The following is a 71,915-nucleotide window of genomic DNA, read 5'->3' on the forward strand; positions in this document are numbered from 1 at the left end:
TATACACTTGTCCCTCTCTCCTGATCTGTTGCTCTTGACTCTCCATGTTTTTTTTCTTGGCCACGACCTTTTCTCATTTTTCCCCTGAATGGGCTCCTTCAGCCAGGCTTTGACATTCCTGACATTATCTAAACTCTCAACTCTTCATTTCTCAGAATTACCCCGAATCAATTAACTTACTTTTTTAGCATTAACATATCGTAAATTGTCTTTTTTTTAATACTTTTTGGAAAGTGTGTCCGTCACAAAATACCGTATCCGTGCTCTGGGGTTCCTCAGGGTTCATCTCTGGGTACCCTAAGCATTTGCTGTCATTTGGCATTCTCGCTGTCTTTTGGCGGTCAGTGTGCTAAATCTATCATCCCCTTAAACTTCACTGCCTCATCATTACAAAGGCTCTATTTTAAACTGTAGTCCAGGTCAGCAGGTGTTCAAACGTCATGCTGGATTACAGGGAAATGTCAAATTACATGCAACATTTTTACAATTCAACAATTGTGCGTTTATACTAATCACAACATCTGATTTGATTATTTAAATCAAAATAATATTGCTTCACAGATTCATCTGCCAGATCTTTTTTTTCAGTCAGTCAATTATATTATCATTTATTTGAAAAATATTTATGTAGATAGAAGTTTTATGACATTTTCCCAGAGCCAACAATAACTTAGTTAAATTGCTTGTTTTGTCTGACCAACTGTCCAAAACACAAATATATTAAATGTACAATTGTAGTTCAAACCAGAGAATAATTGGTTGATTGGCCATTTGTTTTAGTTCTACTTTAGAACAAGCAGATAAAGAACAAATGTGCGATGTAAAAAGAAAAAACTTTAGCTTTATCTAACTTCAAATTAAATATTTTTAGTTTGGCCAAGCAGAGTTCATCCTGCCACTCAGAGACTGGGATGCTTGACAAATACGGGTCCTATATGATCACAGCACTAGATCTCTCTCCACTAACCCCCGAGGCCTGAGGGCAGAACGTGTGGGAAAGCAGGGTTGACAGGAAGTTGTTGTGTAAAGGCAGAGGTGTGTGTGTGTGTGTTTGTATGAATGTGTGTAGTTTATTGCGTGCATATATGCATATGTGTGTGTTTGCCCAGCGGGCAGAACACAGGGCCAGGGCAGGAAACGAAGTGGTTGTGCCACCGGTTAGAGGAAACAGAACGACAGATAAATTACACAGAGTCAGGCTGGCAGGACTTCTGAGGGCAAAAGCTGAGTGGACATTTAGGGAGGACAGAGTGTTGACATGGAGGATGGAGTGCCGAACCCCAACAGGAAGATAAAAAAAAATGCATCAAATTTGTTTTTAATTTAGCCAGTATTTTAAACTCAAAGTGTATTTGTTACTCTGATTCTGGAGGAGGTTAGAGTAAATGCATGCGCTTAGAGAAGAAGAACAGGATCTGCACATTAGGTACCATTTGTATAGGTAAAGTATGTAGGCTATGTGGGAATGGATTAAAGTAAACAATAAAAACACGACTTTGGTGTTGGACCACCACGAGCCACCGGAACAGCTTCAAATGCTTCCTTTGCATTAATCCTACATGTCTCTGTAACTCTACTTGATGGATAAAACACCATTATTATCAAAGATATTTCCTCATTTGGCATTTGATGATGGTGGTGGTGAGTCTGTCTAATGTGTCCGTCTTAAATATCTCATAGGAGTTCAATTAGGTTGAGATCTGGTGAATGTGAAGGACCCATTCACATCATTTATTCATACTCAAATCATTTAATTTCATGTAGCTTATTCAGCTTTTTCCAACAATTTGTCACCCACCTGTGATTGTTGAAGGGAGCCCGCTATCTCAGATTTTCAGTTTCAACACGCTGATATTGTCGAGCATATGACTATAAATACAGATAAGCAATCCAATTTTGGCAAAGGCTGCCATCTAGTGGTCATATACCACCTGTTCAGTCTTAAAGCGTCCCATTTTATTTTGTGTTAGACGGACATTTATGATATAAGATATGAAGCTTAATAGCTGCTTAATTTGGATGTGTTTCAATTGGATGACTTTGTGTCAGAAGCTTGGAAAAGAAGGCAGTGTGCGTTGTTTGAAAATGTATCCAAAAGTATCTGTCCCCTTCCTGATTTCTTCTATTTTTGCATATGTGTCGCACTGAACTGTTTCAGATTTTTCCACAGAATTGATTATCATACAAAGACAACCTGAGTCAACACAAAACACAGTTTCTAAATGATGATTTCATTTATCGAAGGAAAAAAGTAATCCAACACCTCCTGTAAGAAAGTAATTGTCCTCTTAGTTACTCATTTACCAATGGATTAAATTAAATTGAAAACACGCTTAGTTGCTGCCGACCTTGTTGAATCTAAACATCACTTATATAGAACCTATCCAGCAGTGGGAAGCTAGCTAAAAGATCTAAGCGTGCAGCACACTCTGACACGATCAAAAGAAATATATCGGTCTGGAAAGGGTTACAAAGCAATTTCCAAGGCTGTGGGACCACAATGAGAGTCATTATCTAGAAATGGAGAACAATTAGAACAGTGGTGAATCTTCCCAGGAGTGGCCGGCCCACAAAAAAACATTCTCTAGGAGTACATTGACAACAGGAAGTCACAAAAGAACCCAGGCAATTTAGGAACTGCAGGCCTTGCGCTGGCGTGGGGATGCTTCGCTGCTTCAGGACCTGGTCAAGCTGCCATAATTGACGGAAACACAAGCGCAAGTCCACCTCTGCATGGCTCAAAAGAAACAAAGTGAAGGTTGGAGTGGCCTTATCAAAACTTGAAACCAGCTGAGATGCTGTGGCAGGACCTTAAACGGGCGCTTCATGCATGAAAACCCTCTAATGGGGCTGAATTAAAGCAATTCTGCAAAGAAAAGTTTGCCAAAATTCCTCCACAGCCATGTGAAAGACGGGTCTCTGGTTAATGGCAGAGTTTGGTTGCAGTTGTTGCTGCTTAAAGGTGGTACAACCAGTTATTAAGTTTAGGGGGCAATTACTTTTTCACATGGGTGAGATAGGCGTTGGATTACTTTTTTTCCTTCAATTGAAATAATCATTTAAAAACAATGTTTTGTGTTTATTCAGGTTGTTTTTGTCTTATATTCAATGTTTGAAGATCTAAAACTGTTTATGCAAAGAGAAGGAATCGGGAAGGGGTGAGTGTGGCAATCTGTGGCGGCTTGTTAACGCATGTGTGCTGGACGGACTGCAGTTGTATGCATGACAATGACAGAAAGTTTTCATTTCAACCAGGGTTTGATAAAATGCTATAAATGTTTTAAATTATGTAGTTGGCTGCCTTAAAAATGTGTTATTTTTCACATGTCTTGATATATAAGAGATGGGAAAGAAAACAGACACACACTGGTACAGGTTCTTGAAAATGTGTTAATGTGGGCAACAAAGCAGTTGGCAAACAAGTAATTTTTTCATGTCAGTTCAAAAACAACCAACAAAAGAGTTTTTCTTTTCCCTTTCTTGTTACAAAACATTCCAGTCAAGGCCTAGAGAGAATGAGTTACGTTGTTTATGATATTAATTCTACAACCTATGAAATGAAGCAAAGTTCCTGAGTGAGAAACGAGGCTGGGAGTTTCAGCCAGTCATACACAAAAGAATTTAATCGGACTAAAGTTTACCAGCGTTAGTGTTGGGTGTGTTCTCAATAGTCTTAAACACTGTTGAGAAGAAGGATGATATCTAAGTGCGTATGGCTCCAAGTACAGTACTAAGGCAAAAGGAGTGTGATGTGAAAACGGTTCAGAAGCCCCTAGAAGACACGTTCAATGAAATGCATTTGAAATGTATTCTGTACAGTGTAAATCCGTACCTACAAAGAAACACTGAAAGAGAAGAGATGGGAGTCTCACAAATAGAAAGACGGAAAACATTCCTGGTAAATGTTAATAAATTAATAAGGAAGCCTGGTGAAATTGGCATCTATCACAATTGAGAATTACTGATATTTAAGGTAATTGTCAGTTGAATTTACTGCAGAGCCAGAAAAATACTGTCTGATTCCAGGCACTCAACCATTTGCTTTCAGCCAACATATTTTGCATGCTTTTCAAGTAACGAATTGCTGAACAAAAAAGGCCAACGTGTAAGATTAGACAAGAGAGGAACTCTCCCTTTCAGTCAAAAAGACAATAATATTTTGCCCCCACTGTTGGGCATTTGTTACAACTGAAATGTTTTCCGATTACAGTTGGCAATCATGTTCAACCCTTATATGTAAAATATGAATAAAAACAGGAAAATAGACTAATTCAGGTGTCACTAGACAAACAAAGGCCATCAAAAATACAGCTATCAAACCTCCTCAAAGTACAGTATTTTAGAAAACATGGCATGTAATACAATTCAGTAAGGTACATTTTTATAAATGTTGTGCTAATACGAAAATAGCAATACAAACGGTATCATGCTTTTTCTTCATCGAAGTGCGGCCAGAAATAACATTTGTGTGTTTTTTGCGCTGGCGTATGAGCAAGGTCACATGCATTAAGAGGGCACAAATAATTTACACTGTATCAGGAAACTGTTGACAACCATGAAACCTTTAGACAACAAGTAAAATAATACTAACACTGTTGTATCATAAAACGGATACTACCAACAGCATGCCAAGGGAGTCTTTTATTCCTCTAAGCGCACATTGTAACAAAAACAAACCACATGAAACGTACTGCTTTCAGTGGACTGATTAGTACGCACATACACGGTACGTGTACGTTTATGTCAGAGTACACATGTGTTTGCATTATCGCGCTTATCCAACTGCATGTGACTTAAGGTTACTGCACATGGACAGTGTAGTGTTAACATGCACATACAGAGATTAAACGTTTGGCTGGAACCACTTGGTTCTCTCATTCATTTGAATGGTCAATTGGCTGATGTAGAGTATCTTGAAGCTGGGTTTCCCAGAAACATTTTCCATTGTAAGATTGATGAAATTAGTCGGTCAAAATGATATTTCCAAAGGCAATGAACATGGTTGTAAACCTGTTCCCCAGTAAGAAATACTCAAGGTTTATCCAGAGGCACCATGTGTTGGCCTGGCTTGCAATCAGCACAAGCAACGCGTGCATTCGGACGGGAGGACATGTGGTGATGGTAGCAGTTCACTTCACTTTCGTCCACAACGTGCTTTCGGGAAACCAGGCCCAGCGTGTCTTAGCAGGCCTCCTTGGCTTGGCTTGGCATCTTGCACATCATCAGGATCTGCTTCAAGGCTTTCTGGACATCCTCGTCCATCTGACCCTGAAAGCACGCAGCACCGGTTCAGTTAACTAACTAATAAATACACCATAAGTAAAACTCAAATTACTAAGGGATTCAAAGGGCTCCCAAATACAAACGTATTTCTCACAGCCCACACTGATGACGTGTTGCGTATGAGTTTGTAGAAAGGTGAACCATTCCTTTCAAATTTGAGTTGAAAGCTTAAAAAGTAATGGATGGATATACCTGGACAGCGTAGAGGAGATGCATCCTGTAGACTGACACTATATCATTGTGCTGCTTCTTTGACTCCTACAAAGAAAAACATCAGGTAAATACACTTTTTTTTGTCACCTGTACATTTAAGAATTCAAACTTACAGTGCGCTCTTTCCAAATGGTAATTATTATTCTATCTAATCTATATGTTGACCGAATCTTACAGCTAGCTGGTACTGTAGTTGTTTGATCTGTTGCTGCATCGTCTCCAGCTGCTGGCTTAGCTGCTGGTTTTGCTGCTGTCTCTTGGAGGGAGAACCAGCGCTGTAGGAGAGCTGCGATAGGCTGTTTAAGGCGTCCTTCAGCTTCCCCACCTCCCGTGACAAGTCATCTATCTGATAGGGAAAAACATAAAACATGTGGTTCATGAAACAATGAACTTTGTAGAATGTTTGTGGTCACGGGAAAACAACAAGGTCCTGAGAAGACTGTCCCAAGTTTAGGTTGACATGTTTCTAAAGTACAGTGCTGGACAGACACTACTGAACTGTCAAGTGGTGCAATAGTGATGGTACCTCTGCAGCAGCACCTACCCTCTTGTTTTTCTCTCTCTCTGAGGCGACGTGGTTCTCCACCAGCTGTTTGAGCTGACACACGGCATCCTGGGACTCAGCCAGCCTGGTGGTCAGCGTCTGGTTCTCCTTCTCCCTCGACATCACCAGCTCCTGCAGAGCCTCCCACTCTGCACGATTATCCCGTGACTGATGGATACGAGTGCGGATAGGTATGTTTTAATAAGACATACATGGTATAGAAAGATAATAATCCATCCATGTTTTTGTTTTTTTGTTTCTTCTCACCTTCTGCCATGCATCAGCAGCATCCAGAGCCATCTCGTCCTGCTTTCTGAGGGCCCCCTGGAGGAGCTGCGTCAGGTGGTTCACCTTGCCCTCCAGCTGCTCTTGAGTATTCTTGTGCTCAGCGTGGGAGACAGAATCATCGGGGGTAACATCTTTCTCCGCTGTCAGCCTTTTGTGAAAGAGACACAAGTAAGTCATGGTGACCCTGAGTGCTAAAGTAAATGTACTTAGTTACATCCCTCCACTTCTTTTTTTGATTGCTCTTATACCATTTCATAAGCCCCACCTCCACTTCAAGCTGTAGTCTCAAGTAGAAGCGGAAAAAGATCCATCAACCACACGTGACGTAAGTTTTCTTCCTCACCTGTTCTGAAGAGCCTCCACCTGCAGGATTTTCTGGTGTAGCTGCTCTTTCAGTGTCTCCGATTGGCTTTCCAACTCTTTGATGGCATTTCCCAGAGATGACATCACCTGCGTGTGGTCAGCGAGGTCCACGGAGCTCTGTGCCTGAGCTTCTGCTTCCTGCTTCAGCAGTGAAATCTCCTCCTGAGCGGCCGAGTGCTTCTTCTCCGTCTCAGCGAGCAACGTGTGCAGCTCCTCCACCTTGCCGTTCAGCACCTGGACCTGCTGCTGTTGTTCCGAGGAGGGCGAGGAGGCTGCGCTGCGCTCGGCCAGCTGTTTCTGTGCAGCACTCAGCTGACTTTTGGTTTCACTGAAGGAGTGCGAGAGTTCCAGCAAGCGGCGCTGCAGCCCAGCGCTGACCTCGTTTAGCTGAGCCTTCATTTCTTCAAAGTCTTTGGCTGCTGCTTCAACTGGCACCGTGCCCCTCAGAGCCTCCTAAACAACCAGACGGGACCAATTAAAGAGGAAAAATGTTATTGATTTTAAAAAGTAAGTGATGTAAGGCAAGTAGAATACAATACATAATTGAAAGATAATGAATAGAGATAAATCAATGTTTAAGCAATATCATCTGGGCTTTTCTATTCATTCAAAGAGTACTCCACCAATTTAGTGTTGCACTCACAATGGACAGTATGGAGAAAAAGAGGCCCATATTCACCTGGAGCATCCTAATCTCCTCTTGTGCCTCATTGTACAGCTCCTCAATCTGAGCAGTCCTCTGTTCTTTCTCCTTTACACTCCATCTTTCCTCCTCCACCCTCCCCAAGGCCTCCTCCAGCTGTCGGATGCGTTGAGCTGCGTTCTCCTGCTCAGATCCCGCATGGACGAGCAGGGCCCTCAGCTGTTTTACTTCATGTTCAAGTGTGGATGATCTACGTCTCTGGACCTCCTCTCTCTCCACTGGCTCACCTCCTCCCCTTCCCATCTGCACCCTCAAATCCTCCACCTCCTCCACAGCTTGGTGGTATCTCTCTTGGGTGTCAGTCAGCTTCGCCTGAAGCTCCGCGAGACTCTCCATCAACCCTTCCTCTCTTCCTTTCTCCGTCATGCTTTCATCCTCTTCTCTTTCTCTGCCTCGCTCAGGTTTCAGCTGGGCATGAAGCGAGCGGTTCTCCTTCCTGGTTTCTAGTAGTTTCACTTGAATGCTCTCTAGCGCCAGTCTCAAGAGTCTGATCTCCTCTTTGCTCCCGCCTCGCCCTCCTTCACTCTCTTCTTCCTCTCGTCTGACAGAAACAGCGCCTGAACCGTCTTCCCGTTCCACGTGTGGCAGTGGATCAAACTCATCCTGGGTGGAGTGGAAGGAGGAGTTGGAAGCCATGCTGTTTGGACGACTGTCGTCCTTCAGGTCTTCGCTTACTTGGAAGGATGGGTGTTTCTGTGAGGTGAGGGATTGAAAACATTTAAATCTCACAAAAAAAGCACAGTATGAGTTACAGTTGTGTGCCTGTCATTACATGGAGGGGAACCAAGACCAAGAAAAGCAGCAAATGCTCACATTCAGTTTGGCATTTCGGCTGAAATGAATGATTTGAATCATTAATCGATAATCAAACTAGGACTATTAAAAAGTAATTTCCTGTATTTATATGAGAAAAAGATATGATATTAAATAGAATATGTTGAATAAAACAAGCAATCTGAATAGATCCCTTTGAGTTGTGGGAAAGATTTAACTTTTTCCACTATTCTCTTACATTTTATAGGTGATTAATGAAGAAAATAAAGAGTACGTTTTGTACCCCATCAATTTTGCTAACTCAGACAACTGAAGCCTCATTAACTTTAGTGTATATTTTAAACTTTAATTATATTTTTCTCCTGGGAGGACTGTTGATTTTTTCCCGTCATCACTTACATTGGAATAGCATTAGAAGAAGATCTCTTCAAAGCCAGTGTGGACATGAGGGATGACCAATAAGTCTGTAAATGTACATATGAACATGCGAGTATTGTAGTGTACCTAATTTGTTTTGCTTGTATTTTTTTTTTTATATCCAGATAAAAACAGAACTTTTTGTATTGTAGAAAGTATTGTGTGAAGGGTTTGCTATAGTTTAGGTTGTTATATACAGCGTACTGCCCTTACCTCGAGTATGTTCATTCATTGGTTTATGGTCAAGTCATGAGCGTGACTGAATAAGTTACATACCTTAAATTTGCCTGCAAGTTGCTGATTCTCCACAGTTAGAGCACTAATCTTGGCTTGCAGAGCACAAACCAGAGCTGCAGATGCTGTAAAACCGCGCTCGACCTGTCAACACGTACACACATACATTCAACATGCAGAGGCACACAGAGACAGAAAAGCAACGTTAAGGACCACTAGCTACCTACTGAAAAACAAAAACAAGTTTTGACACGTCTAAAGCTTAGGTTAGACCTCCTTCAAGAATGCCCAAGGTGAAAAGGTTCAGCAGTACACAGCTGTCTGTTGTCAAGAGTATAGTATTACACTCACAAAAGCAATGTTGATTCAAGGTTTAACTACCAGAAAGACTTTTAGTGGAAAAAAAAGCTAAGAATGTATCAAAATAGCCACCAAGAAAAATATCTATATCTAGCCTAAAAGTTTCTTCAATTCTCTTAATCAAAATAAAAACACATTTTAGTCGGTTCGGGTAGAAGATTCATCTACAAAATGTTTATTCACCAACAAATATATTCAATGCATGTTCTCTACCTTTCAAACTAGAAGTCTGACATCATTTACTTGTAGACTGTTCAAGTCACAACATCCGTTTTTTTAAATCTGCTCATCTGTAATGTAAATATAGTCACCTTTGTTTCCAGTACGGGACCCGTCAGCGTCTGCTCCACGGACTGCTTCAGGTCTTCGATTGTCTCCAGCAACATGTTTCTCTCCTCATGGAGCTTTTCGACCTCCTCTCTCAGTGTCGTTCCTTTAACCTCATCGTCCTTTTGAAATGAGGAAAAAGGAGGAGTGGCGGGAAAGAGGAGTGGGAGGAGACAAAAGGGGAAAAGATGGTCAAGGAAAGAGAGTAAAAGGTGAGAGAAGGAGGTAACAGGGTATGAAGGTTGAAGGCAAGTATTTAGCTAATTGGCACATGAGCTTCAACTGTAATATAAAATCACAAGATAATCATCAACAAAATGTCTCCATCTGGAGTTGATATTTAAGAATGTTGCACATTTGTCATCTTTGCATGTTTTCAATCGACATTTACACCTGAGGACTTATTGCACAAACCTATTTTTATTTACCTAAAATGTATATAATTTTATATAAATGTTAATAAATAAATTATATTTTAGGGTTAACCTATTAATTTGTCAGATTCTCTTGTCTAACTATATTGAGATTCAACCAACTTACAAATGTATCATACCTTATCTTGTATTCAAGCCTTTTTAATATATAAATATATATATATATATATGTTTCTTTTCATATAGATTTAAGTCACTAGATAATATGCTGTGTTTTTTCTATGGATCCTGTGAGTCTCCTTATTCCTACTATATTACTACTGATACAGGGTCAATGGCATTTGCTGCAAGTTTGGGGCTTATAGAATATTTTAATATTTATATAAAATAATTATATAACATTTTAATTTCTATTTAATTAAATAAGACTCTTACGCTAAATAAACCATGTTGTTGATGAAACATCTTATGGAGTAAAGTCTGCCATGCTTCTTATCGAGGTTATTATATTAGTCATGTACTTTGTTTTACCTTGTAGCTGAATCTTTTTGGAGTGTCACTTTTGTTGGATCCAGGGGTCCCAGCGGAGGTAAGGACTGAAGGAGAAGAAGGCCCAGAGCTCTGAAGATGAGTGAAGTCGATTAGTTTTTGGAAAGTTTTGTTATGTTTTGGTTTGATTCAAAAGTCAAGATTTGTTCTTGAGCAGCTTGAAAAACAAACAAGTGCAATATGTTTGTAATCTGTTAGTCCAGAAACCCAAGGAATACGATTCAAATGTTAGTGTCCCATTAAAACAATTAGCTGCCCTCGATGTTTGTATGAACAGTTTTAAATCCTAAACTTTCAAAAACAAAAGGCAGATTAGTACATAAATTAAATGAACATCATACATAATTTGGCAAACCATAAACTAGTGAGAGACTGACTGACAGAGAAAACAGATAATATGATAGACGAGTAGGCCTGTCACTATAACTTTTCTTGGATATATTGTCCCAGAAATAATTGCAGTAAAATATATTTTTGTAATTTTAAGATAATTGTATGATACTAATAATAATAATTATATAATAGCATAATAACGCAAGTACACATTTAAAAAAATCCTAAATAAATAAAACCACACCATAAATAATTTTGACTCTCGGGCTCTGTTCACAAAAAATGTGCAATATCGGGGACATTCTTTTGTAAACCAAAAAAAAAACATTCATGCAAAAACAACCTGCAATATCACCAGTGAACTAATAATTGTGACAGGTCTACAGACTACACACATACAGGGCTGACTACTCATTCTGTGAATATACTGCAGACATGCATTAATATAAAGAGTGGCATACTGATACAAGCAGACGGATACAAAGAGAGACATGCTTTTACCTGCAGTGGGCTATTAGGAGGTGGAGGTGCTTTTCGTTTTTTGGGAGTTGTGATCCGTTCATCACTTAGTTTAGCTACTAGATCATGCTGAGGAGCCAGCAAAGAGAAAAGAGAAGAGAGGCAAAGGAAAGAGAAACAGGAGGGATTCAGTGCTGGTTAGTAAGAGGAGGGTCAATCGACGAGAGCTACAGTAAAACTTCAGTTTTGTTTTCCCAAAATAGCAAGTAAGAGATTTTCTACAAGCTGAGAAATGTAATATTGACACATAAGAAAAGCTGATACTAAACTACAATCTATGAGTTGTAGCTACACAACAGAAATTAGAAAACATTTGGCTTTTCATTATGAATCACATAATAGTACTAAAACCTAATTTAGACTATTGCTAGTTTATGGATGTTTTAAATTCAGAGGTTTTAGTAACTGCGATTGCCTGTTTGTGAGAAGCTTTAAAGAAAAGTATTTTTTTAAATTGTGCGTTACCTGAGGACTTCTAGGAGACTTTGTATCTGTAAAAAAAAAAATGACAAGAAGAACATTAAAAAATAGCAAAATAAAATAAAAGTGATAAATAAAATTTTTCTTTAGATACTTTACATTTACTACTACATGTGACATTGCTTTCATAGAGAGAAGCTTACACCAAACATATACAAAAGAAAAGAGAAAATCATTACTGAGAGATCTCCTCCAGATGGCAGTGTTGACTTTGAAACCAGAGCAGCACAAATCTCTAACCACCCAGACCGGATACATTTTTGCGCCTGTGTGTGTGTATTGGGGGCGAACAGCTGCTCCTCACAAGATCAACCATTAAATGTCTACCTGATAAGAGAAGTCCCTCCCTGATTTCAACAGACAACTTCATTTAGTGTTTCATAACCACATGTTAAGGCTGGTACCTGGTGTTCTTTTCCTCAACCGGAATACAATAACTCAAAAAGTGTGTATGTACTGTATAAGGCAAACTAATGTCACAATAATGTAAAATACACATCAATATTTGCTTCTGCTGCCTCAACGCTCTTACCAGAGGCCGGTTGTCTGTTTACGGCAGCATCGAGGGCGGTTTTGACCTCAGAGTTGCCCAGCAGCTTGGTGTAGTGTTCGACATCGTGGCCTTGTGAATCTACAGCCGACAGATCTGCTCCTCGCTGAACCAAGACTTCAACAACAGAAACGGCGTTTGACTCGCTAGCCAGCATCAAGGCTGTCCTGCAACACAGAACACAACGCATATTGATTACCAATGCAACATCTATACCCATCATCCAAAACGTGTCTTTAAAGGGCTAAATTCAAAATTCAGAGCATATATTACGATGGAGGGATGGCTTCCACGCGGCTCTCAATTTTAAGCTGAGCCAGCGGCTAGCAGCCAACGGTGCGAACAGCACGGACAGTGCAAACAAAGAAAACAGTGCTGACAGAGTAAACCAGAGACAGAGCCCAAGGGTGGGTGATATGCTTCTGGGACAATGACGTGGGTCGCGGTTATCAGCCACAAACACGAAGAGTTACTTAATTCTCTGATTAGGTAGACATTACTCCACCTTATCTTTACATTGCCAGTAGCTATTTGCTGCTATATTAATGCTCTGAATGTCAAATTTAGCAACTTTAATTAGTCATCACTATACTGTCACACATCATTTCTGAATTTTCCCGTGTGTCTTGACTTTGTACCTGCCACTGTTGTCAGAAGTGTTGATTTCAGCACCGCAGTCCAGCAAAGCGCTGCACACCTCAGCATGAGCGTGTTTGGCTGACAACAGCAAAGGGGTGAGCCCGTCCTTTGGAACAAACAGACAGTATACACATTAGATAAGACTGAAATCATCCTATGGAGGGACCACAAACCACCATAACACAACACATATAACACATGTCTTGTGACATCAGGTCGTGGGCCTGGACATGAAGTATGGCAAGTGTTTGTGGGGTGAGATAAATCTCAGATCCATGTGAAAAAGGAGTAGATGTCTCCTAAATGAATTTCCCAGCAGATAAACCAAAAGCCAAATTTGTTACACTTTCTGGAGAGGCGTAGATTTCTGGGAAAATCCCGAAGATTATATATTTACAGTTCTAACTGAAGGGGCTGACTCAGTAGAGTTTATTACCTTGTGTTGGGAAACTGAGGCAGTATTTTATGCAACGTAGTCCCATATTTGTCACCAGGATTGACAGATCCTAACCCCAAGCATGACCTTTAACCTAACCTTAACCGTCTATGACCTAAATCTAACCGAAACACTTGATTGGCTGGGCTTGTGGAGGGCAGAGTACAGCCTGGAAGGAGCTGCTGCCACATCACCTTCACTAAAATGACATTAGAACTCAATGTTTAACTGTATAAATAGAAATTCCAACTGGAAACAAGTAGAAGACTGTGAAGAAACGGTAAAGTGTGTCAGCCTAGCTTTGTGTTTTATATTACAAGGCTGCTGCTTCGACACACCACAGAGAACAAAACTATGTTGTGGGTTCCTCTGAGCTCTGCTAAAGACTTTAACAGCCCTGTGTCTGCTCTGCTCAGTCTGTGTTTCTACTGAACGGTTTCTTTTTTTTGGAATCTAAAACACAGAAATATGTTTTTTCACCGCAGGCCAATAGATTCAGGGTCTGTGTGGATGAATGTGAGAACACAGGTGTAGAAATGTTTGTCTACACTTGAGTTATGTCGACAACTTGTTGCCATCTTGTCAGTTTAAAGCCAGGATACCAAATATGGGCAACAAGGTAAAGACTTGGTGGAGCTGACGTAGAGCTGCAACCGTGGCTAAGTGTGATAATTTGAGAGGCCTGTCAATCAAAGAAAAGGCACACAGACATGCCCCTGTTTAAAGCTGAATACACGCCTTCATAATAAACACAAATCTCTGCGGTGAATGACACTTGATGTGGACACAGATACTGCACATACACTAGCACACGTCTGTGTTTTTAACAGCCTTGTGAATTAATATGTCAGAAGTGCAACATGTGACAGACTACTTTAGAAAGGGCATTTTTTTCATGCCACCTCTGACTCATAAAAAAGGACATAAGAGTGGAAATGAAAGTGGTCGTTGTGCTAGTCCTGTCACTTTATGTGCTGCCGAATGAGGAGTAGGCTGAGGGATACTATGAACCCAAACCTTTTTAGCATGCAACCCTGTAAATAGAAGCAATGTCTATTTGTGAGCCCTCCTCATGTTGCTCATGTCTGTGAGCTGTGAACTGTTGAAACAAAAAGTGATCAGATTCATTTCAATAGTTACAGAGGCCTGAAGCGATAATACTATCCATAAAAAACAAAAGATTGGGGGTAAAAAACATCTGAAATATTTATAATTTTGCGTTTAATTTCCTATCCTGTCTCACAGCGCTGTATAAGCTCCTCACTCTAGGTTGGGAATCATTGCTAAAAGTGCCATCTGAATAAACTCTGAATCACTCACCAAACTACTTCCTGGTATGTGGATGTCCACATACAACCTGGAATATACAAGAAAACTGTCATTTTGTCTTGTAGAAGTCTTAAGTCTATGATTCACAATCTGACTACAGAACACTGCAAACCGTTATTAACATAAACAACAACTCCCACTGAGCTTTACTTTTATTACGATGTTCTCTCTGAGCAACATGACATGAAGTGCTGAGCTAACATAATCGCTAACATTTTGATTAGTGCTTTCACTGTAAAATGTGATATGGTATATATATATATCATGTGAATTCATAGATGGTTTCATATTCAGACGTCTTCAATTCGGTCATATCTATTCAACACTCTTTAGTAGAGCTACACGGATATTGTCCAGGCCAATAAATCGGCCAATATTAGCTTATTGCAGATATGAACATGCTTATGTTGTGTTTATACATTCAACAGAAATGACTATTGGTAGACATATCTTTATGGGATTTTGTAAACTCCCAAATATCGATATCAGTATGAGCCTCAAACATCAAGTATTGTGATGACTATACTCTGCTGTAGCGAACAAATGTCCCCTTGCTGAATTAATAAAGTAACTATCTATCCATCCATCCATCTCTGTATATCATCGGCTACATAACTAATGTTCCTTTTGAAGTCTTCCGAGATTCTTTGACCCACTCAAACCAAACGCATCGATGCCAAACAATTACCAGGCCACGTCTGTGAATTGCGTCAAGGCCGACTTTCTTTAAAAGTAACGAGAGAAATAAATTTATTTCCAACTGAAAACATAAGGAAGCATTTACACCACATAGCACCACTGTCTCAGAATAGAATTTAAGTTTACATTTACTTGACTTTCTGTAAACATTCTATGTCCGACATATGCGAGACCTGGCAGACGTTCCTCCGTTTCTTTCTATATCTTGCTTGTTTATTTAAATCAAATATAGATCAGGTAAAGGCGTTTGTTACAGCCAATGACGTACGCCTGAAGCTAGCTGGCATGTTCTGCTCAGAACAGAAACAGCAATATGTTCCAGACGACTCTGCGGTTCTCAGTCTTTATGTCCTCCAACAGCAAACAGAGCCGCTCACATCTCACACACATATTGTGCAGATGTTTATGGCTGGAGAAGTAAACGATGGCATTTTGTCTTCCTGTCATCGGAAAACCGCACTAAAGCGCCGTCTTACAAAACACGGTTCGTCGCCTGCGTAAGAACACATGAATATACGCTCTGATGACACATTTTAAGTGAAATGCGTCATTTGAACATGCAGGTTAGGGATTCCTAATGGTACACTCAATGCAGCTTTTTGCAATAACAAGTAATATTTAAAGTGCTCTAATTGTAACAGGATTTCATAAACACTACACTTTAAAACCGTTACAGCCAGGGGTACAAAGTGGGAGCATGAACAACGTTTAAAAGTCACAACATACAACTTGAGGAAATACATGGGGGTCTTAATGAGGAATAAACATAACGTGTTTTAGTCGGCTAAGAGACCACTCTGTGCTTGTTTATCTCCAACAGGCCAGCTGTGGCATGATAATAAAAAAGGGAAATAAATGGGCAACACATTCTGTTCTCTATTTCTTTTCTCTCTTTTTCTATTACACACACACACACACACACAAAATATCACACAACAGTTGGGTAAAAACCACAGGCATGGAGCGTCACTGCAATGGAGACCACATGTCTGCGGATTGAGAGCAGAGTTCCCACAGTACACTGACCCCCTACCTCACACACATCCATACATGCACACACAACGTACATTAATCAATCATTAAACGGAGGAGGACAAACATGAGGAAATGTCAGTTAATGCGGATCCTTCATATTGTAGATGTACAGCTGTGAGAGACAGCTGAAGCCAATTCAAAACCATATTGTTTTACCTCTGCTCTCTTAACACACATTAATAAGCACATAAAGGAACGTAGACCAAACTACAAATGGGGAGATAAAACGTTGGACAGAAAATAAAAAGCATCCCATTGCAAACACAGGACCAATAGACAGGTAAATATTTACGAAGATCCAAACAGTGATCAACCTTCCGAGAGCAAATTCCTCTCTGGAAATTACACAGTAGAAAATGATATGAATGAGACTGAATGGAGCATTTATGTGGCCCCTTACTACCCTGCCAGGAAAATAAATTCTGAGAGAGAAAGTGTTAGTTATAATAATAATAAAGTACATACGGCATCTTTCAGGTTGATGGGACTTTTGAGTTCACACAGCAGTTGGACAGTCTGGATGTTCCCACTGGCAGCTGAAGATTAAATAAAAAAAGTCAGTCATGAAGAAGCACTTTCTGTTAAATGTACATTCAAGACAAGAGGGATGAGTATATAGTTTGTGTTAATTACTGTTTGTATGTGCAGGAATCCTTGTCTGTGGTCCCTCGTGTGCAACAATTTTAATGTGACAAATTAAATAAAAAAGTTGATCAAAAAAAAAGGACAAAGGTGTTCAGAGATAGCAGTGTGGTCTAGATTACTTAGGTCTAGGATTTAGTTTAGGGAGAAATGTATCTCATCTGCTCCCCTCTCTAATGTCCAACAGAACAAACATGATTTGGCTTCTGGTAGTTGTACTGTTGCAACACATGACACTCGTAAGCCATTGCCTCTACTTTGAAAGTGCAACAATCCAATTATTTATTTTAACAGTTGTCAACAATCTGTAAACTGAAAAGAAGCTCAAAAGAGATCTGTCATACTCAGCAAACATTTGTTTTTAGAGACAGAAAGTGGCTTCATGAAAAAATGATGAGGTATGTGGGAATTTTCCCATCACTAACAGTGTTTGGTTTGAATAAAATCCTGCAAGAGTATTATGGGAAATTTTGATTGAAACTAACAGGGCTGGAATCATATTTAATCACCTAATTCCAAATATGGTAGCAAATTTCATCCGAATAAAATCAGAGCTTTAACTTAATCTCACAAGACATTTTCCCACGTCCTTGTCTAAGCAGACTAATCTTCAATAAAAGCACTTCGGTTTGATTAATCCTTGGGGCACTGAGACAATTACCAGCGTGATGCAGAGCAGCCTTTCCTGAACTGTCTACAGCGTCGATAGGACTTTTACTCTGGAGGGGAAACAGAAAGACATTATTAGACGGGTAAATGCACATGACGTATGAATGACTGTGAAAGAAAAGTTTGATAATTAAATGCTTACAGTTTCCCTGAATGACTTTCTAAAACATGAAATCTGTCCAAGTAATTCCCAACACTCAAAATATCACGTGGCTGCATTTCATACTGTATTTACATGTTTTTGTTCTTCTTTCTCCATTGTTGACCTGCTACAGGTTTTAGGAAAATTAGCATTATTTATTGGAAGTGGTAAATATATTAAATTTAAAAAAACACGTAGTATCTTATCACTGTGGAACCACGTGACATGCGTGTAAAATAGCATGGCTTGATAGATGGCAGCAAATTGTTGCATTACTTTCAGGGCACTCATTATGACAATTTTAAGCCTCTTAATCCTCTTACCTGAATGAGCTTTTTGCAGCACTCGGTGTGATTGTTTTTGGCAGCCAGGTGTAACGGATTGAAACCTGACCAGAAATCAAGAAAGACCAGAGTTAAGACCTTCATTAGGCCACAGACTTTTGTGACAAATTGGATCAAATTAAAAAGAAGACAACCTCAAGAAACAATCTTAGAAGTGGCGCTAAAAAGTATGTGGACGCTACTTTTCTATTTACAGGATTTATTGAAAAAAAAATGATTGCGTTTGTGCAGAAATCCAGATTCTAATCAATCCCCCATATGTTCTATCAATACTGAATAAAACTACAGTACATACCTGCAGCATCAGTGATTGACAGGTCAGCTCCATGGGCCAGGATGACAGTTAAGCAGTCTGTCTGTCCTCGCGCAGATGCCACATGAAGACTGGAGACAAACCCCCCCAAGCAGAGAACAACTTGGAATCGCAGTAACTACCAGTCATAACATTTACAACAGCAGAGATTTTTTTTATACGACAGCTATTTTACATATTTGCAAGCTTCAGGGTAACATTAAATATCTCATGACGTGGGAACTTCGACTTGAAAACTGCTCCCTTGCAAAAAGGTGGCATCTGCATGCTCATACAGCAGACTGTAAAACCACAACTCTTAATTTTTACACCTTATTGTCCGTTTGTGCTTTTGTCTGCAGTAGGCAATCAATACAAGCCCTTTCCAGCTCAGCTAGCAGAATGAAAAAAAAACACTACACATGCCCAGCTTTCCTTTTGGCGTTTGCGTGTGCGCTTGATACACACTCACACACCCTTACACTCTCACACAACTACACCAACATGTCTTTCTATCAGGTTTTATCACTATAGAGATACTGCAGAGTCCTCCTTTGTGCGTGCTGAAAAGATTGGAGCGTTGAGATCCTAAACTAGCGCATTCATCGTGATTTGCAAAGGCTGTGAGGATGCATCTGCATGTGTGTTTCTGCGTTCTAGTCACACACACATAAACAGAGAAAAGGTCAAGGATGTGAACTACTGATGGGGCAAAAAATGACCTGTGTGTTTCAGCATGTAAGAATCTGCACATTCGTTTCTCCTCGCATTTGTTCTTGTGTTTCGGTGTTCCTGGCTCCGCATGAGTAACTCAACACATTGAGGTCAGCGGGTGTTGTGTTTCAGAAAAAGAAAGGAGGTCAAATATTAACACTGAGCAACTGTGTTATCAACAATCTCGACCGGTGAGGCAACGAGCTTCACGGCCACGGCAGAAATGAACTGGCTCGCAAAGCACCGAGCGTCAGGGAGGCCGAATTAATGTCTGAAAATGTCAACCTTTCAGGAACTAAGAAAAAACGCTGTATTTTTAGATTGGCCATTCATTTTTAATATAGTGCTGTGAAACGGAAAAGTAGTTACATAAGCCCGAGACTTGAGATTTCCAGCATTGGCTGGAGCCATATGCAATCCTAAAACTTAAAAAGGAAAACACAGAAATCACCAAGACTGGTAGTGTTTGCCTAAAATGTAACACGCCCATTTTTATTTGACCACAATCACACCATTTCTTATCACACATTTGTTATTAAAGCGTGAGCTAAGTCCCAGATTGCACCTGAAAACCTGCACTTATATTTACTTGTCAGATATTACTAAACCAGCTGCTTTCCCCATGCTCATACAGTCCGCGTCCTACAAAAGCCACAGCAGAGTATTGTCTCCGTGCTAACAAAGTTCATTTCCTTGATTGCTACATCTGCACCACATTTTCCTTTGTTCTTTTGTAGATAATAGTAAGAATGCTTACGCTGATTTGCCCTCGCCGTCCAGCTTCACGGCGCTGGCACCTTTCTTGGCAAGAAGTGATGCCACCTTCTCCACCTCGCCATGCTCCACCGCAGCAAGCAGGCGCTCGTCGTTTTTGTTCCACTCATTGACCTAAAAGGGACGATTTGTAAAAAAAGGGAGAGAAAGACAAAAAGAAAACATCATTATCATCAAGACATTGTTGTTATGTATGTATCCATGGTTTTAATTCTAAGAAAGAATGTAATATCAGTCATTTATTTAATAACTAATAATAATGTATACCTTCCCAAGAATGATCACCGCCAGACATTAAACAGATACATGAACACATTTTACTCTGCAGCCAAAATGCCCGAGATGACCTTAATGTGAGTAATGATTCTCAGAGGGAGAGAATGTTTTTTTGGCTCTGCTATAGCCCACACAAAAGAAAACATTTGTCTCCATATGTGAGAACACACACACACACTCTCATTCACTCACACACACACACACACACACACACACACACACACACACACACACACACACACACACACACACACACACACACACACACACACACACACACACACACGACACAAACCAAATGGCCCCACATTTGTATCACTGACAGGCTCTTCAGAGAGAGAGATATCAGCTATTGGAAAGCTTCAATCATGATCCTCATACACAGAGAGATTCCACAAAACACAACAGTAAGCGGTGAGAGCTGTCCACAACAGCATTTACCTCTGAGAAAGAAAAATACATTTTTAAAAACACATTTACAATAACCATGTAAAAAAGGACGACGGACGCAAATTATATTAAACCACAATCAGGAATATCAAATTAGGAAAGAAGTAGCTACTCATTTGAAGGAAAATGTGTTTAAAGAAATGGTTAAAAGAGCATGTTGTAAATTCATTTCCTTAACTTGATAATGGAGTAATGGGGCAGAACAAAACCTGCGCACCCCCAAACATTTTGGCAGCACAAGTTCATCAGTCAGCTCTCCCTGCAACCATCTGTGCATATTAGGATGCGGCACAGTATTAGATTTGACCCGATAGCCTACTGACCTACGCGTGATAAGAGCGGCGAACTCTCTGACTCCAGAAAGACTGTACTCTATTTTCAGAGAGAGCAATACGCCGACCTAGCAATACATGGTGTAAATAGCCTCTGTGGCAAACACCCAAATGCAATCACTGCAATACATTTTGCACAGCTGGTGCAACATTGCTGGGCTATAAAAATCCCTTCTGTCATTGAAACAGCTAGGATGACCACTGAGCTCTGCAGCCTTAGCCACAGATGCCTTACTGAGGACCAGTGAGTGAATTACAAATACTAGATTGTTGGTGTTTTTTAAACTAACAATTAAATAAAAAATGTTGAGAAATATTCTTGCTTTTTTGGCAAGGAACTCTGGAAAATATGTTGTAAACCTACACACACACTCTTTGTGATCCAACGCTTCAAAGCACTAAAGCAGGAGGTGATACTATTTAGGAGGTGGTGTAAGACGAGAAAGTTCTCCGACAGACTGGAAATAACAGATTGGATATAAAAAACACCCAGAGCACTGACACAGACATGTGAAAAAAGATATACGAATGTGCCAGGTGCTTCGCCGTGTCTGTGATGAGCATACTTCACCAAGTATTTCCAAAAATATCCAACACCAGTTTAGAGTTACTACAAAATAAACACAAGATCAGGGAAAACGTTGCTGTAGAACACATGCACAGTGGTAAGAACGTCAGCAACACACTGGGAGATTTGAGTTAATGTGTGAGTTTTAACAGTCTGATTGCATAATTCCTGTTTTATTGAAGATACTGGAAATACACCTAGCAGTAGCCCTTCACTTTTTACTAGCGTGCTCGACAGTATGCCCCAGAAACTGTTGGCTTACAGCATTTCTGCATTTGCTCAGCTTTTGTCTATTTGCTTATGCTTTGTTTGAAAGTACCCTGTGGAGTTTTTGACCACAAGCAGCGCTGTGGAACAATGTGTTCCCCAGTGAGTCTCAGTTTTGTTTGTATCATGCACACGCACAAGGATGCGTGCACATGTGCAGCAGGCAATGTGATACACACTCATGCAGCCGGTTTCACGCTAATCAACTGATTGACAGTTGATGGCTGGCAGTGATGTCTAAGCGTAGCTATGCGCCAACAAAGGCAACTAAGAACAAGCCAGCAAAAAAAAAATTGGCTTTGCAAAAGTTTTATGCAAAATATGCATTTAACACGTTTGTTAAGGTTCAAGGATACACAAACGTTTTGGTGAGAAACACTAAATGTTTGTTTACAAGGGAACTCCACAGTGCACCTTTCAGACACTGTACTTTTATTCTTAAATAAAATAAACCCAAACAATGTGCATACAGGCATGTCTGAAAACAACACACTAATGTGGTCATGCATTCAAACACATTCTTAGACTGTCATCTACTATCTGATTTGATATTGCTAAATAAAGACCTGGGTAGCTTTCCACCTCAACTAAACTATTAATGGGAAAACCTTGTGGTGCGGAGCACATCCTGTAATAAAAAGGTACTATGGGTGTAAGTCAAAGTGGAACAGAGAAGTCAGAGAACATGTCTCTTTCTGTAGCTATGATTGATGTGAAGTGGAACATGACACAGCAGGAGATAACTAAAGCAATAAAGAGGACATATCCCACATGGTGTAGTGTTTAGGAGTCCTCGTTTTCACAGAGGTGAGCTGATTCTCCTCCCAGCCAGCTGCTTTAAAAAGTCTCATCGTTTTCATACAGCCAGTCATGTGTTGTTCGATTAGCATGCAGGGCACTGAAGCAAGCAAATACTAAAAAATAGATATACTTTAGAGATGGAGAAAGATGCAAATACAAAACTGAGGCATAACCGAAGAAAGTGGAGAGAAATATGTATCTACGTATGAATGTACCCTTTTTCTGTTGTCCGAGTTTTAACAAAATCATCAAAGAAAATGTAAAAGGAACTTGGTTTGTTAATATAATCCGACAAGTTACTAAGTAGTTCTCTTCTTATCATGTTTTGCGGACATGAGGAAGGGCGGAACCTGCTGCTGTAATTGAGTGCCTTTATGATCCGGAAACAGCAGCCAAACAAACCCACTCCTATACATGACAGATTGAATAACGGGAGCAGTCACATCCTGCAGATGGGGAGGTGTTACTTACGTCTGATCAAAAACGGTCTCTGTACCTTTTCTTAAAAAATTTATTTATACATTTGTATGTATTGCAACCTCAACCGTACCTATTCCAGGCTGTATTGTGCGGTCTGTAGTATAATGCTGTTTTTCTAAACGCAAGAGTTAGTACTTCCCCCATGGTATTTGACATCAAGACGTTTCCCACTCAAGTGGCAAATATTTAAATCCGAGTATGAAATGATTTTTAGAGTCGCTGAACCAGAGTGGCATGTCACACACAAAGAATGATATTGAAAAGTTGAAATACTTGTGCAATGCCTAAGTGGAAGTGTATTCATTTTAAACGCAGACGTATGCTGGGGAAAATGTCTCACAGAGCGAAGATGCAGGCTTTTAAATGCAGCATGGCATGAAACTACTACCAGTGTTTATCCTTAAGACGCAACAACCCCTCATTTACAGAAAAACCCAGAGGGGACAGAACAGAGATGCCATGAAAGATGGTCAACCACACAAACCTGCCCAAGCTAAGAGGGCAGTAAGAGGAGTAACCTGGCAATTAGTAAGTTAGAGTGTGATTCACAGAGACAGAAAAGCAGAAAAAGGGTATTAGCTAATGCAGCGTTTTTATAAACTTGGGGTCTGTACTGTATATTCTCTTGGTTCAGGGCTTTCTGCTGTCATTAAAAACACTGCCAGTAACACTAGACAGCCAGTTCTCTGTATATTCGCCTCAGTAGAGATCTGTTCATGCTGTGCTTGGTTGTCAGTTGCTTTAAATCAAGAAACTGCAGCCCGCTACTCTTTGTCTTCTAACGACTACCTTATAGGCAAATGTTTTTCAGCTATTAGAAAGCTTCAAGCGTAATCTCACAACACAGAAACGGTCTTCACAAAGAAGTCGTACGACACAAAATACAACGCAGTACGGAGCTCCCAACAACAGCATTTACCTCAGACGAAAACCCGAGGCGTCACCTCATCTGAACCTCCACTGTGTCTACAGAGTAGCGTGAACACTCCGTCAGACAGAAATATGTAACGCTACTGCTGTTACTGCCATGCCATTTATTATGTATATGACAGGAGGAACCCGTTTTACAACATTGTTTACTTTAAATGTTTCACACATCTGTGTCTCAGAAGTGCCCTTCCTCCTGTGTTCATGATTAAGTTCAGTCGTTTCATATTGAGCAGGACTTCCTCTTTGTACACTGAAGCGTACCGCTGGTCACGCTCAAACTAATTCTCTGTGATCGACTTAAAATATTCCTTTCCCGTTCAGCTGTAAATGGTTTGTGGGTCGCTCTTATTTTGATTCTTAAATCACTATATTCCTGGAAAAGAAACACCTCTATATACAAAAAGTGACAAGTATACAGCTGATATTTGCAGTGAATGCTCCTATCGTGGTTTCATGGACAAGAACTGCATGTGGGAGGAAAACTGGAATGGTCTTTGACCCCCTACCAACCAGCACTAATAGAAAAAATTACAGGGGAAACACTGATGTACTGTATCACATGATCCTGCCTAATGGCTTCTGTGATTTTAAAAAGGCTGAACAAAATAGCGAAGGGCTGCCACGACAGAGCAGCAGGACATCGATAGCATCAGACTACAGGACATTGTAATGGACAGGTTTAAGTGGAGCGGAATGCACTGCTCCAGTTCGGTCCCATACACAAGTAGTGTCATCGCAGGGAGGCTGATGAAATAATCATGTGCTGGCAGAGAGGGTGCAAAATCAGCACGGGCCCCGGCTCCAACAAAAAGGGACCGAACAAAGTGTATTCAAGAGGTTTCTGAACCGAAAAGCTGCATAACGCAGGAATACTTGCCTGTTTTTTTTAGAGAATCTTTATGTCCTTAAGTTTGCTGCAACAATTTTAACAAACTATTATTCATTCATTTTCAAGCAAAAGAGAAAAGTCAAACACTACCTAGTTCCAGCTTCTCAGTTCTTTGTCTTTAATTGTTAGTTTAGCATTCATTTGGAGTCGTGTTTCTGATCACCAGATGTTAGTCCAATATTCACTCTCTTTCATCTCTGTTTTTGGTCTCTACTACCTCCTGAGGGAAATATCTGTCTCTTTCGCTGCTAAATGCTCCACTGTGTTTACTGGCCGCTATCTAACCGCTACTCAGCAGGTCGTGTACTGTGGGAACAGCTAAATAATGAGCCGAGGCTCACTATAAAGCAGAGAGCGGGTCAGATGCAGATGATAACTCTCTGTAAGTTCATCACTAGGAGCACATATATCATACAGTGTTATTATAAAATATTGATTTCAGCCACTTTTGTGGAAACAATGGTTAGCTGCAGTCCTACCCCTCATGATGTTAAATCTGGACACAACACAGCAAAGAGTATGTCAAATACTGTACAACACACATTCAAAAACATCTAAACCAGTGTTCAACACATTCACTCTAAATGACTTTGTTTGGACATGATCTGCTTCTATTGACTATTGGCTTAGCCTACATTGCCTTGCACTGGACAGCATGGGTTTAGCCCACATTGGTTTGCACCAGCAATAAGTCATGGGTCACTAATCCTGTGATTATGAACCAGTAAGACCACCGTTGTTCTGCGTACCACCAGGAAGTGAAAAAGGATCTCACTTCCTCCCTTGCTTTCAGTTCTGTTTCCCCGACTGCCCTCCTCTCTTTCAGGTTCTCCCTCTCTTTCCGTTTCTTGCGCGGTGATAAGTGTGTTTACAGTGGGATCAGGGTGCGGACGGTAGTGTGTGTTGTCTCTCTGTCTTTAGCCCGACAGTCATTAAAACACACAAAGAGTCCGCTGATAACACTAAGTGTTTCCTGTTTGTCCAGGCGTGATGCTGTATGTACGGACAAGGACAAGGAGCAAGAAAGCTGAAGAGGTGAGGAAAAGAGAAAGCAATTAATTAATTGGTAGAGAGGCAAAAAGGATCGGTATAAATCATTATTACGGTTTTTGTTCTGCGTGTTGCTTTGCAGCTTTATTGTAATGAGTCATTGTCCTTTTGTCCCCTCATCTCCTCACATGTGTTAATTTCTCTCCATTTGAAAAGTCTTGGAAATAAAAATGATGGAATCGGAACTTCAAACATCCCGTCGTTACTTGAGCTTTAGAATGAATTACAAAGAAAACAGATGTCCATCAAGTGTGTGTTTGTTAACCTAAAGGTTTTTGCCTAAACATGCTCAGAGTGTTTTTTCTGCTTCTCTGAACTTCCCCGGTTCTCTGGTGGAAAAACAAACTAAGATGGGGAAACAGTTATCCCCTACATCACATTCTGTATGTTTGTACAGTTCAGCCGTTAGGAGCAAGTGGAGTTTAACTGAAAAAAAATGTTTACTTTAGCAAAGCTTTTGTATTTCCTTCCAAAACCGACAAAAGAACATGTTTATTGATCTACAGATTAAAAGGTGTTTAGTCCTCTTTGATTTTCTGGGTATAGTCCCTTTTGCCTTCACTACATTGAGCATACAGGTTATTACATCCACATATAAAGTGGTACAAACTCATTTTAAGCTAGACATGATAAGCAAAGGGCACAGGAGGCCCTTTATTATTATGTGCCAATAAACTGCATCTGTGCACTACCTGAACTCAGGTGACACTGAAAAATGTAAAAAATGTTAAATCCTTTCCCAGGAAATCTAAAGATTTGAAAAATGTGTGAAAGGCAAAACCAGGACTAGTGATGTCGTTTAAGGGTAATTTGATCCGGCGGTGGCACCAACATCACTGGTACTGAGGAGATGAAAAATAACCGTGACAATTTTCACGGGGATCTGGGCAGTAATTGAAAGGAAACGTGCTCTGGACTGAAGTGTGGGACAGACAGACCAACCGACTAGGCTTGGTTGGGCAATAAAAACCCAAAACTTTGATATAAAGAAAGAAGATACGAGAAGCAGATGGGGAAATAAAGCATAAGTGACCCAGTGAGGTACTAAAGAATATAGACATAGAGACTGATTTACTAAAACGCGTAAGCATAGAGAGGAAATACAGAAAGGAAATGGAAAGTGGAAAAGGAAAAACAGCACAAGATTATTAGGATAAAAATACAGAGAAACTGTATTGAAGTCCTTTCTTCTCAACTGGAACACCATCCGCTGTTCCAGTTCACACACTAAACAAGATTTGTCTCTTGTGTAAATGAGAATTAAGTTGTCTGTGGGATTACATGCAGAGATGATAGATAAAGCTAAATAAATGCAGAGAGAAAGTAGCTTAGCTGGGAGGTAAGATGAACAAGCGACATACGGATAACATATGTACAAGTTACAAGAATATTCTTTGTTTGAGAGACAGTTAAGGGCAGTACAGACAGGAAGTAGAGGAGTGGGAACAATGTACAAAACAAAACGGAAAAGAAACAGTGAAGGAAAGATTGACACTTATACAATATCTCTGCCCTTTGATCAGCAGTGGCTGTTAACTTCAAACCCCTTATCGGCAACAAAGCAGATGCTCAAATGTCCTCAAACAATACATCCTTTCTCTCGGGCCACAGCTGAAACCGCTTACTGCCCTCTGTAGCGCGCACACACACACACACACACACACACACACACACACCACAATAGTTTACTAGAAATTGAAACTTAAACCCAGAATAAGAGAGTTAGTAGACAGAACTGTTAAACAAAGACCAGATGGTTGCTCTCATGATGAAAGTTTCTGCCATGTATTTCACAATACTGCCCGACCTGGACCACACGTAATGAAATATATTTACATCATGAGATTGTTTTTTCTTATTTGGCAACCTCGTTTTGAATTAACTGCAAATCTACTGGAACAACCCCCACAAAATGTATTTTGCGCTCAAAACGGGTGAACGTTGGTACAGCTGATATATTGTCCATATACCATACACCAGCAGATACAGAGACATTTATTATTATTTACTTATTTATTTATTCTTCCTTCTCAAAACCAGGCACCTACATTACCGACAACGCAACTCAACAATCAACAGTCGGAGAGGAGATTCGGGTGTGTTGCGCTAGTAGCGGCTAATGTAGCCTTTATAGGACATTTTTCACATGATGTTGTACTCTCAAAGATCTTTAAAAAGACTTCTAAAAATAGATAGAGCATTTCCCTTTAGAAACACTATCGACAGCCAGGTTGAATAGCACCTCTGTTAACACTCAGTCTGCCAAGAGTGCTTCTTTGCACCAATTTTGCCAACATCCGAGACTGCCAAGGAGAATAAATGTGACCATTAGTTTGCAAATGACATGCAAAAAAAAGGAAATGTTATACGATTATACATCACTTTAGTCCTTAATTCAGTTATTTTTTTTTACTTTCCTCCATTAAGTAAATGCTTAATGCAATGTAGTTAAGACTCTCAGATGCAAGTACTATGAAACCAAAGAAGCACTCTGTTTATGCGTCACACTATTCAAGAATAAGTCTGTTCTGTCCTAAAGTGGCAACACTGCATTGGGATACCATTGTATATATCTTTTAACTGATAAACTAAAGATACTTGTTATTGTTTTAAAAGTCTCTCTCTTTCCGTCTCTCAGTCGTACCACTGATGACTTGGCATCAACACTAAGACTTAACAGAAAGGAAAACAAAACTGTCAGCATGTCATCCATCGGCCCCCCGCCTGACCCTCTTCAATTCACTTCAGTGTCACAGCTTGAAAAACTCCCATTAGTGCACATTTCCCTTTGACCTTTCCTAATGACCTCTTATTTGACTGCTTTTACTTGTGCCCCTCTCATAAACAACTGGTGTAGTTACAGGAAAACCACGAGGCCACCATGACTCTAGGAACTGGGTTGTGATGATAAAAGCACATTCGCTTCGTGCATTACAGGCTGCGACAAAGAGCCCCACTACGTGTACGCTGTCTTACTGCTGGAACTCTTTACATACACATTTTGACACAGCTCTTTTCATTGAATCAAATTGATGCGGGTGTAAGACATTTATGGGGGCAAGCAGACCTCCAGTAAAAAAAAAAAAAATAGCCCTCATGCAACACTTCCTCCTGACACAAATAGCCTTTCCTGCCCTATAAATAAACACTGCTGGACTTGGAAAGCAACCAGCCTCATTACGCTGGAGGTCTGCTCATAAAGCCAGTGGAGTAGGGCAAAAATATACTGTAACCCATCACTTCAGTCAGGAACCAGGTTTGGGGTAGTTCATGCACGCGTCAGTGTACAAAGAGTCGAAGTAGAGTCAAATAAAACGTACGTATTAGTTGCACCGTCTCACTGACCGTTCTGTTGAGCTCCAGGGACAAAGTTTTGTGAAACAGGAAAACAGTGTCTGTCTGGCTACTCTACTTTAAAGTTGTATTCAGTTAATTCACTCTTCCGTGACTTAAATCATCAGACAGAACTAAAAAACACACAAACGTTTGCGAGGAGAGACAGCTCTTGGAGGTAGACTACAAATCAAGAAGTGCAATGGTCTCTCATGGAGGAAGGTTCTCATGGATTTGTTTTCAGGTGAACTGAGTCTAACCCTCCCTCCATCCGTCTCCTAGCATGAATATTGTTCCAGTTGTTCGGCGCAGGCCAAACTAAACAACCCGCCTGAACCCGACTGCGGGCGGGGAGCCGGACTGACCTTCGCGCTCATATAGGGTTTCTCTCCAGCTCACTTTGTTCCCAACTCTCTGCTTATTTATCTGGTTCCTCAATATTCCTTCATCTTTGTCTCTCTTTTGTTATTATTCTTCACAACTCCTCCCTCCAACCTTTACAACCTTTCAACTGAACTCCCCTCATCCACCTTATCTGCGTTTGTCTCTCTCTGGTGCCGACAGCGTTATCAGTGATTAGTTATGTCTCACACCATTACTTCACCTACATGTAATTCTGAACCATGTCAACAGACAGTCTTGTGAGACATGGTACACCGGGTGTTCAGACGCAGTTTTTCCTGCAGAACTTTAAACTCACGCTGAGAAATATATCTTCACAAAACGTATCATCGTTAACATATACATAAAGCAGCAGACAAGCACCTTGCATCATGTCCTCACGCCCACACCAGTAAACAAACAAGTCCATGCACAAACACACACCCACACACAAATGAGCAAACGAACACAAGCACAGACAGATGGATCTCACCCATCTGCTTTTACCATGCCCAGCGCTTCATGTGTTTGCTCACGAGCAGGTTTCCTGACTGTGTTTCTGTAGTTCATGTACACAGGTGATAAGGAATAAAGAGAGATCCCATGGACAGTTCCTGCTTTAAATGGATCCGTGTTTAAACAGGCTCTAAGTCATTTTCCTCAGCCTTTTTCTAGGATTAATTTAAACTACTTTAAGTGTTTTTTTTAACATTAATTTAGAAACCCTTGGGATCAAAATCCACAGTGAAACTTTAGGATAACGACCACACTGGCCAGTGCTGTCAACAACTCAACGTGGCGAGCATACCAGACGGTCGACTGGTCATCTACACCACATACAGTGAGCTACTGTAAGCAAAACTAGTATAATCATAGAGGCCGGACTCGAAACACTATCCATGTTCTAAGGAGGAGTTAAAAATAACATTTGGCAAGATGACATTTATTTTCTGCTTGTGTCAAGATTGACATATTGCACTCATGACAACAACTGCTCTGATATCTTTGAATGTGCCACGTAAAGCTTAGGAATTAGGAATCATGTAATGGCACATAGTGCTGAGATGATTAAATAAGGTCTTTGGTTAACACAAGCTTTAGAGAATTTAACTTTTTGTCCTACCATATAAAATATGTCAGTAGATAACACTCTTGAGGTTGGCGGTTAAATGAGGCAACAAAACGTCATCACGTCGACTAGAACGCTTTCACAGCCTTGTATTTGTACTCGAGATTTTAATATTGAATCAATTTTAATCCCAGACATTTAGTCTGTTTTGCTTAAAACTTGACTTTAACAATCAATCATCAAAACAGTTGCCGATCATTTTTTTGTTGATCGACTTTCCGATTAATCGGCAAATCGTTTCAGCCCTACAACCTGAGTCACGGCGTAACACGCGTGTGTTTTGGCTGGTTGGTCGCCATCCTCCTGACAATCATGAATAAAGCCATTATAAAATATGTGTGAACAGGGCCATTGTTATCCCTTGGACTTAGACACAGACACACACACCCTTCCTCCACCTCCCCTCCCAGATTAAAGCTGGGCTGTCCCTGAGGTTTTTCTGTCACTACCAGCGCTAATACCGTCGTTTCACTACACCCAACCATTCCATGCCAAACCGAGTCAGACTGGGCCAAATCAAACAAACTCAAGTAGCTGGGCTTCAGTTAAAAAAAAAAAAGACACCTTCTATACCCTGCTTGTCCTGAAATGTTTTAATCTTGGTTCAACCATTTAAAGCACTTTGTAACTTTGTTTTGAAAAGCGCTTTATAAATAAAGTGTATTATCATCCATCTATAAATGAAAGGCTGCTGCATTATTGTGCTGCTATAGAATGTTTATTTTGTGACAGTATGGTTTCAACTTTCATGGAAAAACTAGGGTGTAACATGTTTTTCCTCAATGTGCTAAGAATGAGGGGAAATATGGTTTAATGTTTTCAACCACACAAGTGAACATTCTTTGAAATGCCTTCAGATGATCAGCATGTGATTTTGCTCGAGTTACCACAGCAGGCACATTTCATAACTCGTCATTATAAAAGGACTCCGTTCCTCCAGTATTTACCTTGCTACATTTAGATTCTATTCATTTTAATAAGTGCCGACAATGAAAACAATGCATAAATGAGCAGTTTAGTCTCCAGTGTCGTGTCGCTCAGATGAATTGAAGTCATGAAACAGCTGTGTTGACTGAGAGGAGACAGCATAATCCACACTTCAATTAGACAGAGAGACTGGATGTGAAGCGAAGGGTGTGTGTGTGTGTGTGTGTGTCTGCGCATATGCTGTGGGTACCGGTCTATGCACATGGATGTGAAAGTGTGTGTGTGTGTGTGTGTGTGTGTGTGTGCGTGTGTCTTGAGTAATCCTGCTTAGTCTGGCGGCTGGGGGAGCAGGTTTAAGTAGTGTGACAGTATGATGGGCTGGGTGAGGGTTTAATACTAGAACCCCTGTGAACAATAAAATGCACACGTACTCACAAACCCAAATTGTGTCAGTGTGTGTGTGTGTGTGTGTGTGTGTGTGTGTGCATGTGTGGCACAAACAGCACAGCCAGTAAGCGATGTGCTTGGGGGATGGTCGTAAAGGGCTGAGAGTAAGATAACAGTGTAAATAAATGAACTAATTTAGAGCAGCTCCGCTCAAACAGCAGGGACACTGTCGTTAATGTGGTCTCAAAGGGTCGACGCACATTACAAGATTTAATTAAGATCTCTCAAACTAATTACACGACTGGTTTTTACTGGTAGAGTGATTTTCTACGTTATAAAATAGGCTTTCCGTTGTTTGACGGTACTTTATGTGAAGTATTACAGAGAGTACTATTTAGGGCTGCTTATCAAACCACAATAACTTTCTGTTCGTATTGAAAAGTACCAAAAGCTAGAACTGGATGTTCAGATTTGTAGTCTTATCAACTTATTCTTTGTTGAGATAGTTCCTGATTTAAATCAGTATTTTGACTTTAGACTCGCAAGATTACAGTACAGCTGAACATATGAGAACTTGATATTTAAAGTAAATATCACAAAGTAAGCATCTTCAGTCGTAAAACTCACTACCAAACCAAACCACAGTCAACGCGCTAAATCTTTGTCTTCTTGTATTCCAACCTAACATTAAATAAATGAGGTCTAGTTTGAACACAGCAGAGAGAAACATTCTTATTAACATTATTGTTGCCGGTCATAGCGAAATCATCTCTGACAGCTGATTGTTCAAACATGGCTGAAGCACAATGCCTGTAAGTCTCTCTGTGGCTGATCGCCAACCCCATTCCCAGAAACCAGATTACAGCGTCTGCTTGTCTTAAACACTACACACACACACACACACACTCTCTCACTCACTCATTATACAGACTGTTTGGCCAAATAGGCTCAGCTGAAATGAGCCACAAAAGAATCCTAAAATGTCAGTGATGTATTCCTAATACATATTCAGGTGCACACAGACAAACAGAAACAGCCCTCAAACGCAGACAGACATGCAAACATTTCAGAACACACACACACACACACACACAGACACACACACACACTTCAAAGAATTTCTCTGATTCACTTCACCTTGCATAACTACAAACCTGCTGATAAAGCAACGCTGGTGTTACTTTAGGTACTGGCATGCACAGAATGTTGACAAATTGAATGTGGAAAAAGTCACACCACAACACAGCCACGATGATCCCAGTGCAGATACTATTGCTGTATAATCTGTGAGAAAATCATCCATTCAGTTCTCAGTTAATCTGTTTTGTGCAGCAATAAAGCCGTTTAATATTGAAGTTTGAAACGCCTGCGCAACCTAAGCGTAGGCGGCGTTTTCACACTACTTAGCCTTATAGTGCAGCGTTCTACTTAACCTGGCGACACATTCTGCTGAGTCTGCATGGCCGTACAGTTGTAAGCTAGTTTACATGGTATTTCTGCTGCCAAACATAGATTCGTATAACAATCAAATATACTGGAAGATCAAAAAATAATTACAAATATAAGAAATGTCTGAGAAAGGTCTTTTTTTTGGTCATATTTAAAAGGGGAGATGAATTTGAAGCCGCCCAACGACAAGTTATTAAAGCCACGGTGGTGAATATGACAAAGTAAAGAAGCGTAAGAAAATAAAGAGAGCACAATCTGGTACAGCAACCCAATCAATAATACAGCACCTCACAACATAAAGAATAACATATAAACATATATAACCTTAAACATTCTCTAAGTGCCTTTAAAGTTAGATAAACATTTTCACACACCGTACCACGATGTCATACATAAACCTTTAACTTTTTATCCTGGAGGATATTGGCGTGCAGCCAGGCATTAAACGCAATCACAAGGCATAAAAAGCACACACACACACACACACACACACACAAGATCAAAGAAGAAATAAAGCAATAACCTATCAGAAAACTATCATAAATATGAAAGTATAAACAAAACAAAGAACTCAAATAAGACCACCAGACAGAAAAAAACTTCCATCTGAATGGAAAACAAACAGGGGTGACCACACATGGAAAGTGACAAATAAAATAGTGTTTATAAGAGGATGCATCATTCATTAGCTAGTGGTATTAAAGATAATCTGGTGTTCTACACATATGCTTATACATCTCTCTCTTAGTAACTATCACTATATCTGACTGTGTATCGAGTTTAATATTTAAACCCTAAGATATCATTTATGGCTCTACCACTGCATCAAATTGAAACTTCTAGATGTGTTTTGCATAAATCAGTTACGCATTTTCCTGCAGCTTGCAGCTCAGTGTTCAAATTCAGAAGCTTGTTAAATCGTGAACCATCGATGAATTTGAAATTTACATAATAAAGGTTTTATTATCAGGCCATATAATCCAGCTCAACAGTTAGTCCTTCTACCGCCTGTATCATATTGAAGGGATAGCACTTTTTCTTGTATTATTATTCAGGCCTCATGTTGCACAGAAGGTGTTTGGGTAAAAGTTTGGCTGCCTGATGCATTCAGTCCACTGGGCTGGAGGTGGATCCCCAAAGTGAAGCATTTAGTAAAGATTTGACATTCAAGCACAGTCTCCATTACACATTATCTGGAAACATCTTTACCTCATAGTAAAGCTATTTACGAAGGTATTAAGTTTCTGTTATTTTGTTGTTCAAAAAAAAAAAAAAAAAAAAAAGGGCCTGTTTTGGGTTTTTTGGGGGGGAACATTCCTGAGGAATCGGTCACTGAAACACACAACCTAAAATAGAACCACAGACATATTTGCTTTCTATTATGGTTGTTCAGGGTTCCTATAAAAAGCAATGGAATGACTATTGGCTCAGAGGATAAACATGCTGGCCTGTGAAACATTTTTCTGCATATCTTGATCATGACCATTCATTTTTATTATTACGTGTACGCTACAGTGCCGACACGGTTCTACCCAGGTTTCCTCTGCATCAAAAATGAATGTGTACTTCACTTTTTAAAAGTATATGTAAAGTATATATTACTGTCATTTTATGATATGATGCGTGTTCAGCTTGAATGCAAGAGAGCTGGTACACCAGTCAAAACAGTTCCTAGTGTTTGTACATGACTGGTACAGTTCAACAGCTCAAAATGTTTCCTCAAAAGGGATCATATCAATGCACAAATACAAAAAACAGGGATTTATTAAAATTCATAGATGAAGCGAAAAATAATTAGACATCAAAGTGCGACAATGTGCGTGGGTGTGAGGTCTGCAAAGACATGCATGACTGCGAACGGCTTCGGTCGTGTTTCTAAGCAACGTGCACATCCACTGCTCTTCCCTTTCTTCTCTCATGCCGCCTACGACGGGCTATTTCAGTGACGACAAGCATTCCACTCCAACAGCATCCATCTCACACAGTTTACAACCCTTCCTGGAACAACACTGGCTTCGACTGCTAAACACCCAGTAAAGGTGAGGCATGTTACGCACTGTGGGGGGACTACGGTGACCTTGCTGCCCAATTCTGGACTCGACATTTTCTAGAACAATGGACACTATTGTACTCCCCCCTCACATAGCTGACTGAATTTGCAATAACTTACTAATATAGCAGATCCATGTAAAATGGCAGGTTGTTGAAGATTCAATCAGACACTTATTTGCGTCTGTATTCCTTATAAAGAGTTTTAAATCTACATGTGAACGTTCCTCATGATGATCTCTTCAAAAGCAGAGGTATTGCTCTCCACACATCCATGCACTAGTTACGCACTAGTATATTGTGGCTATGATTGAGTAAAAGCAGGGATGTACTCCACCTAATTCTTCCTCTGTTGGACGGCATCTCTCTCAACAGAGCAAGACATTTAACCAGAGCTCACCCTCCTGCCCTGCCACACACTCCTAATCTCATGGAAGCTGCCCACATAAACCAACTATCTCATTTAGTTGGCATTCTTCTCTCCATTCGCCAACTCCTCTACTTCTGACACTCCCTCGTCCCATAAAACGCATCCCATTCATCCCAACCCTCCAGCTTTTTCCTGTCTGGCGTTTGGCTCTGTGTCATTACGGTCACTGTGACAACAGATGAGTCAGACGCCGCGGAGACGCCTCACTTCCTGTGAGTGTAGAGTAGCTTAGAGTCTGTGAGCGAATGAATGACTGCACCAAACACTGAGAAAGTCCTCCCTAAAGACTGATTCATAGTCAGCAGGATCAACTCCTCATCTGGAGCATTGCGGAGTCAAAGTGTCTCGGGATATTTGTGGTCTTTGTAGGAAAAATTGCATCACATGTGGATCACCTTCCAAAGTGACTCATCGCGTCTGAATAAAGGTCTGCGTTATATCGCCGACACCATTGATCACGGTTTCTCAAGCTCATGGTCCCGTGTTTAGGTCCTAAAATTCTCATGACACCCGCAATAAGAGCTGACAAGTTGGTCGTGTTTAGTTGAGCAAGGCATAGTTTTTCTGTTTACAAGAGCACAGAGGAAGCTCTAAATGGATTACACAGACATTGTGATTAAAATCTATTTCTTTTTTTTTTTTTCTTAGATAGCTAAATATCAGCAAGCAGTAAAGGTTGCTGCTGACCCAAGGTTGAGGAAACCTGCCATAAATCATCCGCAACTACTCAAGGCATAAATACACAGACACTGACTCAGCCGTGCAGACGTTCACATGTGCACACATGGTTGCATGAACAAGTGTTACAGTACTTACATCGGTTTTTCTAAACTTTGCTTTGAGGCTCTTCATGTTCAGTCCGGTCCATGCAGTCACACACTCAATCACTCAGTCAAGGCTGTGAAGGAAAAAAAAAAAGACAGATGTTTAAACTCCACCTCAGTGATGCTTACCTCCATTTTACATGGGATTTTTGTGTTTCTGGAAGACTAAACTTTGTGATTTATGTGACGCTATATCCACACAAGTTACACTCAATTTGAGGCGCAAATGTGCAGCAGAGATTCCAGTCGTCTCCAGCCTTAAATAAATCAACAGTTTGACACTGTCAAAAGCAAATGTGTGCAATGTTTTCATAATGAATTCAATGGTCACAGCCCTCTGTATTCGATCTTTAACAAATCTGAAGGACTTTTACATTCAACGATTCCTTTTGAATCAATGGGTAGTCTGGGGAATAGACTTTGCGTAACACATGCTATTCTAATTTAAACCTGTTGTTGGAAATTATATCCGGCTCTGTATTGTTTCCTAAAAGGATGTTTTAAATCACCACAAACCCCTTGGGGATGTCTGGTGACTGTGTTTCTGCGCCTTAACTGCCTCTAGCAATTTCCAATTTTTCATGTCTGAAATGAACTTGGCAGTGATTTACTCCCAAAATATCAAAATAGCATTCCAGGCAAGATTAGTCTACTCACTCACTTCATTTATATTGTTATTATTATTTCCAGGTCCCTCTGTGGCTGCTTGTATTTCAACTAAAGAGAACCATGCAAGCAACTTGAGCCTCTTTGCAATGATAACTGGCAGTTAGGTCCTGAAGGAATCATACAAAATAAAAAAAGTATACATTTATAAATGTTTTTGCAGACAAAAAGCATTCGTTAGAAAGAATTATTCCGATTTCTAAGAGTCTTTAGATGGGCAAACTGATGTGTTCTTTGGTTTTGTTGTAGGTGGGTGCATCAAGGACAGCCACGTCTCGGCTCCTCTGGCAGCATTCAAGCAAACGAGATTAACATACTTGCTTACCGCATGCAAAGCTTCATGTTGTGTAAAATACCAGCAGCCCACTAATGGCTAATGGGCTGAAAACAGCAATTAATAAGAGGTGGTGGATTGCGAACGTATTATTATGTCAAACAAGTCAAGATGACAAACAAATGTGTTGTCTCACGGTTAGAATGCAAACTCAAGTTAACTACTGAATCAATTGTTCAACTTTCTACTGGACCACGAAGTCAACTTTATCAGCACCGTTTTATCAAGTAGCTTCTTGCGCATATTTGCATACTGCGCCTCAAACAATGGAAGTTATGTGATTGCATGCACAAACATGGGTATGAGGCTGCAACTCGTTTAGCACAAAAAAAGTATAAAATGCGCGCGACGTGCATCATTGTGCACAAACAATCGGATTGGGCACTTTGTAACAGGAGCTTTACGCGTTTAATTTACAACCGAGACTTACAATCAGTTAGTTGCGAGGCTTTTAGAAAAAACGATCATCAGTTCGACCAACAACTATAATGTTACTTACATGATATGAAATCACTGGACACACTCACCCAGTTATGAGCCGCTGGAGGGCTGGACACATACAAAAAAAAAACTATTTTGTGCCAAAAACAGAGTAGCTACGGAACCGGTGAGAAATGAACGAGCCGTTGTTGTCGAGCAGCAGGATGCATAAAGGAGTAGAAAACAGTGCGCTCCGACACACTGGCCCGGATCGGCCCGCATACATTAACAGTTGCTCACTTACTCCTGCCTATCTCTCGCTCGCTCGGGACTCTTAACTCAAAAAGCTGTTGCCCGGTTTAGGAAAGTGACGTCACTCCCCCCAGTGCTCTCGTGACCGCGGCGAGCGAGCGAGCGAGCGAGCGAACGAGCACTCTTCTTTTCTCCATTGTGCCCCATTCACGTTCTGGTTAAAGGGGGGGGAGGTATTTCCCACACAGCTCACACACAACTCACACAGCTAGAATACAGTGAAGGTGAATATAATAAAACACGTCTTGTTCTTTTACTGACATAACTTTTTGTTTATTAACCGCAGTGCATATGTTTCAGATTGTTAACCAGACCCCTGAACTCCCATGACCTACTACAGACTTCCAAGCTCCCAAACGTTGGATCATATATGTCCCATAATACAGCTCTCCTGTGGATCCATAGAGAATTCAGCTTTTGTTTTTACCAGCTATGTATCAGATACACACAGTGTGTGAACCGGTCTTTACGTGTAAGATCTGTGTGCATCATCTCTAAGGTTGAGAAACAAGTCGTTTTGATGATATGTCGCAACAGCAATGCAATGCAACTTATTAAAGCAGGTAAGGACGTGTCTGGGCTGTATGGTTGTGCTGTTGACGTTTGGGATAATGCTGCCTGGTCTACCTCCCTTCTGTCTGTGTGTCTGGTATAATAAGCAAAAAATATTCAAAGCAAGTATTCAAATGTTTTTGATTTACAGCCAATGTCTATTTCAGTATATACCATTCATTAACTGTCTGTGGTGATCTATTCGGGTTGTCCTATCTGAATACATTTCCTAAATAGGCCTAAGTATGAACAGTAATTTGAAATTATGTAATTTTGATATTTATGTCTAAATAATCAGAGAAAGGGGAAAGAAATGTGCTCTAAGGTTAGTCTGCTAAGCCAAGGTGTGGTCCCCTTTATACAAAATTTTGACTCAACAGGTATGACTCCAGTTTATAGACCAACAAAGAATGTTTGCAGTGGCATGACGTTTTAGTAGATGTCAGGACGGGGGCATCTAGTGGAGAATCTATTTACTACATTGTTGTTCTGTATTATGAATAATAATAAAGTGAACGTTAAAAGTGTAACACAAGCCACACAAACGAAGGCGATGTTCACAGGAATTTATATATTCATGTTTACATATATCAAAGTGCATCAAAATGACCTAGAACATGTGAGATTTAATTAATGAAAGACGTCATTGTCATGCGATTAAAATCAAAGAGTATTTATTTGCAAGATAGATATTTTCCACACGGTTGGCCTTCAACAACCCGCTAATGTGGGAGGGGAAACAATGGAGTCTACCATCTTATGGATGTTAATGCACGGTCTCGTTTTAACATTTTTTAAGACAACTTGCGTTAAAAGGGCATTTCTAAAAGTCACCTAAAGTGTATTCGTCACGGCTGCGTGCTCCCGGAAGCCGTCGACTGTCGAAGAAAGCGGAAGTGATGTTAGGGAATTATTTCATAGCGGATGTGGTGGCCTCTGCTCCACCGAGAAGCTTCCTGGGCCATCAAAACAAAAACAGGAGTCACACACAGGCAGTAGCTGAAGTCACCGAGAGCTACTGCCGCTCGATATCAGTCTGCTGTGTCACCATGCTACTGAAATCATGTTGCATCTACAGCGTCGGAGTTGTTTCTGTTCTTCTTCTGATCTCGGGGATTTCTTTGGTCTTGTCTAGCGTGTTTCCGCATCTTCTGCAGCTGGTGGTTGAAAAGGTAAACATCTGATTCTGGATCAGGCTTTGTAACAACGTTAGATAATCGCCCAAACATCAGACACAGGCCGCTTAGTTTCGATTTCGCCTCTTGAGTTTCATAATGGAAATAGTGGTCGGACAGCTTTCTCGCTTGGTCTTCAGCTGATTTATAAAGTTGAATGTTTTACTAATGACTTACATTTAGACATGCGATTTCAAAACACATGTTGTGGCTTCTGCCAATTCTGTAATAGACAACTATTTAGCCATGAACTAGACTGACCGTATGTTGTTTGTAGCTGTTTGGGGCGTGGTGGTGGGTGGGGGGTTAGCCTGTATTATCATATCAGTTTGGTTTAAACTTTAAAAATGTATCTGATCTGATGATTATTTTGTATTTTCACTAGCATTCACATCATTACTATAATATTTTACATATTCAAATCTGACGTTAACCCTTGTTGTTGTAGTCTATTCCTGCTTTGTGGAATCATCACCTCTGGCCTAATTTAATGTAAATTAAATGGTCTATCATCCAAATGGGGATGTCACCACTTGCAGCAGCGTTTGTCATATGATGTGAGGACAGCTTAGTCAGCAGGAAACTGTTTGTCTGAAGTTGCACATCTTTCTCGCAGTAAAAGTAACTCGCTGCTTTGTCCTCCGTAGGAAGTGGTTTTGAAGAATGGGACGGAGGCGTTTGAGGCCTGGGAGAATCCGCCGGCACCTATTTACATGCAGTTTTACTTCTTTAATCTGACCAACCCCATGGAGGTGCTGGATGGGGATCGGCCTGCTGTGGTGGAGATTGGTCCATACACTTACAGGTGAGTGAGGGAAAGGATAAAGGCCTACTCTCCTTTCTCTAGTCATCTGTTCAGAAGCCAAGTCAATTCAGTAAAACATTTCAAAACCAACTGATTATAGATCATACAATAGAAACAAAGTCTGTCATCTTTCAAGGAAGAAATGTGCCAAATAGCTGATGATGAGATTAACAGGAACACAAAAGAAAGGATCCAAAGATACACGGCAGTGTCGAACATGACAGCAAAACATACATTAGCAATACACTATATACTATACAATACTATACTGTACCACTATAATACAAAGTGTAAGTATATAAGTCTACAAAGCATACATTTCCTGTCAAGAATAGTTTGATGTTGAATGGTATTCTTGACTTGAATGAATAATGGCCACACCCTGAAGGTGTTCAATGAATTACAGCAAGATGTTTTTTACGATGGTAAGTTTAGATTTACATAAATGGTGTGACTGACTACAGTGCATCATTTGGGTAATCCTCCCTTTCACTCCTACGGTTTGTGCTTTCAGTAACACAAAGTCCGCACTGTCAATATACGTGACAAAATATAACTTCCGCCATTGTTGTCAGAAATGGTGCTGACCGCTTGCAGAGGCAGAAGCAGAAAGATATTTGTGCAGCCTCGTCTCTGGCTCGCTTGAGGCAGCTTGTTCGCCTCTCGTCACGGACGGACACAGTAGCTTTGTACAGATTGTCAGATTGTCCAGCTGAGAAATAAGAATTGCGTCACCGAGATATTTATAATTTTCTTTCCTTCTTTTCTGCCAAAAAAGCATCCTACTGTTTTTCTTTAACATAATGGGAGCTCAACAGTTTTATTTGCGCAGCCATTACCCCAAATAACCCTGTGATCTTTTTACACATTTGTAAAATGTTAAATTAAAGCCCAGATTTGGTAGATATCTTACTAAAGTATTACTTACCTCCTGACCTAAACATTCATAAATAGTTGTGTTGAACATTTAACATTCCTCCAAATATGTGTTTTTATTGACATCACATCAAATTGAGTCAAGAAAGGAAATTACTTGAAATGAAACCCCGTCTTCCTGCATTATGCTACATTTAATAAACATTTAAATATGATTTTCAATGCAGAACTTCATCATTAACATATTTGGCTGCAGCGCTGTAACAGAGGACTCTTAAGAGTTATTTCCACACTAACCCAGTTGTTGTATTTTCCTGCACAGAGAGTACCGGCCCATGGAGCAAGTGGACTTCCAGGATAACGGCACCAAAGTGGCCGCCGTCAACATGAAGACCTACATATTTCAGCGTAACATGTCCCGAGGTCCGGAGAGTGAACTCATCAGGACAGTCAACATCCCCGCAATGGTGAGCCACAGGAATCTCTCAACTACTAGAGTTGGTTTGATAATATTTCATTGTTGTGTCGCAGTAGTACTATTTTCTAGTTTTATCTATTTATTTTATTGGCAGCAACACACAAACAAGGAAGTTGTGTTTTATTCATATTTAGTGAGTATTTAGTATTCCATAATATTTTAAGGTAAGATATGAACGATCAATAGATAGCTATGTCTTCCATGTAACTTAAAGGAGTGACATTACTTTTGAAACAAATAATAAATACTTTACACAGTGGAGTAACGACACAGTCACAGGTTAAAGGAATTTATTGCATAATATACAATAAATCACTGACTCTAAGGCCCAAAATGTCATGGGATTATTTTGGCAGCCAAAAAAGAGTACACTTTTTGTTCAAAACTGTTATTATGTTTATAATTCATAAGATTTATAATAAGATCTTATTCTGTTCCCTCCAGCTTTAACATTTATCTTTTGCTTTATTGGATGTGATTTTCCTTTTTACGGTCACAAAGATCTAGTGAATGATTCATTGTACCACTGAGATTGATAATATGCAGCGGTGTGCTACTGTAATGTGAACTCTCGTAAAGATCAACAAAAAATGTGATTCAAGTCAATGATTTATACCATTATATAGTCGTCTTCATGGAACTTATGCAATTTAGCTTTTTTACGCAACAGGTTGTCTTCCCTTTTCTTTCTCCTGGTAGACGGTGATGGAGAAATTCAAGGACCATGCGTTCATAGCCAGCATGATATCCGCCTACATGAAGGGCACCGATGTCGGCCTGTTCACCACCCACACAGTGGGAGAGCTGCTGTGGGGATATGAAGACGGCCTGCTCAAAACTCTCAAAACTGTACAACCTGACCTGGATGATGTTTTCGGACTCTTCTATAAGGTTTTATTTAAGCATATGAATACATCATTATACATTTTGTTCAGACTGGAGTGTTTAATCAAAAAACTTCACGTTTCTTGCATGTGAGTTTGTTGAACAGCTGTTAATTCTCCCCCCCCCCCCCCCCCCCCCCCCCCCCGTACAGAGCAATGCTTCCAACGATGGTGAATACGTCTTCTTCACCGGTCAGCAAAACTACAAGGACTTTGCCAGAGTGGATACGTGGAACGGTGAAAGGTGGGTGTCAGAAATGACAGTGAATGAATGAGAACTATCTCAGGCTCTGTAAAGCCGATCAGTGAGAAACATTGACTACATGTTTAAATGGATGAGAGTTGCATTACACAAGCGATTGCATCAGTACCACAAAGGCATGTGATCAATACCCGTTTCACCCCGTTTGATAACATTAAGGGTTTTTTTTTCCTGCCATTGTCACATCACAGTCCATGTGTGTCTTTCATCAGATTTAATGATGTCAAAAAGCTACACCAATGTTAATCCTCTCTTTCACACTTGGAGATTTTCTTTCTTGGTCTCTCTTTTAGAGCCTAATTGTTTCAGCCTCTTCTGTTGTGTCTGTCAGTGAGGTATCACAATGATCTTCCATACTGGAAATGCTGGCCAGCTAGCTTTAATAGTCGTAATAACACTTATTTGCTCTCTTTGCAAAGATTTGCATGACAGGATCAATGCCACTCTCTTATCTGTCAGTTTAAGACAAAGCGTTTTATCTTCTGTTTAAAACAGAAGAAAAACAAACTTTTCTAACAATTTGGTTTGTAGTCCTTCAATCAAGCTGACAAAGGAAAACCAGTGATTGAGTGTTGGGCATTATAAATGCCTGACACTCCTGGGTTTAAAATACATTTTTTTTACAAAATGATACAAAACACAATATTGTTTTTTGTGTGTATGCGTGCAGCACGCTGAGTTGGTGGACATCTGATGAGTGCAATATGATCAATGGAACCAATGGAGCATCTTTCCATCCAGTCATCACCAAGAATGAGACTCTCTACATGTTCGCCTCTGACCTGTGCAGGTGAGTCGACTGGCTGCTAGAAGACTAAAGAGCTCTGCAAATGTGATTGGGCATGCACTAAATCAATATATATATATATATATATATATATATATATATATATATATTTCTCCAAAAATGTCAAAGATTTGAATTTAGCTTGAGTGGGAAATTCATTTTATCATTAATTATCGGGCCGCGATGGCCTATTTTTCTCTCAAATATTTCTCTAGACTAATTGCCTTTTTGGGCGCTTTATCATATCCCAAAACTCCCCAACTGTGGCATGCATATCAGGACTGGTGAAAATGTTTATATTTTATGGGTCCCATACTTTAGTATGACATAATTGCTCGCTAGCGCCCCCCCCCGAGAAGTTGGAAAGGCAAGCCAGTGGCCAGTTATCAAAAGCGTTACATTTGATGGAATGGTGTAGCCGCGGCGTGGCAGCCAATTTACCTGACTCCCCATTAAACAACAAGCTGATGTAACGCCACTGGACTTGCTCAAATCCATCCCAAACTTGCCATGCTTGATAAAAGTCATGGTCTGAGGATGTCAGCAAGCTAATTTTCACTCATTTTCACCTATTGGCCAAAGGGAATCTGCGTTTTGTAACAAACGGCATCCGATTTACATGACGTGTACATGATATGGTTTACACTTGATATAGAGCGACATAATGCATGTTTGCGCGTGTTCTCTAGCACGACCTGCACAAAGGTGCGAGGGCCTGTTCATTGCTGCTTGCAGATTTATACATAGCTCGTGTACAAAATGTGTGCAAAACCCCTCTCCTTTGTTGCACTTCCAGCTTTACTGAACTTATTTGTGCCTGCAAAGATTAACCAGCAGCTGCCTCCTGTTTGCAAGGTCTCTGTACACTCTGTATGAGGAGGATGTGACGGTGAAGGGGATCCCTGGGTACCGCTTCAGTCCCCCAAGCGAGGTTTTCGCCAATAAGACCGTGAACCCAGCCAACGCAGGCTTCTGTGTCCCCGCTGACAATTGCCTGGGCTCTGGTGTGCTGAACGTCAGCCCATGTAAACAAGGTAGGAAGTGCATTAAGCAGCTGTTCTGTATGAAAAGCCAGAAGAACGTTTCGCCGTGTCACTCGGGGACCTGTTCTTTAGAAAGCTGTTTCATCATGTTGTTTTCCTTGAATCGGCTCTGCGCAGTATCCTTCACAGTGGTTCTCTAACTGAATCTTTTGTGCGTTTAGGAGCTCCCATCATAATGTCTTCACCACACTTCTACCAGGCTGATGAGGAATATATTCAGGGTGTATTTGGCATGAGGCCCCAGAAGGAGGAGCATCAGACTGCGATTGATATCAATCCGGTAGGACTTTCAACTTTAATGCTTAAAAAATACTTCCACAACTTGTTTCAAGACATATAAAACTGTTTTGGGAATAATAATAATGTGATGTAATTTGTGTTCACCTTGTTTTGAGCCTTTCTTTACTTCATACCGTCATGTTCCATGGAGAATGTGATATGAAAACGTACAGTTCAAACTTTCAAAGACAGTGATATTCATGTTTCCCACTAGATGGTGAACGATCTCAGCTTTGTGACTGCTAGCCCATGGTGACCTTAAGAAGCAGTGGTAAACAGTAGTTAAAGATTAAAGCAGGCATGGAACGGAGCTGTCACCAACGATAAGCTCTAACAGCTCTTATCATGTGTGATACTGTAATCATTTGATTGAGCCCGTGATAAATATATGATGCAGAGAAGCAGACTAAAAAATGTCGTATGTTTGAGTTAAGAAATACGGAGCCGTATAATGTGATGCATCACGTAGCTTAGTGCAGCATTTGTACGTTGTCTTACAGTGTTTTTGAAACGCCTATATTGCTACAACAATTGTGACGAATACAATCCCAGATGAAAACGATGAAAGCTGTACAGTAATTGAGTACACTGTCAAACAATGGGGTTTTTATGGTTAATAAATTAGTGATTAACTCTTGCTATAAACAACTTTTTTTCTGTTCGTCAATATGACACCAGTTGGACTCCTGCAGGAAAGCAAACAGACTACTAAGACACAAAAAAGTCGAAAAAATTGATTGTGATGCACGATTATGAATTATGATTATGACCGTGAAATATTTAAGTCAAAAGTAGTCGATCCAGCATGCAATTGTGACACACATTTACATTTTATACTAACTCATGTACACTTTGTTACGCTGGTGGCATCGTCTTTGAACCCGGTGAACAAGCTTCTGTTTAGACTGTTCGTCCTCTTTCTTTTACTTCATGGGTCGAGCAAAACACCTCCGCTGCCAGCGTCAGGGCTTTCATTTTTACTGTGAGCCACCTACAATTCAGGTGTAAGCAGATACATCTCTGTTGCACTATGTGTAGGTTAGTGAAATAGCTCTCAAATCATTTCTGACAGCTAACGCTCATAAAATACATTTACTGCACAGAGATTTTGAACATAATACACATTGGCAACATGTGGATCAGTGCTGTTACGTTTTTCCCTCAAACAAAGTTTCATTTTGTTTTGCAGCTAACAGGAATCATCCTACAGGCAGCGAAGCGGCTCCAGATCAACGTGTTTGTCGAGAAAATCCCCACCTTCAGGTACTGAGCACATTCCCGTCACAAGTCTCTTGTTACTTCACCTGTTGGCATCGACCCCAATGTCGGCATGTTGGCTTGAATTAAACTGTTTTAGTCTAGGAAGGGTTGCCAATGAGGTGACCGTAAAGCAATCATGCCACCATCACCCATACGAGTGGACTTTTGGACAGTCGTGGCTCACTTGTTGTTCGTCTACTTATCATCCGAAGGAACAATCAATCTCGATATAATCCTGAGATCAGACGTAACCGATGAACATGTTGTCAAACTTTAGTTAAACGAATGCGTCGCATGAACAGCATGCCCAGAAATGTAGTTGTTGGAGGACGTTAACAGTTGTCTGAATGCCTCTTTGCCATTCATACATTTAATCACAGGTGAACGATATTACATGCAAAATGATGATGGTGGGTAAACATTGTGATACAATAATCTTATTTTTCTTTCAGTCAAACAGGAAATGTGAGGACAGTGACTTTTCCTGTGGTTTATCTCAATGAGGTACAAACACACCAATTCGTCATTCAGTCATAAAGTACATGCATGAAATGGCAGAATATCAAAGTGCTGTATGTTTATCTACCACTGGCACTTCTCTTTGTTCAATGTTTTATGTTGAACCTCTAATCTCACCCTCCTATAATCTTCTCAGAGCGTCGTCATCGATGACGCGTCGGCCATGAAGCTGCAGAAGATTCTTGTCGAGCAGAACGTCGTGGTGAACATTCCGTTCATGCTGATCGGTCTCGGCATCATTCTGGGAGGAGTCTTCATGTTCCTGATGTGTCGACAGAAGGTCCCCGTGGTGAGTGTTTCAGATGGACGTTGATGGGTTTGTGAGGTCATTAGAGCTGCAACTAACAGTTGCTTTCATTATCGATCAATCTGTTGATTATGTGTCTCTTGAACAGATTCAGTCTTCAGTCCATGGAATGTCAAAACAAATTGCTTTGTCTTGACTAACAGTACAAAACCCAAAGATGTTGAAGTTTAAAAATATAAAACACAGGAAAACTATTTGCTTCTGCTCGATTTAAATTACTGTAACGATAAGCCCGTTTTCAGAATTGTTGTTAATTAATAGATGTGTTTTTCCACAATCTCCTAACTCTACATTTTTGTGTCTGGTTTCATTTTTCAGAGCACTGCAGCTGAGCGACAGCCCCTGCTCTCGTCATAGTACTCAGCAGTATGTAAAAAGAAGGAGGGTTGCCATATTTGCAGTAGAATTTCACATTTCATGGGTTCAGTGGATTGGCCATTTTTGCCATAAACCCCCAAGTAATAGTTCCCATTATAATTCACAATTCCACATTTTAATCAGGTTTTTTTTAATCCAACGGTTTTACGAAACACAGTGAAGGTTTGTTACAGGGATGGGGTTGATGGTTTCCTTACAATACAATTGTAATGATCATGAAAATACCCACTTTTCTAAATTAAATTAAATATTTTTATTTTTTAATTTATTGGATTTTGGATTGAAACGTGAATTGAGTAGATAAAATTGAGGTGTGTGTGTGTCTGTGTGTGTGTGTGTGTGTGTGTGTGTGTGTGTGTGTGTGTGTGTGTGTGAGAGACGACAAGATGAATGGCTATAGAACTGAAATAGTGACGAAGGAATATTTTCAGCGTGTTTTTTTTAAATGGGCCAATAATCAGTTTTTAGCATGGTCTGGTGAGATTGTTGATGCTTCAATATGAAGAAAGTTTATACAGCTGTTTAATGCAAGATAAATATCCTTTCTTTTTTCACGTCAACATTTCACATTTTTGTATTGTTCGCAAAGTGTAAGCTGTGCAAAACAACTGCATAATGTTTTATTGCTGATGTCATGAATCTATGTATACTGAACTCACGTACACTCTTTACCTTCAGTGGAAATCCAGTAATCCACAACATATAACTGGTATAATATGGAATCACATCCAAAAGTATTAAACAATATCAGTATAAAGGGAAAGTTTTTATTTGGTGCACTGTACGATATCTTCTTTTTCCCCAATTCCAATACTTAATAAATGTGTGATTTAGAATTTTTCTATTGATATTACCCTGAAATCCATGTATGAACAGTCTCATGTTAGTGAAACTACTGATAAATATGTTGACAAATAGAAAATGTTGTTTTTCCTTTTAACCACTAACTGTCCATGATTTTTATTGTTAAATTCTGCACTGCTTAACAGCCTTGTATCAGATTGTTGTAACTTTATTTTCATCATTGCTGATTAGATTAAAATGAAATAGATTGTGCTGTCCAGAACTACATAGAGTGTGACTACAAAGTGTAATTTGAAAAACCACTATTTCACACACATCACTGACAGGTCGCCTTGTGTTCCCTTTGTTTTGGTCTTTGTTGATGTGCAACAGAGATTATTGTTTACAATACTACTCCTACATAGTAAAATCAGTATGTAACTACTGTCTACGTACTCTCACTAGGTCACATATAACAATTTGCACATTGTCTTGCCACTTGCTACAACTTTAATAAACCTGGTTTGCTTCACGTTCTCTGAGGGTGTGTTTTGTATTTCCTCCTTCACAAATTGCAAAATGTTTTGATAAAGGGTTGAATAGTTTGTATAAAGTCCACCAGTAAAGCATGAATCGCCTTATGACTAACTTCAGGGGCTGGTCCGACAAAATGACACACACACACACACACACCTCTTGATTTCAACATATGAATCATTATTAATAATAGTTGTACAGTCATACATCTATGAACTTGCTATGTATGTAAATAATTACTTTTTGTTAACACTTTTTAAGGGTGGTAGCGTTTTAAACTCAATTACCATAAAATGTTTCTCTGTGAAATTATAACTCTTACTCGAGTAACCTACTCCAACAATGTAGCGCTACACTCACTCATTTTACCTTTTCATTCCATGAATTCTCCTTCCATGTCAACACCTGGCGCGTACATTACCCACAATGCAAGTCGACCGCCAAGTAGTTGGTAATATTCATTTTTTTGTCATGTGTTGGGAGGTGTGTTATGCTAGTAGCTGCTAGCCTCAAGCACAGGAGTGGGCTACAGAGTTCTGGTAAACTCCACTCTTACTAACTCCACACCAAGACATATTTTACAGTACCTCCACATAAAATAACAATTTTGTGTTTTCATAGAGATATCACGTTAATTAGCAAGCTTTAGACATTGGGGTCGTGTATTGTTTCACTTTGGACAGAGGAAGTCTTTATGCTGAGCTAAGCTACATGTCTGCTGGCTATAGCTTCACATACAGCTTCACATACAGATTTACAGATATGACCGTGGTATCAGTCTGAGCAAGAAAGAAAATAAGCACATTTCCTTTAAGGATGTCCACTCTTTTACAGCATCGCATTCAAAATATTTAACTTCTTTTGGCAAACTTTGCTCACTTTTCATCTGCCAAAATATCTCAGCCATTCTCCGGTTCCAAACCGACTGAGGACTGTCAGCCCAAAAGAGGTTGCGTCTACAGTAAGATTGCTTGGTGGTAAGCAGTCACATTATGTGGAATACGCATGTTCTCTCTGTGTTCACAAAGATTTCCTTCACTTTTCTCCCACAATCCCAAAACCATGCACAGCTCAGATGAATTGGAGACTGCAGGGGTGATGTAAATTGGTGGATGGATACATTTCTACAGTCCATGATACATGTTAAGGTTTCAGTTAGACACCTCCGACGTGGAATTGTCCTCAATTACAGGGTTAAAGTGTACTTTGACTCCCTGCAGATAAACTCTGACTTCGGCTGCCATTATAAAACTGATAAGTACCAGTTTGCAATGTTGGTTCTGACTTGAGATCAGCTTCTCTGCCAAACCTCAGCCTCAGTCATTAAAGTAGCAAATTGGAGAATTAATCTTTCATATCTGTCACAGGCTAACTCCTCCCCAACCTAATTAAAGCCTTTAATACAAGTGCTGATGGGACAGCGCAGCAGCTCCACTACAGAACTGCTTCTCTCTAGAGCTTGATCGGCAAACATGAAGACTCTTCAGGAAAAAATCATTGTTCTGTCAGTTTTTCTGACTCTGACCTGTGTCATTCAGGTGAGTTAATAACCCTTCCGTCAATGTAAACGTCCTGAGAGTTAACTTTATCTTGTTTGTGCTAACAGAGAACATAACATCATTTGATTTTTGTTGGAATTTCTTTTTATCACCATACATCTCGAGGGTGATCACCGTTCTTAAGGGAATCTTGTATTTGCCTCAACAGGTCGATTCCCTGCCAGTTCCTGCAGAATGGAGTGGTTTGATCCAGCGGACCAAACGGTCACTCCTGTGGCGCTGGAACAGCATGAAGCCCGTGGGTGCCAGCTGCAGGGATCAGTTAGAGTGTGCCACACAATACTGCAGGTATAGTTGAGCTTCTCAGACATGTTGAAACTTACGTAAGCTGATATTTCACACATTTAGGAAACATTTCCAGCCTACATTCACAGATAAAAGCATTTTAATGAATTACTGCAGGGGCTTTTTATATTAACTTCTGTATTTTTTAAACGTTTCATCATTAATGTAAAACAAGATATGTTCCTTTTCGAATGGCACCCCATGATATTAAATAGACATAATGTTCCTCTGCGTGGTTTTCACAGACTCTATGCAATAATATCTCTGTACTGTGTTTGTGTAGTGTGTGAAGTTTTGGCCACGTGCATTTTGCATGGCGTGGACAAAGTCAGAAAGTATACGACTCGGCAATAAAGTTGCTCCTTATCTTTACAGGAAAAATGTGTGCTCCTTCTGGAACCCCTGAACAGGATACACAAACAAAATGCCATGAGGATGACAAAACATGAATCTACAGTACCTTATGGACCGAAGTGACCTGTCTCAAATTGAACCCTGTATAAAGATATTCTGGCTTGAATTCAAGACCTGTCAGCACTTAAATGGACTGAATTGTGCATTCAGTTAAAGTAATCTGTTTTTGCACTGCAGCGAAAACAAAGCTGTAAATGCTGCATTTATATCAACAAACAAATTGATTTTTATAATTTGAATTTAAAACACTTGCAGGACACCAGACAGGCTGTATTTAATGATTCAATACGAAAATATAAATATTCATGCAAAGTTTGTGAGACGCTCTGAGTTTATTGGTTCTTGTTATTATCATATATTTATTTGTACATACTGTAAACAATGTAGATATTCTAATATACTTTGTGTTGCCCACATTTTTTTTTGTCAACAAGCTCAAAAAAAATTAAAATATTCCTCACACTTCTTTCTACTCTGTTAATGCAATGGAAGAAGAAGAAAACTTTGATGTTGGTTGGTAAAAAAAAAAAAGAAAATGACCGGGAAAATATTCTTGTGTTTTTTCATCCATGGCCATGTGCCACAAGGTGGGGATGCTTGGAATCAGTTCCAATTTGCAGTAATAGTGTCCTGATATCTGTCCTACACCTCAAAGCAACATGAATATCAAAAGTTGTCATTGGCGGAAATTTCAAACAGACATCTTTTTGAAAGAAAGTTATTTTTATTTAAGGTAATATATGATGTTGTGTTGGTACAGTTCAGCCCATCACATTGATTAGAAGCTCTCCATAAAGGTGCAATAAAGCAAAATATAGAAAGGGAAGAGTAAATGTATTTTGTATGTAAACAAATTGTTTTTATCGCTTTTATACTTTTGGAGATAAATCAAAAATACAAAGTTTCAGTTCCATACTCTAATTTTACAATTTATCAGATAAGAAGTATGATAAATACATTTCAATGACATACAAAACACATTCCAGCTTCCATAAAACATGTTTATCACGTTATTTACATTTAAGGACAAACTGGGATATCAGAATATATAAGCTACAGTGATGTCACTTCAATGTGTTGTATCAACAAAAATACAAAATAAAAATAAAAATGGGAATTGAATGTCAGATATTTATCCAGATTACACATGACACAACAGTGAAGAAGACTTCTGGCTTTTTGAAATATTTCTTCTCTTTGGAGCTGTCATTACTTTTTGGCAAGTGGGATCTTATGAAGTTATTTTACCTGCAGAGTATGTATTTACCTCCAGGAGGCAACCTCCCGTTCTGAAAAGTGAAACCAATGCTGAAGTGCCATACACCTGAATTCTTAGCTCTGAGCTCCAGAGCCAAGGCTCAGCTAACATTAGCAGCTGTCAAGATACAGATGTTGGGGGAGCACGAGTCACAGTTGTCTCCACCCCTTATGCTCCACCCCAAACCGGGAGCTGTTTCCGTGTGGTCCTAGTGTGAGCTTATCTTCTTCTTTTTTTTAAAACGTTAGATTTCAGACTGTTAAAAGTGAAGGGTTCCAACATGGTCTTCTTAAAAAGTGGTTGAGCGGGATGTCCCTACTGTAAACTATGCATATGACACATATTGTCCTTGAAAACAGTTGCATCAATATCTTAACTCTGACTACTCATTTCCGCCACTAGAGGGCAGGCTAAGCCAGGTTGGTTTAGCAAGATGCATGCCACCTTAACACCTTTATGATTTCACCTATCGATTTGACCGTCAAACTGTAGTATTATATATATTAAAAAAACACAACACTCATTGTTTACAATTCTGTAATTGCTTTGTTAGGGGTTACACTGTGACTTCCCGCATTATGGCTCTAGTGGTAAGACATTCACACAAGAATAGTTCTACAAGCATGCTCACATTATATGTTACTGATGTGGAGATTAATTATTCGTGCTACATTATTTTTTTCGATGTAGATGGTTATCTAATTTTAGATAGCAAAACGATGAAAAGGTAAGAATGAGATGGACATTGACGTGTTTTTGTCCTATGTATGTGTCAAAATCATTATTTAACAGCGTATAGTTATGACTGATCATTATAAACTACAAAATATTTCCAGGCACTGTACTATCACTAGTTTTAAACAATATACATATATAAATTACAGTCGTTATTAATGAACTCTTTCCCTATAGCCGGTGTCTTGGATGCTATGAGTGGCAGACACTTCTCCCTCTTCATTGGTTAAGGCCTCCGTGACGGAATGTCTCCGTCAGGCTGAGCGGTGCTGAAGCGGCGACGTGGGGTCTGCTGTCTGTGTGCGGACCTCAATGTCGGACCGGTTTCATATTACGCTATAATATAGTTATACGTTCCCGGTGTAAGCCACGGATTTTTTTTTTAATCACGGATATCAGGTAATAGAGCGGAAGATATTAGCTTTCTTGTGCATCTTTGACGTCAGAGGAGCGTCGAGCACTCGCGTGATTTAAATGTTATTTGTTTGGTTGCATAATTTTGGATCTAACATATTCTAATCACATGTAGGAAGAGGATGGACATCGCTTTTGATTGAATGCTGTTATCAAGTAGGTGACAATATTTAAAGATATTAGGAGATCTGCTGGTGATGGCGCAAATGCACGAGCGCTTGTCTTCATGCATACTTTGCCTTGAAGTCATACTGTCTTGTCCTGATTTTAATCTTTCGTCTACTTTATTCAGGAGTTAAGTCTGTCTTTGTGTGATAGCGTGTGTGGTAGAGAGAAAGATGGGTTGTTGGCATTCATCTCTTTTCTTGTCTAACATGTTGTGCTACTTCAGTCACTTTGAATATTTCCTTTTCATCATAAAAAACAACACCTACATAAACACAGGTACATTGCCGTGGTGCATTCCCGATCTGTGAACTTCATCTTCTCTCTGTCCATACACTGTATGTTTTTACTCTGTAGAAGTAGGTCGAACATCACATCTGATCATGATTAACTGCATGTAATTGAGTTCATACTGAAACTTTTCCTCACATCAATACAGACCAATGCGAGCCGTAATGATGTCCTATTATCAGAGAGACATTACTGATAATAATCAGCCTCACGATCCGATTCTATTTCCAAGCACAACAACAGCAACAACAACAGTGGACCTCAGACTCTTTGCTTCCATAGAGCCACACAGTCCCATCCCACATGTGAGATGGCTGACTTGACCTGACAGACATTTCCAGTGAAATCCTTCAGTTAATCACAGCCATCTCAGCGTGCTCCAGTGCCCAGAGGACAGAGCATGCTAGTTAGGGGACCTCCAGCCCTGTGATGGCCTATATAGTGATATCTGCTTTGCAGGGAAATTGTTACTCCTCTGCAGACAACAAGTCAGTCATACTGGCCTACTTGTGTGGTACTGAACTATTGAACTGTTGAAAATAGACGTTGACAGGATAAATCAAGATTCAACGCAATGCGGCTTCCTCAAGTATTATATTACCCCTGTAGGCTACATTAGCAGAGACATTGCTCTTAGTAATCAAACGACAGCATATTGATTTCAAATGATTTTGTCAAAAGTGTTCAGCACGACTCCACAGAAATATGTTGTGTATAAAGTCTCTCTGGATGAAAGTAAAAATCAGACGGTCTCGGCCCAAACGTGTAGAGTTACACTGGGAGCAGTTGGGGATTCAGTGTATTGCTTAAGGACAAGACACTCACCCCGTGATGAAAGGCCTACATGTGCTGCCTCCTGCTTTGATGTGGAGCTATGCAACGAGGTGCCAAACAATAGAAACAAACTGAATGGATAGCCACATTTAAATATAAAATAATGCAATGTAATTAGATCATATCTAGACTAGATAGACTAGAAACAGTATATATGAAATACATGTGTTTGCCAAAATAGAAGCCTGGCTCTGGTGTAACAGAGCTATACAGTATATAAAATGATCATATTCTTTTTTACTTTTTTGCTGAAGAAAGGTTCACCAAGTCCCACAGCAAAGCCACATCCACTTTTTTATATTGATCAGACTGATATGTCTGCCTATGAGCATATTGTGACGTGTTTACTGTTTGTTGCCATGGTATGGATGTTGTTCATTGTAGAAATGTGACGATAAAGAGGATTACCTCGTCTGAAACAGATGTTGTTATGTTTACACACGTTATGCCCAGTCACACACACACGGCAGCTTGATGCGTGACATAAAGCCCCGAACAATGTCATAAGACAGTGGATGTTGCAGCTAATATATTGAATTTCTGAACATGATTTTTAGTCTTGTTTAAATTCACAACATAGCACCAAGACTAAGCAACACTGCCGACGGCAGATATCAGCAAATGGTGTGTGGGTGTATCCTAGCAACATCAATTATTACTGTTAACTTAAAAGGATTATTTCAAGAATGAATGTCATCAGTCTTTAAATGTTTCATGTGCTTTGTAATGACATTTTTTTCTACTTAACAATAGTCCTTATAGTGTGCGTGTTATATGAAGGGATGATGATCATCATGCTGCGTATGTGTAGGTCTGTAAAATCCGGAGCAATGTGTATGAAGTGGAGCACATTGAATTAACTAAACTGATGTGAAAGTGTATTTAATCTTAGCAGTGCCAGACGAGCATCTCTGCAGTGCAGCTGCCCTAGTTACAGAGCAGCTGAGTAACTGTGAGAGACTGTGGTTGGCCCAGGCAGCGGGAGGAGGAGTTTGTTAATGGTTGACTGAATTATGGAGGGTAGGCTGGGCTGAGGGCCAAAGGCAGAAAACACGGTAGGACTTTGACTGTAGGACCAGTGGTGTAAAGTGAGGGAGCAGACTCTTAACAGCAGTAGTCTGCCGTTTTGCTTCATGTTTTCTATCTTATTCTATTCTGTTTGGGTTGCTTTTACTCCAGAATTAAATGAGGTCAGGTCTGTCACAGCATCACAGCTAGGAGGGTCATTGAGTCCAAGAATCAAGAACCAGATCCAGAGGGAGATAAACATAAACGCTTTATATGTAGACACCACCACCAAACATACCAATGTATCGTGATTACATTTACATGCAACATTAAACCATGTCTCCACGGTCCAACTGTGCGAAACTGAAAACATTTTCTCTCAAATTCAGATGGTCCATAATGGTGTCTCTGCTCTTATGGCCAGACCTTAGAGAAGTCTTAACTGTCTTTCCATACAGAATTGCTAATAATTATGATTAATATTTAATGTATAGATGCAACAAAAATACTCAACATAGAGTCTAATACTTCTCTGTTGAACTGTATGATTCCATGAAGAGCTCATGTTGTCGAAAAAGGAAAAGCGCTGCGGAGCCAAATACTTATTTCATGCATTTTCTTATTCTCATTAGTATAATCTCGTGTTCAATGCATTTTTCAATTACTACTGTGTTGCAGTGGTAGTAATTGATTGTTTCATGTATTTTGTGTGTTCACACATCCATTGTAGTCTTGTACGCTTCCCCTTGCATAGTTATGAATATGTTTCTGCACCACTGATAACTCATTAAAAGCCAATCATTCTTATAAGGGATGCTATTCTATTTTTCTTTCTTCCAGGATTTAATTTTAGGAACATGGAGACAGTTTCCATGGTTCAGCCTGATCCAGCAGTATGATTGCAGCATCCAGTCTCTCAGGAGACACCCTGATAGCGTGCCACTTCCCTGTGGTTCAGCTTCCCACTTGGCAACTTAATGTCCAAGCCCTGTGCAGCTCGGCCAAGAGACCCGGCCGGCTGTGCTCAGTAGGCCTGACCCGAGCCGTGTCCCTCCCGGAGCGAGACTCGCACAACCAAGAGCATTCCTTCGCCGGTGGCCGAAGACATTTTTCCAGCAGCTACGGTAGTCTCAATGAGGACCGAGCGGAGGAGGAGGGGGGCAGTGACAGCAGCGGGAAGTACGACTCCAACTCATCACCGGAAGAGTCGAGTTCCCATCTGAAGAAGGAAAGCTCTGGAGCTAGGGACAGTCTGCGGTCACACAACTCATTCCTCGCCAATACGGCGCTAGACGAGGATGAGGAAGATGAAGATAGTGATGGAGATAACCTACACAGGTATCACGAGGACTCATCTTTTGTCTTGCATGGGAATTCCAACTGGCCTCGAAGTAATGGTGCCCGAAATCATACAATGTCCCACGGAAACGTGGACAGTGAATGGGGCAATGTAGGGACCGTGTTGGGTCTGAAGAGTGACCAAGATTGGCTCTCTAACCAGCCTCGCGTGCCGGACTCTCTGCAGACTGAATGCCAGTGCTTTCACGTGAGCAGATCTGGCATCACAGTGATGGCTTATGGAGAGCAGGACTCAGACAGACTGAAGGATAACATGTCCTGCGGCATCCACAGCCAACACAAATGTTCCCCGGAGTTTTCCAACAGTCACACGGAGTATGTCAGCGACTCTTCCTGCAACAGCTCTGACGGCGTCTTGGTTAACTTCTGCACTATTTATAACAGGAGCAACAACCCTGCCACGCCTAATGACCTTAGCAGTCCTGCAGTTCACCCCTATCAGCCATCTGAGGGATCTGTGTTCCTCAACCTCCAACCCGTTCCTCAGACTCCTGTTGAGAACCTCCAACATGATGACATGGCAGTTAACTCTCCCTCTAAAGAGGAGGTTGACATGACGCCCCCGGCTTCCTGCTGGTCTCCACAGGGCCTCGACTCTAACTGCAATCTTTATTCCCTGGAGCCGCTGCCGCCGGGTCTCTCCTCGCTGGAGGTGTCGGACCTGGCCGCTTGTCTCCAAAGCCAGGCCACGCTGGCCATGGAGACCAACCAGAAGTACTACAAGCTTGTGACTTGTGACCTCTCCTCCCAGTCACCCAGTCCAGCCTGGTCGAGCCTCACCAGCTGCCCCGATGGTCAGAGCAGAAGTAGCCCCTTCCCTCCCTCTGAGCACCTCTTTGTTGATCATAAGAAAAAAGGACAAGACAACAAAGTCAAAAAGGTAATGTCACAATAAAACAGCTTACTATGCTTACTATTTAAATAATACAAGTTGCCACTGTTCAATGGCAACCATGTATCTCCAAATGTGGTGATATTTCATTTTTTTTATTAAAAACTTTAAATTAGTATCCTACTTTTTGAGCGATACATAGTTTAAAAACCTGAATAGATTATCTGAAAAATGCATTAAATCTGTAAATAGGCAGTGTTTTGTAGATACAGGGGTTTAACAGAAAAAATCACACAATTTAATCAAATATTCTATAATGATTCTTATCTTATCTTATCTTATCTTGTGTAAAAATACATTTGTGATTCGGCTGTTTATATATAAAGAGTTCTTTCTCTTCTGTACCACCAACAGGAGAAGGACGATCAGCCAAAGGAAAGGAGGTTCTCCTCCGCCCAATGCAGCGCCGGGTTTGACTGCTCTCAGTGTCAGACCTGTGATTATCAAGTTGCCACCACCTCCACTGAGAAAACCCTCCGCAAGAAGAAACATACAGACGGCATCCAAAACCTCTCCCCCACACCCTGTTCACTGTGTCCCAGCAAGTGTAGCCCACATAGCAGTAAAAGCCAAGGCACAAGCGCTGCGTCCACACAGCCATCTGTGAACCAGCGCCAGGAGCACTGTGATGCTGATGCTAGTGAGAAGGGTAAGTCAAAGAGTGTTTTGCTTCTTAGTTACTTGCTTTTATAAGTGAGAGAGCAAAACATGCAAAGATCGAATACCAGAGAAAAACAATCATAATTTTGGTTAGGTATTAAAGTGATTCTAACATCTGTTCTGACTATTTTTCTTATCCTCTAACTCCATCTCAGGAGCATGTTCACTGGAAAATGCAGTGGTACGGTACACTAAGGCCCAGAGACCAACCTCGCTGCCCATCCAGCCCTTTGTTCTAGTCCCCGCAGGCAAACCCCAGACCCAACACTTGGGCTGTCTTCTGGAGCAGTACATAAATCAGAAGAGCAGCAAGTCTGGTAGCTCCGAACCAGGCTTCAAGTCCAAGGTCAAAAGAAGTCAATGCTTTTCTAACCTTCAGTCATCCCTAATGGCCAACCACTGCCCCATCTTCCTGGAGGCTGCTTCGAGCTCTGACACCTGCTCCACTTGCACGCCGAGTCCAGAGTGTTCAGCCAGCCACAGACGCACATGGAGCCAGTCCAGCAGAGGCCAAGGATGCCCAAGTCCATGTGCATCAAAAAACAGCCTGGATCCAACTCACAGCAGCCCAAAGCCAAGAATGGTTCAAGATAGAACAAGCCCATACTCATTCAAAACTCAAAATACTTTTTCTAATCTGTTTTCAACCCCAAATCAGACAAACCTAGTTCGAATTCCCACTTACCAGACCCTTATTAACCTTACTCCTGAGAAGAGCCATGCCAAAACGGAGCCCAAAAGTCCCTATCAGTCCCAAACCCACACCTCCAATGATCCAATACTCTCTCATACTCATACACCACCTACTTTACTCCTAACCACTGACGCCCATCACCCAAACCTGCAGGTGTCCATGTCTCCTCTCAACACCGTACAACCAGGAAAGAAGTACCGGGCTGCACCTGCACCTAACTCCGGCTTTTTTCGCGATAGTTTTACAGCTGCCCTTTCCTCGGTAGCTCCTCTCTCCTCTTTGAGTTGCCTGCTTTCCTTGGCTGCTTCTGGGCTGCAAATCCAGGACTCTGCTGGGCTCAAAGGGAAGCAGAGTCAGAGTCAATACAGTGAATCTCTGATCATGAGTGACAGGCCGCCCACGGAGTTCTGCCTCTCACCCGATACATCGTATGAGTCCATGTCAATCAGCCATCTTCAGAGGAGAGGTGAGGCCAATGGATGACTCACATCAGTTTGTGCAAAACATGTTAAATACAGTATATGCCATACATTGAAATGTGAATGGAGTGAAATAGTGACCTAGTAACAGCGATGACTGGATTCCTCCTTGATTGGATTGTCGATCCAGTCATGAGCTGTAAAGAGCAGCAATAAAAACTGGCTCTGCTGTAGCAGTGCCTTCAATACCCTGGAGGGGATTCCTCTCAAACATGACCTATTTTTAACTCTCCCTGCACAGGATTGGCTGAGCCTTCTGCTCTGTGTGTGCGACTGCAAGCTCCAAGAGAGGATGAGAGAGAGGGAGAATGATGCAGCTAAAGATTTATGAACACACCTAACCATTTTGTTGTACCACATGAGTCACTTGGTGCTAATTTGATTCTATATATGTGGGCCTTTTTGCGATGGGTAATCAACAATGCAGACATTGCGGTGAACAATCAGTGTGGTGCAGCACTGCAGGCAGCATCAATGCATGAAGAAGTTACCATGGCATTTGCAGAGGCTAGCCATTATGAGATGAAGGAAGGCAGGCAGGGGAAAGCAAGTCAATAAGGACTGCTGCTAAAATCGACTCTTTCATCTTCAGTTCACAGTAACATTTGCATTCCCGCAGTATGATAATGAACCCTGAAATTAATCTCTCATATTTCTATGCACTGACCCAGTTAGGAAGGTGAAAATCGTATTGAGGAAGTTCATTTTTGAGTGCTATTTTCTTTGAAGAAGTAAAACATCTGACAGTGCAGAAAAATCATTTCAACCGGCCTAAAATACAAATCACCATGTTTAAAGAATTTCCTTGAGATTACAAGATAGACAGAACAAGGGAAATTGCTGCACTAGAATTAAAAACTTCAAGAAACAATTTGATTTGTTCTAGAAACAGGCTAGTTAGATTCCCTTATTTGATGAAAATAACACACTGAAATGTCATAAGATGGGTATTTCCAATGTAACGTTTTGTATACAGTAATATATCAATGTTTTGTTTCTGGCCAAACAATGTATGAAGCATTAATTACTACCTCAGCTTGTCTAACCTCTCACCTGGTCCAATGTCTCTAGGTTTGCTGAGGTCTGTGAGCAGGGCGGTGGATTTGATCATGGCTCACTTTGGAAGCAGCAGAAACCCTGAAGAAAAAGTGTGAATTTGGCACAGCAGCTTGAAAGATGTATCACAATGGAATAGCACCTAACTGATATTACTTACATTTTAGGACCGGAGTCAAATCACTTGTGTCAGCAGGAAATATACTGTATCGTATTTCTTTCCTCCTGCCACAGATGCGTCTGGGTAACAGCTCTCGCAGTCCCACGATAGCCGGTCTAGTTCTGGAACACTTGTGTCCCGCGATCCAGAATATTTTAGAGGACGGTCTCAGGGATCACAAACTGGACCTCGTCATCGGGCAGCGACGCAACAACTCCTGGAGTGTGGTGGAGGTCTCTACTAGGATCGGTAAATGTGACTAGAGTGAACGTGTTTCAAAGGAAGTGTCATGAATATCCTGCCTTAATTTACCGGTGGAGCAGCATTGTTTGTGACACACTGTTTGTTGTGTGCTCAAGTATTTGTGGTCACTGTCTGCAACAGGTCCATCCACCAAGGTCCTTCACAGCCTGGTCTGCAAAATCAGACAATATCCCCAGCTCACCACCCCCTGCATGAGACTGAGAGCCTTCATTATGGGCCTGCTTAAGTGAGTACTGAAATTACCATTGAGCACACTAAAAATGCTAAAGAATGTTGATGAAATTACTGCACATACAAGCATTAATCTTCTGTTGTTTATTTTCTCTCTTTCAGCTTGAGAGCTTTGGAATTCTGGCTCAGTCACCTTCAGAGTCTTATAGGTGAGCGCACAGTAAATTGACTATACTCGCAGCATGGCAAAATGTCAAATGGTCCAAAAATCTCAACAACTATTGAAAGGACTGTCATGATTTTGTTATACTAATATTGATGTTCCCCATAGAATTAATTGATATAACTTTGGTGATCTCCTGACTTTTCAGTTAGCTCCTGTATCGGGTCAAATTCACATTTGTACAATACCTTTGTGTTTAGTGCTAATTAGCAAATATTAGCATGCAAACATGCTAAACTGAGATGATGAACACAATAAACAAAAGCGGCTTAACACCAGCCTGTTTATTTAACAAAGAAAATCTTATCTCAGTGGTCATTAGTTGCAGGTCAGGTGTTCTGCGGAGGAAACTGTGAGATGTGGTTAAAAAGGTCTGAAAAAAGAGGACCTTGAGAAACGGTCCTTGTTGTTGTCAGACATGTTAACCTATTGTCATTGCGACCGTGTTAGCATGCCGATGTTAGTATTAAGCTCAGTAACAGATTATTATTGCAGGCCGATGTTAGTATTAAGCTCAATAACAGATTATTATTGCATATTATTGCATCTTTGTGTGTTTACATTTGTTACTGTCTCCGCAGACGTGGTGACAACGTACTACCATTCTTGGGGGTTCCTGTCCATGTCACTGGGTCAGTGTCAGCCCTTGTTTCAGGAGCTGCTACTTCTGCTGCAGCCGCTCTCCGTGTTGCCCTTTGACCTCAACTTGCTCCTGGAGCCCCGACTGTTACGTAACAGACAGCTGTGTTCTGAGGAGCAGGGAGGTTCTCCGCCTCCGCCGTGCTCAGCCCTCCTAGTGACCAGCTGGCCACTACTGCAAGCTGACAAAAAGGTAAACAGCAGCGACAGCAGTCAGCAAACTAAGATTCCACACCAGACCGGTCTGCATCACCAAGAGTCTCTCCATTCTCAGAATTGCATCAGGCCGGATTGTGGAGGGACCAACAGGAGTTCATTGTTAGCTCCTATTCCAGAGTGGTGGTCGAAGGAGTCTTACCTTATGGACGGTGTGGTTGAAGGGGAGGACTGTAGCCAGAATTATGCAGATACTTGGTCTCAAATAAGTATGGACAGCAGGCAAGAGGAGAAGACGGGAGAGAAAGACAATGAGACACCGATTGCATCCACTTGTTTCCAGGCTGAGAGTCCATGTCAGGGTGGGCTGCGCTGGGCCAAACTGTTTGGAGCAGCTGATACTTCCACCAGGACAGAGACCGTTTCTCAGAGTGTAGCACAAACCAGAAGGTAAGAACCGGCAGTGAGCAATGACAGCAAGTAGCCTTCTGATTTAGAAGTTTGATTTTCTTACAACTTTAATCTGTTCTTTGGTTGATTTACGATCTTCACTGACTGCCACTAACTCATAACCAATACCTCTATGTCATTGCTTTCATAGGTACAGGCGACCATCACAGTGGCTGAATTTCGACAGATCACAGCTTGGACTGTTGGCTCAATCCATCAGGTCAATGACGCTAGGAGGAGCTCAGACGAACAAGGACTGCTGAAAACCAAACCCTCTGTGGGTGGAGGACAGAGTGGAGCCTATTTACTGTAGTAACAACAAGTTTTACTCTAACTGCATGATAACACATACACAGTGCTGAACTGATCAGAAAGCACATAGCATAACAAGCTTTGGCAATGGCCCTTGTTCATCAAGCTTTTCGTTGCACCACTTATTCAAGTATGTGTGTCCTTTCTAAGATCTTAGTAGCAGCTAGTTACCAGCTGAACCAGTATGTGGCTGGTATTGTTTTCACCATGTAATTATGTGTGTGTGTGTGTGTGTGTGTGTGTCATCAAGGCAACATGTGGTCCAAGAGACACTTACTGTAGCTAACTATCACAGAGCAGGTGTTCAGTACTTTGCCAGGTGTTTATATTTCTGTCTGTTTGTGGACTGATGTTGTACCACAGTAACGTCACAACCGTGCAAGATGCAGTCACGAAACTTTACAGCTGTGTAGTTGAGATCACAATGAAGGTCAAGTTTGAAGATGGCTGTGGTCTGAGCAAGGGTGGCGAAGGGGTCAATGGCACCCCCACTTTACGCCCCTGGCCAGATTTGGCATTGTGGCTGGTTTGATCCCATCACAAGATGGTCTCTAGTTACAAAAGGAATCAGGTCGCAGCACCATTTAAACTAAAGGAATGCCTTCAATTGCATCAACTTTTACAATGTGTAAGGAAACATCTATACTGCTGTCCAACCAACTATTTATACAAGTCGCTGTAGCAAACACTGTAGCAAACTGAGCACAACTGCCAAAAATAACAATTTAAAGTCTATTTATCTAATTTGTAATCCTTTACAAATGTTGGTATTACTTTGTTTTATTATTTATATGGAGACATATGTGTTTAGAGTTAGTTGTAATGATGTAGTTTATAGGCTTTTTAGCTAGTCATTTTGTTTGACTAGTTAGGATAATGTTTTCTGTTATGTTTATGAAAGGTCATTTACAATCTTTCAAGTTTACGTCACTATTAAACAGCATTCAGATATGTCGACCCTATTTCACACTATTTCAAATCTCCATTGAGTAAACACCTAGATTATAACTGGGCTTAACTTTGGAACAGCTGCTGGGACTGGCTCCTAATCTTAAAAGGTCCCTTGGTTGTTGTTTTATAGGTGTTCTTTCGTAATTTGTGCTCAAATTAGTTGTGAGATAAATCTCTATGATAGTGGTCAGAAGAGGCGGGATCATTTCCTCAGTAGATTCTGAGCTGTTTTCCACAAAACTGCTTGATGAACGAGGGCCAATTCCACTATTTGCAATTGCACTCTGGAGTAAATCTCCTTCATATTTTCTGTAGGCAGAAATCAATCATTAAATGTGAATATTGACCTGCTTTAGACTGTTTGACATTCTTGTGGCCATAGCTGTACCTTTCATTTACAGATGAAAAAAAAGAAGAAGAAAGAAAGCAATGCATTCTTACTAGTGCCAAATATGCTCGACACCAGCCTTGTGGATGTTCAGTGATGTTTTGTTTCCAGTAACTTGCTTTCTTGAGCAAATCCCTGCATGGATTTACTTTAGCTGCATGAGTCAACACACATAAATTAGGTGCTTTAATACTTCCTACATCTCTTAACCTCCTGTTTATGTTTCAGATGTTTTTTTAAATGTGTGGAATTGTTTGGTATATACAGTAGAATGTCTTCCAGTGAAGTCAATTGAGTTGCACAGTTACAAGCCATCTTGTGGCAGCTTCAGGTATTTAAGTGTGAGTCAGGTATATTTAGATAGACTGGTGGTTAGATAAGAGGATGGAAAAAAACTGAAAATATGTTGAATTTTGTATGTACTGCAATAATGTGAAGTATGTGAAATTATTTCCCCCAACATCATTTTTGTCTGAATGCTTCTTCTAATGCCCAGTGACAATCAAAGTCTGTCAATAAAGACTTCTTCTTGTATGCCATGACAACAGTGAACAGTAACAGTGAACAGTACAAATCTTTATTTATGGGTTTCATGTTAATGTGAGGACTTCTTTATACGTTCTCAGATTTGAGTCATGTTAGAATGGTCATTTTTATCGAAGTATACGATCGTTATTTACTGTGCCTGAATCACCCGCTTCATGCCGCTCCTTTCTAGTGCATTCTTGGAAAGTTGGCCAAAGGTTTGTCCATACATGAACTGGTATCCTGCAGGATGGTGTAAAGTAAGACATGCTTGAACTTGATGTTAATTTTCACTTCAGTAACTTTTATAAAATGGTTCGCAAGGCAACTGTGTTGCTAACACTGACACCGACCTGGGATGTGTCCGGTGAACGACGGCACCACACCCCTGTTTGATGGATAGATAGTGGGCATGGGAGTACTGTCCTTCCTCCCTGGGGTGCCTTGTGACGTGGGGTCAGTCCGCTGCTGCTTCCCGAACTGGATCAGTGCCTGGTTGGTAGTGATTGGGTAACCTTTGCCAATTAGGAAGCGAGATTTTGGCACATGCCCTGTAAAACCTGTAAAAAAGACATCCCTCAGTGAGCTGCTGGAGTATTGTAGGAATGCATGCTGTCATGGTATGCAAGTGAAAAAAAACTATAAAAGCCAGTATCGATATTTTATATGTTTACAGTCCGCATTGGTTACATTTGAAGCCAAAGCTAGCAGCAGTTTTCAACAGAAATGCTTTAAAACCTACGCTGACTGCTCAGCACCAAATAGTCAGCAGACAAAGTTCACAATACCTGGAGAGTAAAGTCGAATACGTAGTTGCTAAAGACCCATATTTTTTTTCTCAGGAGGCATGTGAATATACTGTATTTGCCAGGTGTCCAGAGAAGCTCTAAAAACCAACTGTACACGATCTGATCAGCATCAACGTCAGAATATGAAATCATCAACAAGCTGAACAGTGGAGCATTCACAGCGACACAGTCAGATATTTCTCCCAGGAGTAGGTGGAGACCAAACAAGAGCTGAAAGCAGAGTCCAACATGATTCTGACTGAATTATGATTTTAGTATTTTACATATGCTGGATGTGTAAATAGAAATCTGTTTGCTAACAAGTTTGGCTTATCAACATATAGAAGTTGATATCTTGTGTTCACAGCTCATTTACATTGCCTCCAAGTGGCCACAAATAGTTTATATTGCAGGTTTAAGACTTAATTCTTTTTAATGGATACAATTGTTAAAATTCTCTGTTGTACCTGAGATAAAGTACTTGTGCGGGTTATCATCGTCCATGAGGTATGGTTTTCCAGTGGGGGTGAAGGACTTCAAGGGCCTGCAGGTAATCATTTTGTTGGAGATTGCTGTCAAGTGGGGACTTGGTGTCTGGGCCAAAAGATAACAAAGAACCATCAGAACATGACTCAGAGATCATTTGATATTTAAATATATATACATTTTTGCCACAAGAAATTGATCAGAATTATTATTGATGTGAATCTCAGAGACATGATTGATGAATCTGTGGTCGCTTTTCTAGAAAGCTGACCAGTTCTGCCTCTCAGTCTTCTATTAGGTGGATTACATTACAGTGAACTGACACTGAGGTTCCACTAAAGATAATTAAACAAGAGTGAACCTATTCAGAGGTGCCATGTCAATAGGTTTGTGTGTGTGTCTGTGTGTCTGTGTGTGTGTGTGTGTGTGTGTGTGTGCCATAGAGTGAGAGAAAGAGTGGTTGAGCGAGAACAAGTGTGTTATAGAGAGAGAGTTACTTCAAACTGTTGGTTGTTGTAGTTTACAACAGCTGGCAGGTCTGTTGATTGCCGTTGGATCTTCCCACGCCTGTCCTGGTAAAACTCAGACAGCGCTTTACGACATGTTTCAGAGTAGCTGCAGGCAAAGTAGTTCTGACTTTTTGGAATGAAGCCTAAAAGAGCAAGAAACGATGTTCTGCTACATTGATTGTGACGTCTAGACATGAAGAAACTATCGGTTTTATTGACTCGGGTTTTGAGATTGATTGGCTGAGCAAATAAAACTCAAGCTATCTGACTGGCCACGTTTTTTGTTTTTGTAATTTGGATGAACTGACCCCTTTAAAGTGATCGACAAGAATGTGTGTACGTGTGTGTACAAGCAATGTAAACACAAGAAAAAAGGGACTTTAACTTTGAAATCACCCCTTCAAACATTGCTACAAATACGGCGGTGTGGTGTATGTTGTCTTGATTTTCAACACTGTTCCACTTAACTGGTCGTTTATACTTAATAATTCAGCAGTTGGACACAGATTATTCTCACGTTCCCAAGGTCTCATGTTGTTGTGCTGTGAAAACTATTTAAAAGCACATTGCGAGATTTGACTTATAACTGACACATACTGCTGATCGGCAGTGTATTTTACATCATTGCTAGGTCGTTAAAAGCTTGTCCATTTTGTCCCCAATATGAAATCATTTTCCGTGAGGTGTTCGGTTACTTTGCTGACCCGGTGTGTTAGTGTGTGATACCAACCTGTGTAGCCTGGTATCCTCTTCAAGTTACATTCAGGGATGCTTCTCAGTGTCAGACCAACGTCCGACTCTGTGGAGGGGAGGTGACCCGTGTGGAGGACCAGACAATTGGAGTGTTGCACATCAGGACTGGTGCGATACCCCGTGTACCTGAGCACAATAAAACACAAACTCCAGCATACATACAGTCTCGGTTGCAGCCTTTCACTTGGAAACAATAAGAATTTAGATCCATTGATAGTATCAATTAAACAGATTTAACACAAATTCTGAGAAAAACAGTAGGATGTATAGAGTGGACAAATTAACAGGAACACCGTACTCAAATATACAGTATTATACAAATATACAATAACACCAGCAAATAAGGCTGCAGATTTAACTCTACTCTGACACAATTTTAATGAAATGGATAAATTAGATAACTTTATTATAATTTCTTGTTGTACCCCGTTATATTCCTCCTATGAATTATAATAGTTTAACTGAAATAAGAAGCCCACACAGACATTATAACCCTGCCACAGCATCTTCAGTATACAAAGGTATAGTTATTACTTGCCAAATCTGGTGACAGGAGACATGTACTTACCCCGGTACATAATGTGGATCAGGTGTCAGCAGAACTTTGCTGAATGTATGGGCGTATTTCTCCATGTTCAAGGCTGAAGCAGGTCGCCCTCCTGAGCGCAGTGTTTGCTGGTTGCTAGAGAATCAAATACAAACGCACTGATGGAGCTCAATGTCATTAAACTGACACGTGCACCGACACTCTTTCTGCAAGGACAAAAATACTATTGTTTTCTATGGTAGGCCTACTGATAGATAGAAATTATTATTGGAACATATCAGTCCTGCTGTCGTCTCTTCCGCTAATTGTTAGTCCATCTTGATGTCCTCTGTGTCAATTATTGCGAGTGGCTTCTATTACCACTCGAACTTCCAGCTTTGTTGATGTGTTTCCTGCAGTTAATGCTTAACGACGCCCAGCAACTTCCTGCGGGATGTTTTCTAATAGTATGAGGAGGAGCAATGTTTACAGCCAATGTACATATGGGGATTTAAAATAAGTAGTTTAGAAACAAATATTTAAAAAAAGAAAAATATATTAATTAAAAGAAGAATTCATTCATTTATTAATATTTGGGTGAGTGGATCCCCTTACCCCTTTCCAAAAAGTATCCCAAAAAAATGATTTTCTTTAAATTTAATTTACTTACATGAAAGGATAGAGTGGGCGACGGTGGCTAAGTGGAGAGCAGGGCCGTCCTTTAATCAGAGAGTCGTGGTTTCGATCCCCGGCTCAGCTAGGCGCATGTCGATGTGCCAGAATTGCTCCCGTAGCTGTGCCTACGGTGTGATAGAATCTGAATTGTAAATCGCTTTGGATTAAAGCGTCTGCTAGATGACTGTAATGTAATGGATATTGTGACGGCAAATTTCCACTGTGACTTATCTGTCTGTTTCATTGTCTGACCACTCAGTATTTTGGCCCTTTTTATTTTAGTAAGGTTAATGAAGACTTGGTCAGTGAGGGTCCTCTCAGGTTGAGTAATACTGTGTGTGTGTCTTAATCAGGGGCATGATGTCGTCAGCTTAGATAAGGGGCTGAATTGGGATGCAATCAGTGGACCATTCAGTGGTTAACCATTGACCACTGAATGGTCGCTGTTGTCCAGATGTCCTAGTGGTGACTCCTCCTACCCCACCATGATCCTTTATAAGTCGTACACAACCAACACTCTGGGTTCCCTCCTCCTTCAGACCACATTGCATTCTGTATGACGACTGAACTTTCTCTGCGCATTTCAGTATCATAGGACTCACTCAGTAATATATTAAATAGTTTTTCAACCACAATATACTGAACGGACACTGATTCACAGTCGTCTCCACCCAACAAGGAATACAATTCTGTGTGGAAATACTTATTTATCTATTTCTGGGCTTAAGAGTAAGATTCAGTCTAAAAAGTCCATAAATGATCAACTATATATGGCTTATTTATTTAAACTGTAGAACAATAACAGTGACCTACATTTCCTAAATTGTAGCATTGATATGAGCGTGTGTGTAACAGACTTAAAAACATCTGAACCCATCCTATCTATGTGTATCTAACATAGATGTTGATAAAGACCACAGCAAACATGAGGATTAGTCACTGAGTGGGTGGAGGAGTCTTTAAAAAAAGAAAACACCCGGGGTTAAGATATTGTGAACATGTATGACATACATGACATGATAAAGTATGTATCACAGGTAGAAGAAAAGTTGATGTATCATGGCTAACAAATAATGTGATATGGGTAAGAATATGTTTATTCTTGAGAAAGTAAGTAAGTCAATAAATAAAATGGGGGAATAGTTCAACCACGGTTAACTGTCATCGGGACAACAAAAGATGTAACTGTGAGCACATGACTGAAAAATAACTGTTGTGTTTTGTTGTTTCCAGGATTGTGAATGATCCGGTGCGTTTGATCAGATGCTGCCACGGTTCACATGGGGAATGTAGATCATATCTGCAGACAGGAGTGTCCACTCTACACATTCCTGCACTCGCAGATAAATCTGGGTTTGTTGAAATGACGAAACAGCGTTTACTGTTTCAGCTTCACACACATACCATAACGCTATTTATCCACTCAGGAATTTTAACATATTATGTTACACTTACCCTTGTGAATGAATGGGTCAGGTATGTTAAAGGCGTGTAGGTTATAGAAGTGAGTTTTGTTTCCATCTCAGGTTGTTGGAATCATTTTAATGGCAGTTGTGATCAGTATTCTTTTATTTTTACTCCCTTTGCAGCATCTCTGTTTGTGAAAAGCAATATAAAACTGAAGTGTATATCTTAATTCAATCGAAGTACTGTCTGTAAATACACAGGTTAACATCTATCATCATGTCAGGACTTGTTCTTATTATGTCTTGGATGTCTTACAGCTGTGGGGACAAATCAAACTCCTTCAAATAACAGATGAGTCACTTTCTTCCCCAGAATTTAGTGACAGGAAGGAACGGGTATGAACACGCAGCTCAGCTCTGAAACGTGACAGATGATGGGGAGAGGCGTGGTGAAGGAGCAGAGGCGGATCAGAGGGAATGTTTTGAATTTGACTTCACCAGTTCACCTCAGCGAACGACTGCGCGGGCTGTGTGAACTGGTGTCTCGTTCATTCTTCAGTTTCGGAAGCATAGGTGTGAGGGACAGAGGGAAGATGAATCTGTACAGGAGCTTTGGAAACCTTATGGAGGCTTGGGTAGCTGAAGGAGACCAGAGATCGGACACAGCATGGCTCGGAAATAATGACGAAGACCTTCCGACACCTTCCTCTGACGTCGGGACAAATCCGCGCTCAGAATCAGTGGACTCTGGAGTGGAGACAGCCAGCTCTGTCATGTCCTTCCCTGCTACACCCT

The 71,915-nt window shown here is 40.5% G+C and overlaps 5 protein-coding genes across 7 annotated transcripts in view; 3 read left to right on the top strand and 2 right to left on the bottom strand.

Moving 5' to 3' along the window:
* Window positions 1–3,372: 3,372 nt before the first annotated feature.
* On the bottom strand, window positions 3,373–38,702 carry rai14 (retinoic acid induced 14). Of its 2 annotated transcripts, none has more exons than XM_079179204.1 (21): window positions 38,506–38,702; window positions 36,971–37,052; window positions 20,010–20,140; window positions 18,542–18,630; window positions 18,226–18,290; window positions 17,753–17,810; window positions 16,915–16,985; window positions 12,950–13,056; window positions 12,294–12,478; window positions 11,747–11,772; window positions 11,264–11,350; window positions 10,412–10,501; window positions 9,491–9,628; window positions 8,862–8,963; window positions 7,371–8,087; window positions 6,672–7,144; window positions 6,308–6,476; window positions 6,041–6,208; window positions 5,672–5,842; window positions 5,476–5,541; window positions 3,373–5,268 (listed from the first exon to the last, which is right to left on the bottom strand). In XM_079179204.1, the coding sequence occupies exons 2-21, from the start codon at window positions 37,004–37,006 to the stop codon at window positions 5,182–5,184; spliced, it is 3,036 nt and encodes a 1,011-aa protein (XP_079035330.1). In that variant the 5' UTR covers window positions 37,007–37,052; window positions 38,506–38,702; the 3' UTR covers window positions 3,373–5,181. The 2 variants fall into 2 exon arrangements, with proteins under 2 accessions (XP_079035330.1, XP_079035331.1); XM_079179205.1 differs by having other exon boundaries at window positions 38,478–38,702.
* Window positions 38,703–40,219: 1,517 nt separating this feature from the next.
* scarb2c (scavenger receptor class B, member 2c) lies at window positions 40,220–49,629 on the top strand. Its single transcript, XM_079179031.1, has 12 exons — window positions 40,220–40,434; window positions 41,085–41,242; window positions 42,441–42,585; window positions 43,296–43,487; window positions 43,633–43,724; window positions 44,413–44,532; window positions 45,385–45,563; window positions 45,734–45,852; window positions 47,041–47,114; window positions 47,564–47,615; window positions 47,767–47,919; window positions 48,256–49,629. The coding sequence occupies exons 1-12, from the start codon at window positions 40,312–40,314 to the stop codon at window positions 48,292–48,294; spliced, it is 1,446 nt and encodes a 481-aa protein (XP_079035157.1). The 5' UTR covers window positions 40,220–40,311; the 3' UTR covers window positions 48,295–49,629.
* A 7,861-nt stretch (window positions 49,630–57,490) lies between these two features.
* Window positions 57,491–64,064, top strand: LOC306710195 (AP-4 complex accessory subunit RUSC2; the record flags this gene model as incomplete). Its single annotated transcript, XM_079178601.1, has 9 exons — window positions 57,491–58,837; window positions 59,204–59,498; window positions 59,665–60,669; window positions 61,754–61,830; window positions 61,973–62,147; window positions 62,271–62,388; window positions 62,496–62,542; window positions 63,138–63,801; window positions 63,959–64,064. The coding sequence occupies exons 1-9, from the start codon at window positions 57,494–57,496 to the stop codon at window positions 64,062–64,064; spliced, it is 3,831 nt and encodes a 1,276-aa protein (XP_079034727.1). The 5' UTR covers window positions 57,491–57,493.
* Window positions 64,065–66,128: 2,064 nt separating this feature from the next.
* Window positions 66,129–69,146, bottom strand: cimip2b (ciliary microtubule inner protein 2B; the record flags this gene model as incomplete). The annotated part of the gene is made up of 6 exons (XM_079179281.1): window positions 66,129–66,220; window positions 66,331–66,537; window positions 67,233–67,359; window positions 67,749–67,903; window positions 68,491–68,639; window positions 69,082–69,146. The coding sequence occupies 6 exons, from the start codon at window positions 69,144–69,146 to the stop codon at window positions 66,129–66,131; spliced, it is 795 nt and encodes a 264-aa protein (XP_079035407.1).
* Window positions 69,147–71,522: 2,376 nt separating this feature from the next.
* The window catches only part of LOC306710603 (uncharacterized protein), a 4,206-nt gene continuing 3,813 nt past the window's right edge, over window positions 71,523–71,915 (top strand). For both annotated transcript variants that reach the window (XM_079179243.1, XM_079179244.1), the window contains exon 1: window positions 71,523–71,915. This exon is cut by the window's right edge and continues 449 nt beyond it. In XM_079179243.1, the coding sequence (XP_079035369.1) occupies window positions 71,552–71,915 (364 nt within the window). In that variant the 5' untranslated portion in view covers window positions 71,523–71,551.

This window comes from Pholis gunnellus (genome assembly GCF_910591455.1).
Source record: "Pholis gunnellus genome assembly, chromosome: 18".
In the NCBI taxonomy this organism is placed as follows: Eukaryota; Metazoa; Chordata; class Actinopteri; order Perciformes; family Pholidae; genus Pholis; species Pholis gunnellus.

What these genes read in the sequence shown, in the direction of transcription:
- rai14 (XM_079179204.1), bottom strand. Translation starts at nt 37,006, where the DNA reads ATGAAGAGCCTCAAAGCAAAGTTTAGAAAAACCGAT. An exon ending in GGCTGCTCTGCATCACGCTG is followed by an intron (nt 16,986 to 17,752) that starts GTAATTGTCTCA and finishes TTTAATCTTCAG; the next exon opens with CTGCCAGTGGGAACATCCAG. An exon ending in GTGGAGGCTCTTCAGAACAG is followed by an intron (nt 6,477 to 6,671) that starts GTGAGGAAGAAA and finishes CTTTCACAAAAG; the next exon opens with GCTGACAGCGGAGAAAGATG.
- scarb2c (XM_079179031.1), top strand. Translation starts at nt 40,312, where the DNA reads ATGCTACTGAAATCATGTTGCATCTACAGCGTCGGAGTTGTTTCTGTT. An exon ending in CGTCAGCCCATGTAAACAAG is followed by an intron (nt 45,564 to 45,733) that starts GTAGGAAGTGCA and finishes TTGTGCGTTTAG; the next exon opens with GAGCTCCCATCATAATGTCT. An exon ending in CTGTGGTTTATCTCAATGAG is followed by an intron (nt 47,616 to 47,766) that starts GTACAAACACAC and finishes TAATCTTCTCAG; the next exon opens with AGCGTCGTCATCGATGACGC.